The sequence below is a fragment of the Limanda limanda genome, chromosome 17, assembly GCF_963576545.1.
Source record: "Limanda limanda chromosome 17, fLimLim1.1, whole genome shotgun sequence".
In the NCBI taxonomy this organism is placed as follows: Eukaryota; Metazoa; Chordata; class Actinopteri; order Pleuronectiformes; family Pleuronectidae; genus Limanda; species Limanda limanda.
The window spans coordinates 3,737,718-3,809,806 of NC_083652.1; the positions used below are offsets into that span (position 1 = coordinate 3,737,718).

General features: G+C 44.1%; 3 protein-coding genes across 3 annotated transcripts; all 3 read right to left on the reverse strand.

Annotated features, from left to right (window-relative positions):
- Window positions 1-12,086: 12,086 nt before the first annotated feature.
- hoxb5a (homeobox B5a) lies at window positions 12,087-15,484 on the reverse strand. The gene is made up of 2 exons (XM_061090887.1): window positions 14,648-15,484; window positions 12,087-13,375 (listed from the first exon to the last, which is right to left on the reverse strand). Exons 1-2 carry the CDS (start codon window positions 15,360-15,362, stop codon window positions 13,128-13,130), a joined length of 963 nt encoding a protein of 320 aa, XP_060946870.1. The 5' UTR covers window positions 15,363-15,484; the 3' UTR covers window positions 12,087-13,127.
- A 3,692-nt stretch (window positions 15,485-19,176) lies between these two features.
- On the reverse strand, window positions 19,177-22,861 carry hoxb6a (homeobox B6a). The gene is made up of 2 exons (XM_061089990.1): window positions 22,117-22,861; window positions 19,177-20,293 (listed from the first exon to the last, which is right to left on the reverse strand). Exons 1-2 carry the CDS (start codon window positions 22,661-22,663, stop codon window positions 20,010-20,012), a joined length of 831 nt encoding a protein of 276 aa, XP_060945973.1. The 5' UTR covers window positions 22,664-22,861; the 3' UTR covers window positions 19,177-20,009.
- A 30,772-nt stretch (window positions 22,862-53,633) lies between these two features.
- hoxb8a (homeobox B8a) lies at window positions 53,634-61,842 on the reverse strand. The gene is made up of 2 exons (XM_061090148.1): window positions 61,410-61,842; window positions 53,634-54,055 (listed from the first exon to the last, which is right to left on the reverse strand). The coding sequence occupies exons 1-2, from the start codon at window positions 61,840-61,842 to the stop codon at window positions 53,634-53,636; spliced, it is 855 nt and encodes a 284-aa protein (XP_060946131.1).
- Between the last annotated feature and the right edge of the window lie 10,247 nt (window positions 61,843-72,089).

The following is a 72,089-nucleotide window of genomic DNA, read 5'->3' on the forward strand; positions in this document are numbered from 1 at the left end:
ATTCTTCGGGGTATCTTAGAAAGGAAAGAAAGAAAAACGCTTTTTGTCATTTCCGCGGACACTCCCGCTCGCTCGCTCACACACACACACACACACACACACACACACACACACACACACACACACACACACACATGCACGGCGCACGCACATTGAACCGCACTCTCCAGTCTCCGGTGAAGGGCGTGAGGACGACTGCATCCATCCGATCACTGTCACTTACACTCCGCGTTTAAAAAAAACGGAGACACGGAAGGAGGCTGCGGAGGTAGAAGCAACTTTTACGGCGATAATCCAGAGGAAAATGGAGGCAAACATGTCACCGCTCCCCCGCGAGAACCCCCCCCCCCGGAGCCGTCGGTAACGGACAGGTTAACGGACCCGCTCCCCCGGTGGTCGGTCCATGTGTTATCCCGGTGTTGGGCTACACCGAGCGGTTTGGGGCTGAGGGGAGACCGAGCAGGACTGCTGTGGAGACTGTGGGCTCTTTAAGGCATTAAGTGTTGAGGTTGTGTGTGTGTGTGTGTGTGTGTGTGTGTGTGTGTGTGTGTGTGTGTGTGTGTGTGTGTGTGTGTGTGTGTGTGTGTGTGTGTGTGTGTGTGTTTGTGTGTGTGTGTGTGTGTGTGTGTGTGTGTGTGTGTGTGTGTGTGTGGACTGAAGTTTTCAAATTAATCTGCCAGTTTGGCACACTCTTTGTTGAACGGGCGAGGCGTGTCACCCCGCGTCCCCGGTACACATTTAAATATCGGAGCGACGCGCTGACCTCCCGTTCACCCCGAGCTCAGCCAAGCCCTCTCCCTCACCCCCTCCCTCCCTTTTCCACACCCTTTCTTTATGCCATTTCCACCCCTCTCCCCCTCTCTCTCCCTCTTTCTGTCATTTTGTTCTTCACTCCCCCTCCCTCTCTCTCGCTCCCGTCATACTAAATTGAGTTGGAGTCATTACTTTGAAGAAAAATGGTCGGCAGATATGGAGGAAGAGAGAGAGGGGGGTCTCTCTCTCTCTCTCTCATACAGATTCTTCTTCTTCTCTACTAGGATCATTTCTCCTTTTCCTATTGTCGAAATATAAATGACACCGCCGCGCGCACTGATACGCGTGCACGGCGCAGGCGCAGACTCACCTCAGAGGAAGTGTCTGAAATGATATTCACTCCTCTACTAACTGTGTATGGAGTTTACAGAGAGAGAGAGAGAGCTCATTGGCAAAACTGAAAATTAGCTCGGTTTACATTTTATACTAAGTGTGTTCTCCCACATAAATATATATAACATTTGTTGTATAACTTTTCTTTCTGTTTGTTGCTACCTTTTATTAAGTCACATCTGAGGCTATTCAATTATTTCTGTCTTCTTTTATTCTCACATTCCTATTGTTCTTTACTCTCTGAACCATAATATGGAAGTTTATATTGTTTCCTTCACACTTTGTCCTTTTAAGAACTTTTATACTCCACACATAATTAGACAATTCATAGTAGTCTCAATTCGATATTATAGTCTATCTACTCTGATCATGACACATCTCACACCTGACATTCATCATAATGGATATCTGTCACATTACCAATTCTATTACAAAACGTTAGCTACATTCTGTTAATGAGCAGTGAAAAGTAAGTTCTTATGCAGGTACCGATAAAATAAAGACAAACTTGTATAAATATGATTGAACAGAATCAGAAAAGGAGCTGGGAGCTGGACTCTGACTAATATTCTACATAATAAAGTAATTTTTACTCTGTCTCTCCACCCCCCAATCTTATGTTGGGGGTAACCATTGATATATTTAAATTTGCTATGGTCAGATCAGAATTTTCAGTAGCCAAGTAACTCAGATCTCTGTGAATCTGCTCCTCATGTGTGCAAAGCTTTCGATCCAATTACACTTTGTCTGACTGCTTTTTTTCATTTTGCTAAGAAACTGTTGAATCGCCTATTTTAAACGTGCAGTACAAATAAACTTGCTTGCTAAAACTAGGCTGCTACTATGTTGTGACCATATGAGGCCGAAAATAACAGCTTGCAATGCAATTGGCAAGAACTGCATTTCTAAACCACCATTCAGAGCCGGTCATGGCTAGTGCATAAAAACTACAGCCTGATTTATATAATAACTGTTGCTGCTGGTTAGTGTCATGTTAATGCATCTGCAAAGTTGTTGAGAATGTCACTATGGTTACTTGTGTCCACACTCCAGCCTCCTGCTAATTACTGCAGCATTACTTCCCTGATAATTCCACATTATATCAACAGCATCCTCACTATCTCAGATAACTGATTCAAGTTATTGTATTTTCTGTTCACTTCCATTTATTTTTATAATTTCTAAATAATTCTGTATTTTTTCTTTGTATTAATACACCTTGTGAGTATATGTCACATTTTAAAAGGGTTGTGCAAGTGGACGTCATAATTTAAACGTATGCATGGCCAACTGCCTGCTGTGAGAGGAGCGAGCATGCTACCAGCTCAAGTGAATTAACTCTGTGAACTTGGAATGAACCTGGATAAAGAGGGGACCTGTAACCTGGTTATTCACTCATTACCTTCATGGATGTGAAGTGGGGCCAACTGGGCCAGGCTGAGCCGTGCCTGCAGGCCAGTGTGTTTACGTCAATAAACAGATTATTCATTTACTGGGATCAACATCCAGTAGTAACTCAGTTCCTGCAGCTACGTATAGTTTATCACAGGGTTTGATGTCAAAGTGGCCGATCCACAGATTCCACGAGTTTACCTTCATTACCTTACATTTTACTTAATCTATCTCATAATCAACTATCAAATGCTTCAGATGTATCTATAGTTTGTTTGCCAAATCTGTGTCACTGTGTGTGAATACGATGCACAGGCGTGTTGCCAAGTCCTTTTTAAGACGAGAGAAAGAGAGAGAAAAAGAGAAGGAAAATGGTTGTAGGCTCATTCCTCTCAGCTCAGCGGAGTGAACTTGGCCTCCCATTAATCTCACAGTGGAAATCAGATAAGCAGAGTAATCATTTTGGGGATGGTGGAGGATATTGACAGGCCTTTGCTGATAAGGCTGAGCAGAGGAAGTGCGCTGCTCTGCTGAAATTATTTGAGAAGCATTTGTACTGACCTCTGGTTATTTACACAGACCCCGGTGTTTTTGTTTTTTTCATTTAAGATATATTAACAAGACGATTTTTAACATGGAAGGGAAACTACTTGCTTTTATACATGGGAACTAGACCAGGCTACTGTGACATTAATGTCAGGAGCTGCCAAAATGGATTGGATTATAGAGTGAAGGTACAGTGAGCAATGGGTTTATCTTGTTTTATTCATGGTGGTTTATAGAGTCTAGAGTGTCTACAGTCATAACTTAAATTTAATAGAAATAATGATACTTGTTTATTTTTCTTTAGGCCTTTGGTTTGCTACTCTTTTCCTTCACCTCTTTAATGCCACAGGCCAAATATCAAAGCGGAAAAGTAGTAACCTTATATGAGACAAATGTCAGCTGGTGTGAGGGAAATGTGCAGCAAAACACCTGCACCCCACCCTCCCACACACCCACCTCCATGTCACCGAATACCTCCTCTCCCACCACAACCAGCACCACCTTCAACCCCCCTCCCTTTTTTCCTGCCTTTCTTTCCCCTTCATCTCTCTCTCTCTCTCTCTCTCTCCCTCTGTACGCCAGGAGGAGCTTTGCTTTTGTTACCAGGGGACAGGAAGGGAAGGTCAGGCCTTCACCTCTCCTTTGCCTCCTGCTATCATTTCTCTCATCTGTACACCCCCCTCTCCTCTCCCTCCCTCTGCCTTTGACATACAGCAATTGGCGCAGATTGGAGTGAGTGAGGGGAGGAGAGGCGAGGCGAGGCGAGGGCGGAACTCACGCACGACGAGGAACTTTTGACCCTTCAACTCGGTGAACCCGGAGCTGCCGAGGCCGGGACGTGCAGCCCGGCTGCTGTGCTGATAACAGCCAGGGCCTCCTCCTGCTCCTCCTGCTCCTCCTCGTCCACAGACAGGGGAACAGGGAAGATATGGGCCACTTTATACACGCTGCTCCTTACTACTTCCTCCGCTTGTAGCCGTGAGGAGGAAATAAATAGTAACGTAAAGAGAGCGGACATTAATCAGCGGCGCCTCATTAAAACGACACTTTTATCTGTGCGCAGACATATTTGTGTTTCTCACTCACCATCACTCAGCCGCAGCAGACGGCGACACTTCTGACTCTTGTGTGTTTGAGGAGACGGGGGGGGGGGGGGGGGGGGTGCAGGAGGCAGAGACACGGGGGGCTGGGGCGCGTGCAGGGAGGAGAGGGGGCATCGCCTCGCGCCGACCTCCTGGTCTGAAGCGGGCTCTGGTGGCGGCGCGAGGGAACTGCAGCAGGCTCCGGGAATAATACAGTGCAAAGCCTGTGTGTTTTTTTTATGTGCCTGCGTGGTGGCATATTCTTTCAAAAGAGCTCCGGTTATTGTTTCAGGGGGAAAAGACTCAAAGCATATTTAAGATAAAAGAAAAGTCTGGACAAGCTTTAACTGCAGGTCATACTTCAACAGTTCCTCAATAGGCCGACTATAACAGCAGCTTATAATGTAATAATCTAATGTACAATGTGCAGCAGTTTCATGTGTGACTGTGGGTGCTGTTGCATTGTGCCGTCTCATGGCTGATGGAATACATGTTGTACATGTACAGTAGTCCCACATAGCAAAGCAGTTTTGGCCCACACCAAACACTGTCATCCAGCCCACACTGCGTGGAATGGTGGCACTTGGTCGGTCTGCTCCTGTTTGCCAGATCTGGACCACAAGTAAGCCATAGCAATACCGCCTGTCAACCAAATGTGCCAAAGGTGGCCCAAGTTAGTTTTGTGCTATTTGGGCCATATTCACATTTACCACATGGGCCACTCTTCACATCCAGATTACACCTTGCCTAGAGGACTCCATGTTTCTCAAAATCATTACCCACATTTGTTTTGGGATGTTTGGGCCACATTTGCTCTTTTACAAGTGGGCTACTTTGGGCTCACATCCATTTAGTCTGGACCACAAGTGGGCCAGAAGTGCCGCTTCAAGGCCTGAAGTGCCTCACATTCGTGTGCTATCTGGGGTTTAGTGGTAGAATAATAAGTCTAAGAAGAGCGTATGTTTTCTGTCCACGAAAAAAAGTAGGTTGATTTGCATAAAAATAAATATGTACATCGATTGCACATATTAAAATGATAATCTATTTATGTAAATGAAACAAAATTATTTGTTAAATGAACTCTATAGAGTGTTTACCACGCATCTGCTGAACTCTCTATATCCTGAAAGAACAAACATAATACTCAGCCATCCCCTAAGTAGAATTAAATAGTTTCAACGTAATCAACTTCTCCTATCTCAACGTCAAGGCAAACAAATCATATCTCACCAGCCTTTCTCCACAGTGTCAGAATAAAGTGCCGCTGATAAAACAAAGCAAACACATAATGCCCAGTGTGTTTGTGTGCTGATGTAGTAACAAGAGGACTATTACTACAGGTGTCACATTGAAGGCATGGGACTGAAATCACTTGATGGGGGGGGGGTGATGTCACAGAGAGCAGCGGAGCGCGTGTCAGTCAGGAAGCATCCTGGGTATTAAATGACAGACTGTGACAAGATAAATAATGTGGAGTTTATTTATCTGTCATGCTGTTCCTACTCATTATCAGGCTAGGTTAGTGGTCTGTCCATGCAACTTAATACGAATTTAAGTGTTGGAAATGCGTTTTACTATTTTTAACAATAATTTTTGTAGTTCTCGTATTTTCTAGATAGATTGCGTAAATAAAAAATACTGTTCGTTTAACTTCAACACAATCAAATCCAATAACAGACATTGAAGTAACACGTAGAATTGAAGATCCTTTATACACATAAACTATTTTTCAATTTATAATTTAAAATGTCTCTTCATTAAAATAAATATTATGACTATTAACATTGCTATATACATTTTTACGTAGATTAATAATATTTCAGTTTAGAGTATGGTGCATTTTCTTATGTAACTGTTTGTCGTTGTCCTTCTATCGAAATTCTTTATAAAATAAAAAACAGGTGATGCAGCGTTTGGATTACATTAAAAGAGATTACAAAGTAAACATATATAACCTCTATATTATTTGTTCTGGTGTTAGAAAAACACATAATCTGCTGGTCAGATATGAAATTAAATTAAGCGTGTATTAAAATTTTAACTACATCACGGTTATGACATGACTATAAAGTTACATATTTATATTTATATTTATATTTATATTTATATTTATATTTATATTTATATTTATATTTATATTTATATTTATATTTATATTTATATTTATATTTATATTTATATTTATATTTATATTTATATTTATATTTATATTTATATTTATATTTATATTTATATTTACTTAGGTTCTGTTACACGCAGCCAATTTGATTAGAATAATAACGGTTTGTGTTTGTCTGGGTGAAACGTGCCTCCTCACTGAGCCGGAAACGTGACGCAACGACATGTAAACAATTAAATAAATAAAGCAGACGGTCTTCCTTTCCTTTCCCCATTGTTGTTTGTGGAGTAAGCACACGCACACAATGGAACGGTGGCTGCGCTCTCTCTCCCCTCTCTCCCCTCTCTCCCCTCTCTCCCGCGCCTGCGTGGCTCGAGCCCGTCTGCTGACCTCGCGGTGACTTCTCCTCGTGCATTATTCATGACGCGTGGCCGCGCGGTTCACCCCGATCAGTATGCACGAGACACCGTCCCTCCGCAAAGGCCGACTTTAGCGCAGAGAGATGCTGTGTGTGTGTGTGTGTGTGTGTGTGTGTGTGTGTGTGTGTGTGTGTGTGTGTGTGTGTGTGTGTGTGTGTGTGTGTGTGTGTGTGTGTGTGTGTGTGTGTGTGGATCGGGTACAGGTTTTCCTGTGTTATTGCTTCACAGTGTCCACTCCTCTGACTTTACGCAGTCATTAAGCCCAAACTCACAGAAACCACCTGATCAAACTGTTGCTCCCTCTCTCCTTCACTTTCCTCCCTCTCTCTTTCTGTGTCTGTCGGTGTCAGCTGTCTCGTGCCCTGCCAACAAACCCACTAAACACACCGACACACACCCCACTCACTCCCACACAAAGCCAGCGTGTCCCTCACACACTCGCACAGGCGCACACCTTTGCAATGGAAAGAACAGGGCCCGTCGCGTTAGTTACTCACCCCACTCATCATCACCAGCACAGAGACTGTGAAGCCACACTCAGCGCCTCCTGACAGCCCGGGCAGGTTCAAAGCAGCAGCAAGCCACCACACATAATACACATTATACACATAATGCCGAGGAGAGGCGGCCCTGCAGGCTGGAGCTGCCCTGTGTACATAAACGGGAAACACATGACAATGACACACACACACACACTCTCTCACACACACACACACACACACACACACACACACACACACACACACACACACACACACACACACACACAAAGAGCAAACACAAAAGAAGCCATACAGAGCTCTGCTCCAGCGCCTTCCCATGTCACAGCCTCTCACTTTACTGTATCCTCACAAGGAGAGGAACACTGTGTGTGTGTGTGTGTGTGTGTGTGTGTGTGTGTGTGTGTGTGTGTGTGTTTGTGTGTGTGAGAGAGAGAGGGGGGGTGTCATCATTAAAAGGAGGAAGTAGATGAAAAATGAAATGGGGAGTTTTCTAGCCTTCCTGTTTACTGAACTGAAACTTCCTCAAGGACCCTGACACACACACATAACCAGAAAAACACACACACATACACACACACACACACACACACACACACACACTTGTCTATATGGTTGGATATGAAGCGGAAATACACATTTTTGTCACGCTGGAAAAGATATTAACCCGTATCCATCACACAAAAAAATATAACTGATCCTGTATCCAAAATAAAAGATGAAATATTATTACTGATAGTATTATCAATAGTAGTAGTAGTAGTAGTATTAGTAGTATTAGTAGTAGTGGTAGTATGGTAGTCGTGGTCGTCGTAGAAGCAGCAGTAGTCGTAGTTCCATTTATATCGACAATCACGGCAACTGCACTGTATATTTATCACAATTATAAATCATTTAATTTATATTTAGCCATTGTTGTATGCTAAAGTAAATAATGTAATCTTACTCATTTTAATTGATTAGTTTTTTTAATTTGTATTTTAATAAACCTCTGACTGATACCACGGACAAGTTATTTAATTATGACACATTATAATAATAGGTTACTGATCTTTAATGTATAGAACAGGTTTTAATCGTCATTATACATTTTATATTTAAATTGGAAAAAGTTGAACGCATATGTTGGAGTGAACCAGTTTCCCATGATTGAACAAACTTTACAGAAAAAGAAGAGGGGTTTCCCTTGTGTTTTTCCTTCTCCTCCGGTGTCTGAATAATTTATGGCATCCCGAACATGGCTCCGAGTTCACATTCTTGTGAACTTTGTGAAAAATCATTGCGATGGCGGAGGGCAGCGCCTGGAATCCCCAGGCTGAAAACGCATCGGAGCGGGCGGCGCGGTTTCACATGTAACGTGAACATAACAAATGAGAGTTTGAGAGCAGAGAGGGAACTTCCGAAAGCAAGATCCTCTCTTATTAGCAGGGAACAGAGGATTAAGTGTGCGCTCGTCACTCGCCATACTTACATATACGCCGTGTGTATACATGTGCTACTACACGGAGAGTTTAGCTTAGGGCAGATACTGTGACAAATACTGAAAATAACACGAAAAAAAAAACGACTAGAAAAAGAAAGAAAAGTAGGAGAGGCACGGATCTGGTAAATACCAATAAGATAAACAATTTAGCTTAGGCTTTAGACGAGAAAAAGGTATCATATATCTTCATCAGTAGCTTTATGTACATTTTTTTTAAAGAAATACAAAACTCACTGCTGCTCTCTAACGCGGAGTATTGATCCCAGACTTGTTTCTTGGATGTTCCTCATCTTAGTGTCTGGAATGTTCGTTCAGACAGGGATCCCAAACGGATACGTGTTTTATTATGGATGTTATCATGTGTAATGTGTGGCAGCGTTTTATTAGTGCTATATGTTTCACTGCTGTTTTTGGAGTAACTGGTTTAAATGTTGCCTCGGGTTGTTTGAGGGAGATTTTTGTTGTCATCTGGCCTCATTATTAGTGCTATTACTTTAGAAACCCCCGTTAATATTTGATACTGTTCAGCCCGGTGTGCTGGAACTGGTTTCTCTCATTATTATTTTTTTTAATGTGTATTTGTGTGTTGAGTGTGAGCCTCAGGCTGTTGGACCGAGGGACCGCAGCACCGCGCAGTGAGAGGGAGTCTCTGGTGTCTTCTGCTACACAGAGGATGTCACACCGGATGTTTCTGTGCCATATGATTTCATTCCTGATACATATAACGTGTGACCGACGTTGGTGACAATATTGCATTTGTGTGCCAATCGGTGGATGTTACGTATAGTGGGTAATTTTGTAACACTTACTGTGTAAATGTTGGTTGACACTGGGAGTTCAGAGGCGCTGGAGCTGAGCAGATATACAGTGCGCACGCGTGTCTGTTGAACAGGTCAAAGCTCTGACATTAAAAAAAACACGCAAGGACTCTGGTGCTGGGCCTTGGGAATGTTTGCGTGCGCGACGCTTTTTCACTCACACCCATCCTGCCTGGAAAATACAAGGGCGAGGGACGGACAAAGATTTTCTTGTACCCAAGGACGAACATCAGGCCCTCTCCCTCTCTCTCTCTCTCTCTCTCCCCATGTGTGTGTGTGTCCTTGTCCATTTTCTTGCTGGTTAATGTTATCATTGTTCACTGACGCCATCTTTACGCACAGCTGTCTCGTGCGTAAAAAGGAAAAAAAATCCTAAAGGATATGAAACGTTTCCTTTCCAAAAAATACAGATGCAAAAAAAAGCCATTAGGGAGGAATATGCTTTCACTTCACAACTAGATTACTATGTGTTTTCCCTCTGATCCAGAAGGGAGCGCACATAATAGTTGGATCAGTTTCAAGCCTTCATAAAATCACTTGAAGAACAACCAATCAATTCATCAGCCGTTCAGTGGATGAAATATCCTAGCAATCCAAAACACCCACATTAAAAGTTTACAAAGAAGAACCTCATGGTAGAGACATGTACTATTCCTTAATCTTTGTTTGACCTTTTCCTCCACCGTTTTCTTACGCCACACGCACAAAAGCTGGAGCTCACACAGAGCGATACATTGGTACAAAATCGCTGTACGAATGTTAAGCTCCAAGTGTGTACTGCGAGCCAGCTCTTCACGAAGAAACCCACCTACAACAGGCCCCCTATGTGCCTGCGCGCCATTACGCACAGCCATCATTACGCACACAGTAAAACGCACACAAACGTGTGTGAGTGTGAGTGTGAGGAGGGGGTGGGGGTTAGGGGGGGGGGGGGTGCACAGATGTAAAACATCTTCCTCCATCTTAGTCGCCAACACCGTCTCGCACGGCCCGGACCGGTCACAACAGCGACTCTCAAATATCATAAACACACCGGAGCTTTGCGGCATTCCGCCAGCGGGTTCATACAGCAGCACTACACAGTGAGTGAGTGACGTGGTAATTGCACAGCTCTCTCTCGCCCCCTCCCCCTTTCATTCTCTACTTATCCCCCACTTACAGGCAGCCTTCAAACAGTACTTACTGTGCGTCCTGGCTCTTTCCATGTACAGGCTTCCGTAGCGTCCACAGCGGCAGAGAGCACAGCTCGCCGGGCTCCGCGTGTGAACCGGAGCCGGACCCGCGGCCGGTGCTAGTGGCCTGTTCCCTCTCTCAAACACACACTCCCTCCCTCTCCCGCTCTGTCTCTACTTCACTGACCCCTTTAGGATCCCCGCGAAGCCGTTAAACCGTCACTTGCTTTCTAGAATGTGAAATATATAGTACATTGTCAACTCCCCAAAACCATAAAACTAACTTTATGGACCCCACGTGACCAGGGGAGAGCCAGTGAGAGGTATCAGTCTGAGGCCAGGCCCGAGCTTTACGGTCCAACTTGGAGATAAAAAGCCTCATCCGTTTGACATGTAAATGTCAAAGCTGCCTTCTTTTTTTATAGTTTGGCCCAAAGCAGAAGGGATAGCTTTAAAAATATACCCGGGCACACATACACACACAGAGGAGGCAGGAGACAGAGGCTGCGTCCAGATGAGACTCGGAGCAGGGACCTTGCCCCCCTCACCCCCAGCAGACTCTCAGAAACAGAGCCGTATGATCAGGGAATCCGCAGCAGCATCAGTCGGTGAGTTTAAAAGTTCACTTGGTTGTTTACAGTGGGAACCCGGGAGACGGTAACCGGATTACACCGAGTGTCGCCGCTGGTTCGGGCGGAAAGGAAAGGCCGTTTAGAGGAAAGTGACCTATCTGTCCAGGGCGGGCAGTTTGTTGTCTTGTCAGGCTTGGTCAGCAGAGATGAAAATTGGCATGTGTGTGCGCGTCTGCTCTCCACTCCGTGTGTGTGTGTGTGTGTTGGTGTGTGTGTGTGTTGGTGTGTGAGCATATTTCGTAATTAGTTAGCTCTGCGCTGTGATGCTGCCGTCCCCTTGTTGCGTTCAGGGTTCAAGTGAGGGCTGGACGGTTTTGAGCACAGGCCTCCAGTGCGTTTATGTGATTTTTTTCCTTCATGAATTACTTTTGTAGAACTAGAAAATTAAAATTGGTAAATAAAATTACATTTGCATTAGACTTAGTTAATATTGCGCACAGATAAAACGTGCGTATAGTGGATATTCTGCAGGAATTAGTCTCAGGCCCACTTATGGCGCAGACCCACTATTGCACTTGCACCTATTTTCAGACGGATACACTTAGGGAGACACTGAGTTCAGAGTGCCCTCACACACAGAAAGATGATTCACAGTTAATTCATAACGGTTACTGGCGGAGGACACTTGTTTCACCCGGTTTTCGAACAAAGCCGCAGCTCCAGCACAATCTGAAGGTTCCTGAAACTTTTAGCTGTCATGTTTTCCATCCCCAGTCCTTCGTGAGACAGTAAGACTCATAAGCAACTGTCTACTTTTCATGACGAGTATGAGGAACTTTATTTTTTTTCTTTCTTTATTTTTCTCTTAGTTATTGTCTGTTTTACTCCAAGTTACAAACAAATACAAAAAGCTTATTGGCAGAAAGCTTACAGGCCTTACAGGACGGTAGCCATTTCCCTTACATGCGCACACACACTCTCACACAGTCTCTCTCTCACTCACACACACACAAACACACAGCGAGTACAAATAGTGAACTGCATGGGTACATTTAAAAATGTCAATATCTATATACATCCTTTCTGGAACATGAATCCAATAATTACAATAGTAATAATATACAGTTACTTTTTTTTTTTGAGTAATACACAACATTATGTGTGGAGACGGAGCTGCAGACCGCGCTGACCCTCACACCTTCCTGTCCCCTGCTCAGTGACAACTGGATCAGATCTGGATGAAAAGTCTCCGACAGGGTGGGAGGAAGGGAGCGGCCGATACATTTACTGTTGCTGGGCAGTGAATAACTTACGAATAAGAGCTCACATGCTGGATTTCTAGAAAGCACTTTGTCAATTACAAAACACCGCACTCGACACACACAACGACATTTAGACCTTAACCAACAGGTAGGTAGTAAGGTTGTAAGGTAGGACGTATGTTAGGTAGCATATTCATCCTCGACTCCTCTCCACTGGACAACTAATTTTAAAACGACAAGGACATACAGGAACACTACGTTTGTTTTTGTTTTTCTTCTTCTTCTTCTTTTTTTTTTTACAAGAGCAAGTACCACAGTTTTTTTTTTACGTTGCCCTAAAACACCAAAGACCAACATGCCGAACAAATAAAAAGTGCTGCGCTGTGTTGTACAGTACTCAGTTGATAGTAGGAAGTGTTTTTGAAATCTCGATGTGGAATCTGTTTGTGATACATTTCTTCATCACGTCTTCTCCTCCACCTCCCCTCTCCACTGGCTTATCTTCTTTTATCCATTGCCTTGCTACAGTTTGTTGTGAAGCCTGTGCGTCATGGCTGTAACATTTCCAAAGGGATGGACGGATGGATTCTTTTTTTTTAATGGGTTAATTATTTCTTTATGGTTGGAAGGCGCTGCCGACGGTGGCGAGGTTCATGCTTTTCAGTTTGTTGTCCTTCTTCCACTTCATCCTGCGGTTCTGGAACCAGATCTTGATCTGCCGCTCCGTCAGGCAGAGCGTGTGCGCGATCTCGATGCGCCGCCGCCGCGTCAGGTACCGGTTGAAGTGGAACTCCTTCTCCAGCTCCAGGGTCTGGTAGCGGGTGTACGCCGTCCGCGCCCGCTTGCCGTCGGGCCCCGTCATATCTGCGGGTTTCAAGTGAACAAGAAAATGGGGCAAACGTAACATGAACGGGGTTATATTTTTAAAAGAAAAGTGCACACAGAGAGTGGACGCACACAAGACAATGGAGGTGCCACAGCGCACTAAAATGCACCAACACGACCACAAATCACCCTCCTATACACGAGTGCAACAACTCATCTCTGGCGGAGCATTCTACTGCACAAAAGACGCGTCACACCTCACGACACACACGACAGATTCCGTCCAGTTTGATCGGAATCAACAGAAGCCTTTCTTCCCATTTTATTCCTTCCATTCTCACTCCACAGCCCGTGTTATAAAAATGCTTTTATTGGTCACATTCTTGTTTTCTTTTTTAACCGGCCCTCACCAACACTAGCCTCTCTATACCCTCACTTTTCACCCTGTCTCGCTTCCCTTCAGGGTTTTATGGCCCCGTCCTCTGCCTCACCTCCCTAATAAAGTTCCCACACGTAAAAACGCTTCACTTGTCAAAGGAGCAACAGCTTCCAAAGCCTTCCTGGCCTCTCTTTCTTCTTTTCTCCCCCCTCACCACCACTTCCACCGCCCGGCTCTGTCTGCGCTGCTCAGCCTGTTGGGCTCTGCTGCCCGGCTCGCCTCTCCCCTGACAGATTTATGACGCTTTTGTGGAATTTTCTAAAATAAAAAAAAAGAGGGCGCTGAGGCAGAGGGGGGGCAGCCATGCAGCGTCTGTTGCTTCTACAGCAGCGAATAGAACGAATTACACACGGATGCACCGAGAAAAACATGCATATAATCGACCTAAATTCAGATGGTGAATCAGAACCTGCATCTCTTTGCATGCTGTCAGGATTCCACGTATTTTTCAAATAAAATACCATAAATTATTTATCTGCATAGACGTAATAACCGTGTCTGATATTTTCGGGCCTTTCCAAACGCCTTGCTGACTAATTTTTAACAGTCATGTGAAAATATTAAATTGACTCAGTGAAAAAAGGCTTGGCGGGGTGCACACAGAAACCAAGCACCGTGGCTAATTGCGTGACTTTCAGCCATTCTTTACTCAAATCATATCAAAGCAGCGATAGCTCTACTGGATCTTCAGAGGGAAGCTGATACAAAGAGCTCCATGACTCCCCGTGTAGCTTCCTCGAGAACTCAGCTGTCACCAACCCCATGTGTCCAAACATTCAGGCTACACTACCATCTATTAACCCAGCTTTGTTAATATCATCGCCCTGGAACAGTCTATGACACGGAGCTGTAAACACGAGAGCAACATGTACCATGGTTTATGTGCAGCTTTCTCATCCAGGGGAATATCTGTGGCGTCTGCGCCTCGCTCCCCGTCGTGCTGCCGCAGGCTGCTCCCGCCGCGCCGCCCTCCTGCTTCTGCACGGTGTGCGGGTGTCCGGTCCTCGAGGACGGGTTCCGGCCGTGGCCAGGGTCCCCCCGGCTGTGGTGCATCTCGTCCATCTCTGGCGACGCGTCGTCCAGCTCCGTGAAGCGCTGCGCCGTGCCGCCGCCGCCGCCGCCGCCGCCACCGGAGGAGTTGGAGGGCAGGTTGGGGGAGCTGAGGTTACCGCTTCCTGGTTGCTCCGAGCGCGGAGACGAGCTCTGGGCGCACAGCTTGCTGTCTCCACCGGCGGGTGACAGGAGCGAGTCGGCCACGGAGGCAAGGGAGCAGCTGGAGGGCTGCTGGAAACTCCTCTCCGGGGTCGGGGAGCCGTAGCCCCGGGAGTCCCCGACCACAGAGCCTCCCCCGAAGTGTCCTCCGGTGCTGGCGGCGTTGCTGCTCCCCCCTCCCCGGCTGGTGACGGTCAGGTCCATGCCATTGTAGCTGTAGCCATACGAGCCCGTCGCATGGTGCATGGTGGCGGAGGAAGAGTCCCTGTACGTCCCGCCGTTCATTGCGCCGCTGCTGGCTCCATAATTTAGCAGTTGATAGTCGGGGCCATTTGGGTAGCGCCCCGAGAACGAGTTTACAAAGTAAGAGCTCATTTAGGTTGTTTTAGAGAGTTGCAGTCTTACTGTTAAGTACCACGGGGCGCTTGATTTGTTAGATTTCTCTTGGTCGTTATAACGCGGGTACTTTCAACGATTTATGATGTATTAGTGAATTATGGCGTTGCACTGTACTTCGTTTTTAGCTTTGTATGCGCCGTCCAAATATGGGGGTGGGGTGGTGTGTGTGTGTGTGTGTGTGAGTTCGATGGAGGGGTGTGTGTGTGTGCGATGGGGGAGGTGAGGGGTGAGGTGAGGGAGGAGAGAGAAGGAGGAGGTGCGGTCACGTGCTTTTGTTGACCAGTCGTAAATTCTCGCCGTTGACTTCGGAGAGGTAATTCATGCTCTGAGGTTTCTAATGATGGAGGGGAGGGCGGGGGGAGCTCTCTCTCCCTCACCCTGCCTCTCTCTCCCTCTCTCTCTCTCGCTGCTGGAGGTGCCGGGGGTGAGCTCAGAGCGCCACCTACTGCAGTCATAATTTATTGCAGCGATTAAAGAGACAGAAATGGAGAAACTAGAGCGAGTCTGAACTCTCCCGAGTGTCCTGTCAAATGGCAGCATGCGTCGTTTCTTTGGATTCTGTTCAAAGACGTTTGCTCAGGCTGGAGAAGAAGAGCAATGATGTCATCCATAAAATAATCAGTTCAAATAAAGGAAGATTTTACACCACAATAATAAAAGAGGGAAATGCCACCTTCTAAAACATCATCAACAAAAAGCTAAACAAAAAAAAACATCATAAAGTTACAGAGATTCAGCCGGGGCCGTGTGATGCCCCCCCCCCCCCCCTCAAATCTTTTCAGAGCAAAGCGACCCACATTTAATGTTTCCACCGCATCAACAAAATCAACGATGTGACTTTATTTAGTCAGTTAGTGTTTTACAGTGTAACAGTCTTATAACCATGGCTCCTCCACAGTCAGAGTCTATTAGAATATTTTAATTAACTTTTAATCACCAGTGTCTTCACAACAAACTTTTACAATGACCGAAACCTAATCTTCAATGTGACCAAACTCAAAACTCATTAGGCCTTCGACTGTGCATCTTTCTTTTTTCTTTCTTTCTTTCTTTCTTCCTTTCTATCTCATCCACTTTGTCTCTCTCAGCCTCCCTCCCTTCCAGCTGCAGAGGAATGGTACACCCGATCTGCGATGTCCAAAGTGGATGGAAATCTACTGATTTATGATTTGTTGATTCCCAGGCAGGGATGCATTTCAGCCAGGGTGCCTCTGTGTGTCTGAGTGTGCGTGTGTTATTGTAGTAGGCCTCAGCGTGCACTCTGGTGCGCATACTTCATTGTAACGCTGACACACACAACACAGTACACCGGCGAGAGCATGGGACAGATGAGGAATTCCAGATTTTCAGTGTGTGAAATGATACAAATGAACGCACTCAGCAGGGATGCATATGTGTGTGTGTGTGTGTGTGTGTGTGTGTGTGTGTGTGTGTGTGTGTGTGTGTGTGTGTGTGTGTGTGTGTGTGTGTGTGTGTGTGTGTGTGTGTGTGTTTGTCCGTGTATTGCAGGCCACATTTCAGGTTACTGAGGTTCTGGCACATGTAGCATCACCAAGAGGAACCAGCAGTTGGAATGGAAATCATCTTGAATACTCAAAATGACCTGGCAGAGAAAAAAAATGAAACTGCTGCAAGAGGCAGAAACACAGGCCCTAAGATCCACAAGCCAGATTTTTTAAGCCAGGAGAGTTTCGATATCAGCACTAAATCAGCTGGCAGTTGGCCTGAGAGCAGGCTGCAGAGGCCTTCAAAAGTACAGAACCCAAAGTGTGCCAGGAATGCAGGGACAGGCCGGAGGAGGCACTGACCCAGTTGGCGCACACTTCTGAACCCACTCCCCTCATTATATATAGATTTCAATCATCCTTCCAAATATTTGTGTCGTGAAACAACTCGACTGACCATTGTGATCCAAACAACTTCTACAGTGCGAGATCAGGGGCTCGGCTTTATTTAGATTTGTAAGTTGGAAAACATTTTTTTATTTTATATCATAGGCATTACATCCTTTTTGTATACAATTTTTTGTTCCAGTGATATTATGTTGTGTCGGCTCCACGGTTTGCTCGATGGCACGGAGGAAAGTCAGGCCTCAGGGTTTGAATCCCTCTGCATACTGCTTATGGATTGGATCATACACTTCATGGCAGATTTTGTTATTACACTAAGCGCACAAATGTGATCATGATTCATTATAATCTGTATCCTAATGTCCAGCTGTGCACAGATGTTAAGATGCTTCAAATTTGCTGCAGTTAAATTGTTTTCAGATTTTCCTTTTTTTTCAACCTTATGGTCATGGGAAACGTTTTGAAGTCAACCCAAAGAAAGTCGTAGTGTAAAACAAAGCAGCTTTTCAAAACCCTCAAACCTGTTTCAAACAAAATTGACGTCTGAGACAAAATTTAAAAAAAACCTAACACGCTTCATCCAAAGTACGAAAAGCCTTTTTTGTGTGTCGGCCGGTAAAGTGAGCCCTCTGAGTCTCAGTTAAACCCTCGTGTTTAACAGAGAACATCTGCCAGTATATTCACCTTACAGCGGACATTCTCACTGTGGGAGACAAATCAGAAACCCTGGCGTGGTCAGAGCCTCTGAAGAGGGACGCCTGTGCAATGAATACACAAACCCATCCAAATCCTCTGCTTGTCACAGTTTTCACACTCTACCGTATAATATTTCAATATTATATTAATTTGGTGGTGACTCTATAGGTCGCTTTCCGTTATTGAACCTAGTCTCACTGCTAAAACACAGTGATTATCACGGCTAACAGCAGTGAAACATACCACGCTAAATCTGAACTTACTGCCTCTCACACACAAAATGTTTTATTTTCTCATTACTTGGGCTATTTACTGACAATCTGTGCTGTATATTACATTGGCACCATGTTCTACATCGGAACAGGCTTTTATTGGCAAACTTAATATGTCCAGCTCAATATAGTGAGCACACTGAGTGGAGTGAAGCTGAATTTCTCCACATGCTATTATGAAAAACACCAATTAAACATGCACGGTCTCTTTACCAGAATATATATATATATACAAGCTCAATAATGTTAAAGTGGCACTTTTATGTAATTGTGTCTCCTTTGGTCAGAGCGGTTAGGAAACACGCAGGGGTCACGTGGAGTGGCAGCTCAAGAGTCACTCAGAGGACAAGCCGAGGTCAAAGGGTCACGAGGACATTGTCCACTTTGTCTGGGTGAAGTGTGTGCGTGTGTGTGTGTGTGTGTGTGTGTGTGTGTGTGTGTGTGTGTGTGTGTGTGTGTGTGTGTGTGTGTGTGTCTGGCCGGCTCGAGGACAGATCAACTTTCTCTCTCTCTCTCTCTCTCTGGTCATCAATTAGTTGAGTCCAGCGGCGGCGGCGGCTCGCGCGCCCTGTCACTTCCGACCGGACCGCTCGCTCGCTCCCGCGCTTCACGTGCCCCCCCCTCGGCCTCGACCGTAAATATGTGCGCGACCGTTTTACGCGCACGAGCAAATAATCTGAAAGGTTTACGAGCCGTTAAATCATCAAACAGCTCTCAGCGCTTGAGTCAAATCTCAAATTATTTACCAGCAAGAAAGAAAATCACAAAAAGATACTTTCTTTACATTTTATTGAGCATTTCTCATAGGTAGTATATACGCAATTACTTGACAAGGACACTAACATAAACCAACAATGTAAAAATCCATAAAATATACACTTTCCTGAACGTTTTAGGTAGTTTGGCGAATAACATCAGTAGGTTAACCCCCCCCCCCCCGCCCCCCCCACACACCCTTCCCCACCAACCCATTATAGCGCAAATACTGGAAAAAGTCAAACAGCTGGAAAGGTTAAATTACCCCCACCCAAAAAATTACATCATTTTCAACGTATACAGGGTGGGTTCTCCGTTGCTTATTTCTATACAGTTTAAATATGAACACCGTATGACAAACACACACTCCTCAGGTGACCCGCGCTGTGTGTATGGGCTTGTTCGAAGGTATATTACACACACGACACGTTTACAAAATAAGATCGTTTGGTTTCCGGGGGGAGGGGGGGTGTCCTAAAGCTTCACAGCAAGTGCCTGACAGATAAGAAGTACATTTGACATCAAATAAAATAAAGTAAAAACTAAGTTAGGTGGTTTTCTTGGAATGCAACAAGGAATTTTTGTGTCTCCGAGCAGCTCGTCCCCGTTAGGTTGCGGGGTACATTGTTGTATTTTTTAAATACACAATGCCACACTTCACCCTCTTTCTCCCTTTTCACATCGCTATTTCTCTTTTTTCTTGCTTTCCTTTCTTTCCACAGTCTGGCGGTTCCTTCTCCCTCCAAATTATTTCCCAGTTTGAGACAGAGAGGCGGACACAGTCCAAAGAAGCAGTTGGATGAAATTGTTAAGTGACCGGCGACATTAGAGGGACTTCTATTTCTCCCCCGTTCTCCCCTCATCCCTCCTCAGGTAAAAAAAAGAAAATGTTATATATACTTTTTTAGCCCCAAAGTTTTCACACCAGTCACCTCTGGACGCAGTTTGAGATGGGGAGGACTGAACAGGCATGTCTTCGCATCCATTCTCCTCTTCCTCTTCTTTTATGTTTCTCACATCAGTTTATTTCTTTTTAATTTTCCCTTCTTTCATTCCGTCCGTTTCTCCTCTTCCTCGGCACCGTTCACCGTGGAGGAAGAGGACGAGGAGGAGGAAGACGAGGAGTTGATCAGCTTGTTCTCCTTCTTCCACTTCATCCTCCGGTTCTGGAACCAGATCTTGATCTGCCGCTCCGTCAGGCAGAGCGCGTGCGCGATCTCAATGCGCCGCCGCCGCGTCAGGTACCGGTTGTAGTGGAACTCCTTCTCCAGCTCCAGGGTCTGGTAGCGGGTGTAGGTCTGCCGGCCGCGCCTGCCCGGGCTGCCGAAGGTCCCTGGGAGAGAGGGAGGGAAGAGAGGGTTACACTTTAACTGGGACCAGACTAACACAGGGTTGTACCTGGTGACACACCGCGGAGCACTGCGTCACCTTCAGAGCGGCCTATTCTATTATATGCAATTCTATTGTATTCATTTTGTTTATTATAATTTATTCTGCCAAGTTGAGGGTAAGAAAAAGTTACAATTCAACCCTAAATCAAATACATTCAGTACAGTGTATGATTCAGATCGTCCACATTGTGTGTCTGCGTTTTTATTGCGTTGAACTGCTTCAGAAATATAACAAAAAATATTAACACAAATAAATAAATATGTTTTTAACATTACATGTCAGCATGCTTTATTTTTAAACAGTATGTATAGGCCTATCGTATAAAATATACTTTTTTAAATATCAGCGAAGACAGAAGCACCGTGTTTCTAATACACTGACACTAATAACAATGGAAATAATAAACAGATTAGTTAGCACAATGACGGACGGTAACATTTCAGCGGGTATTCCCCCGGTGAGGATCAGTTTCCAGGGCTTCAGTCCCTCTCTCTCCTCCTCACCCACACCGGCCTCTCTCAGCTCCCGGTGGGACACAAATCGGCGTGTTGTCATTTTAGCAGCTTCGGTTTCTGTATCGATCTAAGAGCAGCTCCACGTGTATGGACGTGCCCGGCGCTCTGGGGCTCGCATCCATATCTAAATACCCATAAATAAAAAAAGTGAGGCAAAGCGGATTATGGCGGGGCACTCAGGGTTTCCGCTGCCACTCTGGGCTCTCTCCAGCTGCCATTTACGTCCTCGACTGTCATTTATAGTCCCGCTCTGCGTTTGATTCCGCGTGTCTCTCTCTCTGCCTGTTTTCACCTCATCCGTCATAACTCGCAGTGTCCTGCAGGGATTCGTGCAACAGCAGACCCTCTATTATCCAACATTAGGCTGCGACATCTCAACAGGCCGTTTTCTCCCTTTAAACAAAGACAATCAGCTCCTCAGTGCAGCAGCTCGCAACCGTCGCTGTCTGCTTCTTTTTTTGCTCACAGCAGAATAAAAACAGGACTTGTGCTTCTTTTCTGGAGACGGATAAATCAAATCACCCCCCTCCTCCTCCTCCTCCACTCCCTGCTTCTCATAAACTGTCCCTACGCGTCTCACTTTCACTCGGAACTTAGCAAGTCTGATTGTAATAATATCTAATCTGCTGGGTGATGAATAAACAGTGGTTAACATGTGAGATAAGAGAAGGAGGAAGGAGCTGTCATAGCTTTCTACACGTTTCAACAGTTTGGAGAAGCAAAGGAAGATGTTCTCTCCTTAAATGGCAGGTGCTCAGGGATTCTTTTATTTTTCTAATCTGGACTGGGAACCTGGAGGAATATTAATATTGTATTTACAAAAAACAAAGAGGTACTTAAAGTGAAATGTGAGTAGAGACGTCATGCTTGAAGTTCCTTCTATCTGTCCTCTTTATCTGCTCCTTGTTTTCACCCACAACACTGTCTCTCTTTCCCTCTCTCTCTCTGACAGGCTTCCTCTTCTCTTGACTCTCTCAGCCCCGCGTCGGTCAGCAGGTCACATACAGTAACAGGAGCTACAACCCAAACAAACCCGCTTTTATGACGGATAATAAAATAGCGAGCACATGACTGACTGACAGGCCAACAAACGGGGATCATAAAGCAGCTCCTGGGAGAGGAGGAGGAGGAGGAGGAAGCAGGGAGCAGAGGGGCTGACAGCGGAAACAAACGTCAGTTTTATGACGGGGATCATAAAATATGCACGAAAGAGCAGAAGAGGAGGAAAGAGGAAGAAGCAGACACTCACCGTTGCACGCGTTCATCCGCTGCATCCACGGGTAAATCGGGGTTGACGCCGCGTGCTTGTCGTCCATCGTGTCCCCGAACAGCCCCTTCCCCCCCAGACCGTGGCACTCCGCCTTCCGGTGCATGCCCTCCTGGCTGAGGGCGAGCTGGTGCTCCTCCAGGCTGCACTGGTGCTCCTTGTCCCGGTAGAAGCTGGTGGCCGCCGCCGCAGCCGCCGCAGCCGCCGTGGCGTAGTCGCAGCCACCGGCTCCGGTCGCACCCCCCACCGCCGCCGCCCGGTGCCCGCCATACACTCCGCCGGCCGCCTGCTGGTAGTAGCTGGACGCCGGGTAGGCTTTCTCCTGGTGCACGCCGCCGCTGGCGCCGTAAGCCACCGCCGCGGCTGCGGTGACGGCCGCGGCGCCCGGGTAGTGTCGCAGCGGGTGGTCCGCGGCGTAGCCCGACGAGTAGAGCGGGATCTGACCGAGGAACGACTCCGCCGACTGGGCGCCTCCACCCGTCCCCGGGAGCGTCACCGGGAAAGAGGAGTTGACAAAATAGGAGCTCATCGGGAGAAAAGTGCAGGAGAGACGAGAGAAAGGAGGAGAAAAAGAGGAGAAGAGGAGAAGAAGAGGAGACGAAGAGGAGAGGGGAGGACGGGAGGCGACGAAACAAACACAACAACAAGGTTGACGCGCTGAAGGAGCAGAAGAAGGAGGAGTAGGCTAACTGCTAAAGGCTAACGGTTCTCCCTCCCTTCCTCCGGCTTCTCCTTCCCCTGCCTGCACTTTATGATTTGTTGTGTTTTATAGCCGACAGTCCGACGGGCTGCTGCTATCACTTAGTTTATCACAGATCGGGAGGAGGGGGTGAGGAGGCTGAGGGTGAGACGACAGGGGGCGGGTGGGGTGGGGGTGTATCTGGGTGGCTGAGTGCCAGTGTGGGACAGAGCGAGAGAGAGACAGAGAGAGAGAGAGAGAGAGAGAGAGAGAGAGAGAGAGAGAGAGAGAGAGAGAGAGAGAGAGAGAGAGAGAGAGAGAGAGAGAGCGTGTTTGTGTGTGTATATGTGTGTGTGTGTGTGTGTGTGTGTGTGTGCGTGCAGGGGACGGGATGGGGTGACGAAGGATGTTACGGGGGGAGGTAGAGAACAGCTGACCTCACACTGACCAATAGGGAGCTTCTGTGTCTGGCATTCGTTCGCCCCTTTTCCTTTCGCTGGCGAGAGGAAGTGTGTGTGTGTGCGTGTGTGTGTGTGTGTGTGTGCGTGTGTGTGTGGTTCTACTGCGACCCCCCCCCCCCCCCTCCACCATCACTTTCCTATTTCCCTCCTTCAGTCTCCTGCTCCCTTTCTCTCTTTCCAAATCTCATTCAGTCTCTTTATAATCTTCCTCCGGTTCCCGGTGAGATTGCGCAATCACGTCGGAATCCTCGGCGCGTAAAATTGATTCTTTCTCTCCCCGCGTGTCTTCTTGCGTCTGTTGTTGGACCCATAAAAAAAAAAACTCACACAAGCACACGCACACGCGCCCTCCCTGAGAGAGAGTAGTGTGTGTGTGTGTGTGCATGTGTCTGTGTGTGTGTGTGTAAGAGAGCGAGGGGGGTGGGGGGTGTTTGCTTCTGCACCACCAGAGGCAACCGAATAATAAAACATATTCCCGGTGCTTTGCAGATAATACCGACCTCGTTAAAATGAATTTGGCGAGCGTAAATCACAGCCGGGAGCGCGCACTGGTCATGTGTGGTCCCCTGTGTGCGTGTGTGTGTGTGTGCGTGTGTGTGTTTGTGTGTGTGTGTGTGTGTGTGTGTGTGTGTGTGTGTGTGTGTGTGTTTGTGTGAGTGAGTGAGTGAGCCTACATTATAATGTGAGCTCTGCATGTCTATAATTGAGGTGTTTGTACATGTGTAATTGGTAGAATTTGGGTTGGTGGGCAGATTTATGCCCCCCCCCTCCCTCCCGGGGCCTGGACAGTGCGGGGAGGTGTGTGTGTGTGTGTGTGTGTGTGTGTGTGTGTGTGTGTGTCCTTCCCCATCAGATGGGTAACTGGTTAATCTGGGAGTTTTTTTTCTCTTCTGATCATAAACTGATACATATTGATATGTTATTGACTCGAGATTACCCGGGTCGACCTGGTGCTGTGCTGGTGTGTGGACGCCCCCCCCCCCTGCACTGGACCCTGGATCCAGGGGCTGTGGAGCCTGTGGAAAATTGAAGTGTTCCAGGAGCAGGTCTGATCAACGTGTGCAGTGAGTTATTATTTTCTCTCCGTGTGACACTGATTAGACCGACATGTTTAACGAGAGGAAGAAAAGAAACAGAAAGAAGAAAAAGTGGAAGAAAAGAAACAGTTTTTTTTGCCATTTCCGAAACGCTGATTATAACCTTGCGGACGAAATCCGTCAGTTGACGTGAAATAAATAGACATTTAGTCTCAACTCTTCATACTACAGCCTTAAGGAATATATATATATATATTTCAACCTATCACTAACGCAATAAGAAAAGGATTAACATATATAATTAATGAAAGAAGTTATATAAAAAGGGCTAATAATAATACAAAATTACAGAGCACAGGCCCAATTCCCCCATCTTTATTAAACTAAATTAATTAGGATTACATATTAACCATATATATATATGATATAATTGAATGAGAATTATTACTAAAAACTTAACAGGAAACAGTAAGGAAAAACAACTTAAGCCGTTATGTTTTCGTCTTTATGTATTCATCGGCAAATTTGCCATAGCCATGCTCATTATGTATAATTCATCAATAATTACAAAGGTTTTTCTTACACAACACCAGTACACGAAGACTCTAATGAAAATAACAGCCCTCATTACAGTTATATTGTTGTGACGCACTTCGGGCTAATTGTAATGGTTTTCTCAATAAATTCATGAATTCATGAATTCATGAATTCATGAATTCATGAATTTAAAAGTCAAAAATAAAAACAAAACATGAAGTAATATTCTTGCTTCTAGTCAGTAAAACTAATACTTTATTCCAAGTTGTACAGTAAGATTCCATAGCTCTCCTTTTTCCTACCATGTCTTGTTCTCAGGAGAGAAAGAAAGTAACGCGGGATAGAGGAGAAAGAGGAGCTCGGCCTTCTTTTCATTCGCACTTACAAGCGGAGTTTGTGTCGCCGGGTCGTAAAATAATCGCGGTCATAAATAAGTCTCCCCTCTTTGTGTCTTTTTCTGCCAGTTTGGCCCCACAGGCTCTGACTTGTCTGCACGGCCGCACTGCAGACTGTCCGACTGACACTCACACACAAAGGCTCTATTTTTACATTTCACTTCACTCCGCATTCCTCCGCGTCTTCTCCCGCGTATTAAAAAGTATCACTCGCTCAGAGAGGGGAGCCACATAATAAGTTTAAACCTCTGTCTGTGCAGGATCACACGGACAGATGGGGAATCTCTCCCTCTCTTCCTTTCTTTCTAACTTTCATTTTGGACACCCCCTCCTCACCTCCTCCCCTCCTCCCCTCCTCTCCTCCTCGTCCCCTCCTCTCCTCCTCTCCTCCTCTCTCTCAGGCAGGACGCTCCGTTTCCTCTCCGCTTTGTGGGAACGGGAAGCAGCAGCATTGTGTTGGAGCTGCCTGTGGTTTAATCATTAATGAGCGCTAACATTTGGGGCAGGACAGGCAGGGCCTACAGCCTGGGACGCGCGCACACACACATACGCAGGACGGTAAATACCATTATTATTATATATATATACATATATATATATATATATATATATATATATGCAGCCCATATGCATTAGCACGGTCTTAACGTGATTGTGGCTTTGGCATAATACCAGTGGTGCCCGCTCCCTGCAGCCCGGAGCGAGAGGGTGGCTCTCTGACAGAACACTGCCGTATTCTGATTTATCCAGTGCACGGAGCAGTGTGTGTGTGTGTGTGTGTGTGTGTGTGTGTGTGTGTGTGTGTGTGTGTGTGTGTGTGTGTGTGTGTGTGTGCCTATGTGTGCCTATGTGTGTGTCTGTGTGGACGCATTCATAACTGAGCAGAGGCTGTGTAACACTACACGGGATTGATATGCTGTGGAGGACGTGTTTAACATGTGCTGAATTGAATGTCAGGCCTGGCAAGTGAGATCTGAGTGTTTATAACAAATGTTGCATTTTTAGGGGTTTATAAGACTGTAAAAGTAAGTTAACTATATGTAAGCTGCAGCTATTATGTATAATAATATTCCAATCTGCTCCAGTCAAATGCAACATAAATAACACAATGCATTTAAAGACATGACAGGTAAATTATTATTGTTCGAATGACAGGTGCAAATAAAAACATGGCGTTATTCATTAGATTATTTTCTAACTAAATCTTTAGGTTGCATTCAGATAAAAATACAGCACAGAATTATGGCAACTTGATCACAGTTCAGTAATAATACGTTTATAAGGGAGGTAAGATATACGCGGGTAGCTTAACTACAACAGATTTAAAGCTGCATGCCATCCTATTAGCTTAAATGTGCTATTAGCTGTAGAATAATAAAACTGAGAAATTAGGCAAATGTGAGAGCAACAGCATCATGGGACCACCTTGAAATATTCATATGTAATATTAGTACACCATGCATGCTAGCTGTGGTGTAGCCTATAGCTGTAGTCTAATGAGAGTCCCGGTGTTTGTCATTGCAGGTGTGCTGCATTCGGGGCAGAAGTCACCAAGCAGCGGAAACGGTCGGTGGGAGCAGCCGAAGAAGAAGCGGGGAGTGTGTCCGGTTGGAAGCAGAAGTTTATATGAGAGAGACACACAGAAATAGATATAGGCTAATAGAGGGACAGAGGTTATCTTAAAGGGAAACGGTCACTTCTTCTGTCACCATGTGGTGTTTCCACTGTATTCACCGTCATCTCCTCTACAGGCACAGTCACCACAATTGAACCTCAACGCTTGCCGTAGGTAAGTAAACACAAATCAAACTTTAATTTAACATTAGGTTATAATTTGAGTGACTGATGGGGCCAACATGTTGCCTTGTATAGGCTTTTTGCTTACATTATTTGAATTTACATGTATACATGATCATTTAAAACATTAAAATTGCACAACCAATTTTACTACAATAAATTAAAGCTTCTTTCTCAATAGCCTATGGGGAAAAAGGTAATAGCAACAGAGGATGATGTTTTTAAATGTGTCTTCCATTATGAGAGACCACCAGTTATATTACTACTTCTTCTTCTACTACTACTACTACTACTACTACTACTACTACTACTACTACTACTACTACTACTACTACTACCTCTAATAATAATAATAAAAATAATAAAAATAAAAATAAAAAATAATGATAGTAATAACAAGAGGATGTATTAGACTAATGATAATTGCATATGGTATAGGTGTTTGCTTGAAAATGCTGCTTTATATTCGTGCGCGCGATATTTCTGGGACTGAGCTGCAGAGTGAACAGCACCGAGCTGCTGAAGGAACTCCAGGAATCTGAACAACTTCAGAGATGCTCGACAATTAAAGCTGAAGGAGTGACACTGCTGCTTTATAGCTTTATGGCTCTGTTTCACCTCGTAGGTGCGTGCGTGTGTGTGTGTGAGAGAGAGGGGGGGGGGGCACTTTTATGGCTTTATGACCGTTTATGACTCCTTGTAAAGTCCGAGGAATGATGGTGAAGTGAAAAACAGGCCCGCAGCAAACAGCAGATAAACAAATAAGCTGTGCTGCACACACACACGGGGAACACACACACACACACACACACACACACACACACACACACACACACACACTGTACAGTTCATCTGCGGTTCACAAAAAGGCGAAAAGCTCCTATTACCTAACTCAGTATAACGAACTGTTTACAAAATAATCTCTTCACTACTCATTTGTATTAATTCACACCTTTGTTTCTTTGTCCATTTTAGCCACAATTTGATTTTGAACCAGAAATGTTAGCCTGTCAGCCATTAATGTATTTTTTAAATACATTTGTACTTGTTAAAATCATTTAGACTCATTTAAAAACCTCCAGCGGGCTACAGCTAAAAGAACATGAATTCAGAAACACTCTGAAGGAATTTATCACTGTGTGATGGAACATGTATTCTTGTTATTTTAAAAGTGATTTCCTTAATTTTACGTATTTCTAAATAGGCTATAATCTCTGTAAATCTTGGATCGCCCAGTTGTTATGTGGAGTAAAAACCAAAGATAAGAAAGAGAGACAGTCCGACTTTATACCGAACATCCAGTTTGACTACAGCCGAGCGGAGGTGACACTCAATCGGTGTATGACAGGGAAACGTGTTTATGTGTGTGTGTGTGTGTGTGTATGTGTATGTGTGTGTGTGTGTGTGTGTGTGTGTGTGTGTGTGTGTGTGTGTGTGTGTGTGTGTGTGTGTGTGTGTGTGTGTGTGTGTGTGTGTGTGTGTGTGTGTGTGCTGACCGACCTCTCCTGCACGAGTTAATAGCAAACTGTAAGGAACTCCCTGACCGGTGCTTTTTGTTGTCGTCGCCTTTTCGCTTTAATGTCTTAGTGGTTTCCATGGCAGCCCGGAGCCGGCGGCCCTGTGTCCTTCACGGCAACGTGAGCTCGTGCTCCAGGTCACTTCACCGGACTGTTCCCGGTGGGCACGAGCGCTCGGCCGCATGCAGCAGCGCCGCGGGACCGGTTAAAGATTAACGCGCGGACGAATGCAGCCTCACGGGGAGGGCCGCGTGGTTCTCTCCGAGTTCCTGGGAAAATAACACGAAGCGAAAACGCGCACATGAAGGTGCACGTCACCATATTATGTAAGTTATTAAGTTCAGGGAAGCATTTCGTCGGAATCATTAAGGTAGCCTGATAAAAACACTAATCGCAATCATAATATAATTAAAGAAAAATAAATGTGATGTGAAAATAGTCGATTTATATAATTATAATTTTTACAATTATTATTATTGTTATTGTATTTATGGACGCTAATGGATATGCATTTTAGGTTTATTTTTTATTTTTTTATTTGTTTTATTTCAATAAGACCGTTTTACGTTGTTGATATCAAAAATACTTAAATAAGTTTCACTCCGCTTAAATAAACGGAATAAAGGGAAGTTCCCTTCTGATACCAAAATAATGAAAATCCGACCACACAGGAAATCTAATCGAGGTGCTTGGATGTCAAGAAGAAAATGAATAGATGATAGAGAAAGAGAGAGGGGGTGAGGGGGGGGGGGGGCATTGATTTTCCATCTGATCTTAATGCACTGGAGTTGATTTTGAACGCCGGATTAAAGTCAGATGATGCCGGGCTCATAAATTAAACACAACACCGTGGATAACTGCCCCCCCCCCCCCCCCCCCCACCACACACCGCCTCTCCCCCAGGCATTTCCTCAGCAAGGGCCGTTCAAATGATCACACGCACAAATGAACACACCCACACCTGAGTGCATATATTTGAGGGGCTGCGCGGCAGATCTGCAGATGAGCGCCAGTAAAGATGATGAAGTCACCGAGCAAGGACGAGTTATTAGTTACACACACACACACAAAACCACACACACACACACAAGCACACACAGACGCACACACACGCATGCAAGCATACAATAGAGCCGCTAGTTGCTTCTGTTGATCGAAACAACGACCCTGGCCAAATTTGTACCTCCTAAGCCTCTGTTTCCTTGGGCACAACACGCGCGCGGACACACAAACACACACACACACACACACACACTATCTAACACACGTGCACCCATGCCTACATACCATTTAGGTTTGTGTGTTCTTGTGCGCGCATGGCTCTGTCCATGCATCATTTCCCTCAGTGTAACAGCAGCCAGGCCTAACCTTGGAGAGAGAGAGGGGGGGGGGGGGGCGGGGGACGAGAGAGAGCAGCGTCTCCCTACCTCCCTCTCCCTCTCCCTCCATGCCACAAATCTGTCTCTCTCTCTCTCCGTTTACACCAGAGGAGGACAGAGGGAAGCCGACAGCCCGCGAGACAAAAGGCTCAAATGTGCGCGCGACACTAATAAAAACACGCTCCCGTGCGCGTACACGCACACCCGCGCCTCTCGTCACGAGCGCTCTGGTTTCATTCCCCGGGAGGAGAAGACAACACAAAGTCACAGAGCAGGCACATCATCGGTTTGTCAACAGCCGGTACAATACAGGCCATACACTACACTGCACCCACTCACTCACACACACACACGCACACACAGACACACACACACACTCTCACACACACACACACACACACACACACGCACACACAGACACACACACACACGTTGCCAACAGCTCATCACACCTTGGAACCACGACTGGGACACTGTTGCATTAGTGCCTGTGTATTGACATGCCACTATAGAGCATTGCCTTGGGAGAGATATGGATGTGTTTGCATTTGCAAGTGTGGAAGCGTTTGCTACTGTTGTCGACACGACGCTAGATGGCACCAGAGCGTTTTGAAGCAGTGCACCGGGGCTGCTGGAAGTCTCACCGCCGAGCTGCGCCGGGGACCTGCAGCTCTGCGCCGGGCAGAGAGTCAGTGAGAGCACCGCTGGTGGAGCCAGGCGGAGCGGAGAGGGAGAGCAGCGGCCCTCCCGTGCTCCTCACAGTTTGTGTCATTCACTAACACTTCTCTTTGTGCAGCCTGCATCTGATAACATTTCATTTTGGGATGTTAAATTCACATTTCAAATGTAAATATGTGCCTCAGGTTCGTGGACAACGTGATTTATAGTTCGCCTGCGTGCGATGGACTGCTATTGATCTGTGCTCATGGTATAACTGCAAATGTGTGATATATGACTAATATTTATATAAATAAAGGTTTGAACTTGACTTGAGCTCCGTCATTGTTTCACCAACACACACACACACACGCACGCACACACACACACACACACACACACACACACACACACACACACACACACACACACTGCTCACACTACCTCAGATAAAAGAGTCACTGCATCTGGCAGATATATGACAATAATAATCATAATAGTCAATATATTTTTTATTATTTTAATATATGAGCTTTTATGACTGTTTATTCAACAGCAATAATTATCACTTCAGTAGTATGGTTAAGTTTATGTTTCCTATCTCTTAAGACTAAATGTATCATTTAAACCAGCATTCATTCTTATTAACTCATATTTATAAATTATTATTTTTTCGTAATTTATTACGTCCCATATTAAATGCGTAAATCTGAGCCGTTACGTTCGAATTGTTCTTATTGGCGCTTCTCTTTTACGCTTTAATTAAACATGAGCCAGTGCAGCTGAGGCATGGTTGTACCGTGTTAATGACGGAATGAGCTGCTACACACACATTGACTCCAGCTCTCAGGAACACAGACATTTAGCCTCACAGCTACATACAGGAGCCTATAGAGCTTTTTAATACGAGCGCACACCCATGTGTATTATCGGTGCCGTGGCGCACAGATTAAAAAAAACACCGGTCACAGACGCAAAGTTCCAAAGTGTTCATCAGATCTGAGCAGGTAGAGGCAACGGATTCACACACACTTAGCCCATAACATGTTTATTACTGTTAATGTTCGCACGGCAGCTTTATTTAGTGACTGTGAGCATAGGCCTATAGCTGAAGCTAAAACTCTGCTATAGGCTAAGACTGCATCCAGAATCACAGATGATCACGGATTGTAGCCATATTGTGTATTTATTGGCTCGGAAAAGAAGAGATGTGATTAGATATTTTTTTCAATTCCATCCAGTAAAGGGATGTGACCATGGGTTTGCTTTAGGTGGGGAATATTTGGAGGGGACATAAATAACATCCCACCATCGTGTGATCTATTGGAACAGAACTATCATTAATGTAATGTTTTTTTTTTAAACATTTTTAACAAATAGGACTTACAAGGCATAAGTCCCAGGACTGATCTGTGGACCAACTCTTTACTGTGAGATGCCACAACGCCCACGTAGAAATGGATTCTTTAAATGGAAACGTAGTCCAGCAGCCAGTTGAGGAATCAGGATGAAATAGAGTATTGACTTCATTTCCCAAAACCCACACATATAATGTATTCAACGGTTCAGACCACTGAGCATGATGAATAGGGGGACAAACAAAACCTGTAAAAAAAAGTATTGTTTTTATGTGTGAATTCATTCAAACGTGGAGCCAGATTCTATTAAAATGTAATAATAGAATATATTTAGAAGACAAAAAACTGAAGTATGCACGTTCCTTTTAGCCTTATTATCTATGTATTTATTGGCTCGGAAAGGACTCTATCTGACTTGATGGATTTTCAAGTTCCCATACAGTAAGGGATGTGGTCTAGTCAGTCATGTGCAGTATATAGACCCCGCTTCAAATTCCAGCAGAGAGAGAAAGAGAGGAAGCCTGTGTCTGCAGTGGGAGGTGTGGGTGATATTCAGTGGAATGTGTCAACGCTTGTCCGGAGTCACCTTTACGCACGGAGCGAGGGTGGAGGGGTTGTTCAAAGAAACTCAAAACAGTTTGGATTTCAGTCTGCTTCTGTACGACTGTCTGTGAGGGAGCTTTATTTTGAAACAAACAAACAAAAAGAATACACTCATCCAAAGATATAGATATTATCTTATATATATTTACACCGCACTCATGCGTCTAAGGGCAGCCGACTCGAGGTTCTCTACCGGTTATGACAAAGAATCGGTCTAAATATTGTGAGGAGCCTGAGGAGGTTCTAGATCTTTAACAAGGACACCGATACATTATTTATAAGTGCAGTCACAGCAAACAACACAGAAGAAGATGAGAAGAAGAGAAGAAAACGCTTTCAACACTGTGAAAGCCACAAACATGAGCACCATTGACAACAACAACACTGCTAATAATAATAATAATAACAACAATAATAATATTAATAATTCTAAAAATGATAATAATAATAATAATATGTCTGCTGAATAATTCTGAGGCCAGGGAAATTGTGTATGTGTGCGTTTCTGTTTTCGTAACCTTTTAGAGGCAGTGCTGTGGTGTGTTCATTCACTTTTAAACTTCCTTTAAGAATAAGAATAAGAATAATCGGTAGAATATAATAATAATATTTTTTTTACTATAAGAACATTTGTCCAATAAAAATCAAAAATCAAATCTTATAAGGTCTTTGTTCTACACATTCATTGAGATTTAGTGGGTTTTTAGGTTATGTTTACAATTCGGTTTAGCTGAAGGGTTGGGTTAGATTAAGCTGACCTGGTTGAGGTTGCAGTAAGGGATCGTGCATCATGGGGAATGTATATAAAGACAATGAGAGTCCTCACAACTACAGTAAGACCAACATGTGCATGCGTGTTTAGGATAAAGGGATCCTCTCCCGTAGATGTGTTTGATATTTGAGACAGCGACAAATTGGAGACCATAGCAGACAGACAGACCTGTAATGTGTGTGTGTGTGTGTGTGTGTGTGTGTGTGTGTGTGTGTGTGTGTGTGTGTGTGTGTGTGTGTGTGTGTGTGTGTGTGTGTGTGTGTGTGTGTGTGCGTGGGTGGGGGGATTCTTACTATATTAGCTGTAGGGAAAGAGAGAAAAAACAGACTGTGCGCCGCAGGGAGGAAATGAGAAGGGAAACAAAGTCATAAAAGTGGGCTGGACGAACCAAGACAGAAAACATTCTTGTGTCTGAATACACAGACACAGACACACACACACACACACAAACACACACACACACACACACACACACACACACACACAGACACACACACACACACACACACAAACACACAGGCCTGTCAATCAGCTGAAATAACCTGGAAGCTCCTCCACTGAGATCTGGAAGTGGAGCAATTAAAATAACACACCGAACGGACAAAAGGAGACACACAAGCCCAAGTAAGAGACAACTTCCATGCTACTCCACCTGACGCCTGCTGAACACATCAGATAAGGAGCAACCGGTGACATGCATGAACCCAAGTCTCCAAGTCTCCATTCTTTCCAAAATAAATCAAAACAAGCTATTTAAAGACAGTAGTCAGAGAACGCAGCACACCTGCACTCATATCAAAGCCAGCCTCGCTCTCACGACCGTCACATCCAATCCCTCCCTTCCTACACAACCTGCACGGCTCCGGGAACAAAACATGAAGACTTGAGCTAATCTCCCGGATCTCCAGGAGACGAGTTCCAAGCACTGGACGTCTCTCTCGCAGCTAATCCCACCAGTCAGAGAGAGAGAGAGAGAGAGAGAGAGGGAGAGAGAGAGAGAGACCGTTCATGCAGACGGGCTAATTCATCATGCAGCCCGATCCAGCGGAGGAAGAGTCCCAGCTCATCTGTAGCGTCCGTGCACCGCACCGAGGAGACGCAGCACAATCACGCACAGACCCACAATTTCAAATGTGTTGTTTTGTTGCTCCTGTGTGCACTGCGTGGTGCGGGCAGCAGGAAGGTGCAAGAGCGGCTCTTACCGTGTGTTGTTAATCCGTCACGAGCCCCGCGCGCACCTGCAGGTCACCTCGGCGTCCCGCGTGCAAGCAGCCCGGGCACCCCCGGAATGGCACGAGACAGCCCTGCCGTGTGCACACCGGATGGATGGATGGTAATTAGATGGAAGGGGTGGCGGCGCGACGAGGTGAGGACGAGGGGTGGGGGGGTGGGCTGTGTGTCTGTGTGTGTGTGTGTGTGTGTGTGTGTATGCATTCCCCCGTTGTGTCACTCAGTCGTCAAAACACCGTCGTCATCTTCATCACCGCGTCACCACCACCGTCCTCCTCGCGGTGACAAGTGACACATTCAACAAAATGCCAATTTAAAAAAAAAAAGAGTTTCATCCGGGGGATGGTGTTCCCGGGTTCGACCTCGCGGCTCACCCCCTCTTCGTTTCATCGCAGCCGGAGCCGTCCCCCATCTTGTGTCACCCCTCCCCCCCCCCCCCCCCCCGGTACAGCGTAAAACGGCAACACGAGACCAGATGGAGCGCGGAGCCATAGCGAGGAGGAAGAGCAAGAAGAGGAGGAGGAGGAGGGCGGGTGGAGGAGGGAGGTAGGGACGTGAGGCTGACAGGGAGGGGGGGGGGGGGGGGGGCTGCGGCTGGACGGGTTGTTGTCAGCGTCTCCCCGTGCCGGTTTCCAGAGTCACATGTAGACTTCTCATTAACCGGTCCGTGTGATTATCGCCGGGTTGTCGTTTCCTCCGGTTGCGCGCCGCGCCTCCAGAGCCCCGGGCGGAGTGTTCGGAGCCGAGCAGCAGCAGCGGCGGCTGCTCGGGCCGGAGCGGAGTGCAGCAGCAATATAGCCGCTTGGGAAATCATAAAAAGTTCATGTTCACGTTAAGCGAGTCCACATGACCAGCCCGTCGGCCAATCCCCGCGCGCGGCCACTCATAAACTTGTATCACAAAGTTGTAAATTTTCATAAAAACACAAGGAATTTATGGCGTTTCTTCCTGGTGCGCTGCAAGAAAGACCAGCCGCTCCTTCTCTCTCTTTTTCTCTCATTCTCCCCGCCGCCATTTTCTCCCTCATCCGCCCCTCTGAAAACCAACAAGCGGGCAGGCAGCTCCCAAAGAATCAAACGCACCAGGGCAACGGAGATTTACATTCCTATTTTCTTAATGTCCGTGCCTTTGTTAAGATCCCTCTGCGTGCTGTTAAAAGGCAACAGTGTGTTGGAAACAGATTGCTTTATTTATGTGCTTATGACGGAGTCTTGTGGGAATGAGCCACGTCACAGATGAGTCTGTTTCAAAAAGCATTTCATTCATTTTTAGAGAAAACCCCCCAATGAAAACCAGATACAATTTAACAAAATAAGGTGGCAGAGTTTGGCAAGATGAGCAAAATAGGCTGTTTATTCCACTGTGACGTATTTAAAGTTCTGGTATGCATGAGATTTTATTTTCTAAATGTCTCCATACCAGATTTACAAGATAACCTCCTTTCTGTTGTGAAGCGGTGCTGGTCAGTTGTACGAGGACAGCGTCTGGTTTGACTGAGCCGCAGCAATGACTCGGCAAAGATCCTGAGTGAAGATGCGGTAAAAAGTTTTTGGTAGTATAGCAGCTCCGGAATGAATTCTGCACCAATATATATTGTTTTAAGTAAACGTAAAACAACAAGGAATATTGTGTTGGTCGCTTTGTACACGCTGAAGGGGAGAATGAAGGATTTCAGGGATGGAAACAGGAAAAGATCCCTTTTTACCATTCGCCTATCATATGAGGTTCAGCCATGTTCCATGGTAAAGTATCAAGGCATCTCTAATGCTCTGTTTGTGGTGAACAGGTTTAATTCACACCAGATCATGCTCTGCAGACACAACAGCATCAACTGCACTGTCGGGCCTCAGACCTTCCGCTGCTGCGGGCCTCGAAACGCCGTGCGTAAAAGCGAATTCGCAATGCGGCAACGCGTCACCGTTTTTAGTGCCTGCGGGCCGGAGCCGCAGGAGAAGATTTTTTTTCTTTCTTTAAAACCTTTTTTAAACTTCCCCTCTCAATGCGACAGAAACAGAGTTCGTGCTTCATATGCGAGATGTGAGAAGACACCTGAGGCACAGGAGGGGAAGCTGTTTTCTCCTCTTGTCCTCGAATTATTCATTTGAAAAATGAATGTAATTTTCCACATATGATCGTTCGAACCAATTTTACGCATACGATCCAAATAATTAAATTCTACACATATCATTGTAAATATCACATTTTAAGCGTAATATCCTTAATATCTAATCTTACACATATGGTCAAATATCCAATTTCTCACATCCAAAAGATCTAGTTTTACACATATGCAGCAGATCCAATTGTAGACATATGACCGACTGTAGAAACATAGCTGATCTGTTTCCCATGTTGTCTTCTGTCTGTATTAGAAATCCTCCATTTTACATTCACAATTTAGGCGAGAAATAAGAAGTATCTATACAAACTGACATCAACAGGACAAAAAACAGTGACGTCTTGACGGAAGCACGCAGATCTCGTACGTATGTTATTTTCATCCAGAAAACTTGATTTTAAACCTCCAGTAACCCAGATGTGACCTTCCCAGATCTCACAGTGTCTGGGGAGCAGGAGACGCGGATCCAACGCTTCCTCTACGCTGATGTTCCGAGTTAAAGATTAACAGAAAATAAAGCAGCAGCACAGGAGGAACAAACACGCTCGCTTGACCCTCTGAACACTCGGTTTCTTTGTGTGTCTGCTACTTCTATTCTGTTTTTATTGGGGTTTCCGGCCTTTTCATGTGCGCCATAAAGACATCAGGACCTGTTACAACAGCCACCACTTCGAGCAAGGTCCACTTTAGGTTTCCTGACTGTCGAGGACTCCAACAAGCAACTATGGATGTTATTACATACATGTTTGTGTATAAACATAATTAATTATATATGTATTTTCTTGATAGTGAGCAAAATGTCCAGCAGCTTTTTGGTGTCATACTCATACTATTTTGTTTTGGTGTGAGGAGATGGAGATGTCTGAGTGTGTAAACGGCTCTTGTCTCATTTTGTGCAACACATCCAGGTAATGACGCACCATTTCCTATGTGTTTTTTAGATTGAGTAGAACTGTGCTAACCGTTGCACATTTTTATCCCATTAAAACATGAAAATAAAATACCTGAAAAAAACCGTAATTAATGTTATTCTACTCAGTAATTTGCAGCACTACATTTCATGCATGACTTTCATCAGCGGATTGAGATGGTTGCATTTTATCTGAAATTATTATATTTTTAGTCCTAAATATTTAAACATATAGAAACCCCCGTAGACCCGGAAGACACTTAAATGCAAGACCAGATCTTGTTTGTAATTACTTTGCTTTGTGCTCATATAAAGATGAGTTGGATGCTATTAGCTGTAACAGCAGGAGGGAGGAGCCCGTTAATACATTTAAACCTGTAAACAACGCGAGGATCTTCCTGAGCGCAGTGGAGCTGGGGTTTATAATGTGTGACAGTGATGATTCAAGTCAAAGCGATCAGAACAACGTGGTCGCAGCGCAACGGGCTTTGTTACGCGTGTGGCTTGAGAATCAGACTAATACCTGGCACAGTGAGGGTTTAAACGTGTCTTTAAATTGCACTGAACCTCTACAAACTCTGTGGGATGAAAAGCAACAGATCAAGACAGACATGCTCACACGTCTTGACTCAAACGTGGATCCCAACAACAAACCACCATTCAGATATTATTGGATGCTCCTAGAGAACACTTCCAGAGCAACGGATCGGGACAAATGAGGGTAATCGACACGAGCTCTTGACTCAGACCAGTGGATGTAGTAAAGGAAGTGCTCACCTGATAGACAATACTCAGGAGAGTCGGAGAGCCACGGTGTTCTCGGCCTCGTGGCCCAGTTAATCCCACAGCTCCGTGGGCAGGAAAGCTTCTCCACTGGGGTTGTGGAGCAAGCTCGGCGGACCCCCTCTCCTTCGTGGTGGCAGATCTGGTCCAAGGCCTGTAAACTCCTCAGCTTTCTGGGTTAGGTGAACATCCTCTTTATAGCCCGAGAGGAAGCAGAGACTCAGAGAACGCAATGAAAGAACCTCTCTCTGGATGGAGACCCAACCTGTCCACCTGTCACACAGCCGCTGAAGTGTCCTCATACTCGGCTTGGACGTTAGGAGGCGGCGGGACATTATGGTGCCTCCAGCTTTTCGGTTGGTCACTTGTCCTCAAAGTCAAGCCGCATATAATCAGATGAGCGTTTGCTGAAATGTTATTGACACAGCTTGATAAATGCCTAATGTTTTCATTTTATTTCTCTCTACAGAAGCCAATGTCTTTACTGTATGAGCGACTATCTCACTGTAGTGTCTAAATGATCTGCCATAAAATGATTTGTGTATTTGTATCCAGATGTCGTAAAGCCTGCTCTGTTTCCTGCTTTATTTCCAGCTGTTATCAGTTTTAGTTGTCGTTTGTTTTCTTGCTGTGAAATGGATATGAATGCCTAAATTCTTTGAATACATTTTTCTTTACTCTATGTGTGACTGCTTCATCTCGTTGCAGGGGAGTTTCAAGAGACTTTGGGGGCCAGGGCGAGAGGGACCAGTGGGACCCTTCAACAGCCCCCCAAAAGGGGAAAACAAATAAATAAAATACCAAACCACATTTTTGCAATTCTAAAACAACTCTTTTATTTTTTTAATTATTTAAATAGTACATCAAGTGCATACAAGTATATAATAATAACCCCCACCACCACACCATGCATATCACACACTTGCATTTAGATGTTCTTGTCATCAACTAAGAATAACAAATTACAGACCCTTTGTTAGAATGTTGGTTATACAGGGTCTTGTAGTAGAGTTTCTGACCATGGCGTTGTTGCAGTCTCCTGTAGACCAACATAAAAAAGTCCTAAAATTTAGGGAGGCTCTCACAAAACTGTCGACTTACATAATAAGCCTGTTCCTGGGGGCCTTTCACTGGCCCCAGACGAGCGCCTGCTCTGCTTTTCCTGCTGTGCCTCCCCTGTTTGGCTGGAAAGTCCTGGAAATTTGATTAATGATAATTATCGTTGATTTAAAAATATATATATTTTAAAACTCACCTCACATGTGTGTGTATATTTTAGCTATTTCTTATATATGGAAGATTAAAATACCCAAAATACTTTGAACATAGATTCGATTAATAATTAACAAATAATTGGGATAGGTAGCAATTATAACCGATGTTTAGAAGGTCTCAATTTTCTTACATTGTTGATTCATTCAAGTATTGAGAGACATGCTCAATGAAAAATCTCAAAGGTCTAAGGAAGGAAAATACCCTGATTAAGTGCAGAACTTATAAGTGTCTCTAGACAGACCAATAAGACTTGGGCTACATGTCTACACGAAAAAGTTGACTAGTATTAAAGTATTAAAAATCTATTGAAAAATGTCATATAAATCCAATAAGAAATGTCATTACAATAGTTCATGATACTCTCTTCCAGGTGATTCCTGGGCATTTTTTTGTTCGCTGCTCTGATTTAATTCCAGTTTATTTCCCCCAGACTGGCAGCTTCAATAATATTCCATCTCGTCACAATACCTTCTCCTTTACAAAAATATTTCATATTGAAGGTAGGTTTAACCTGCAAGTTATCACGTATCTAGAAACACTCATGTACTCTACGTTAGAAAGGCAGTAAACAAATTTTGACAATTCATTTTATTTCTAAAATATTAATAAATAATCAATTTCATGTAGCTATCACAGTATCACATGACAAATAACATCCTTTCACATTTTTAGTCTGGATTAACATCTCGTCGTTTAATACACTGCTCTTGTAAAACATGCTTTCAGCATCTGATTCAGGTAATCCTACGTGGGCTATTTTTTAAAGATATCAAGCAGGCTTTTGCTTTGGTACTTACTCCTTGATAAGCTTTGTGCTTATTAAGTTGGACAATCTAAAATTGCAACACTGTTTTTTTCTGAAATTATTATTCTTATCTATGTGATAGAAAACAGTGTGTTGTTCTTAAAGGGAGTTGATCTGATTTATTTGTTTTACAAAAAGGTGTACCCCAGGGTTCATTGCTTGATCCAATCCTTTTCTCTATTTGTATTGATGATTGACCCCCTTAATTTAATACTTCTATCTAACTTCATACAGATGACACTATCATTTTTACTTGTATTTCTTGTTTATTGCAAATCTAAACTTCTTATCTTTGGTCAAATACTTCAATTCCTCACAAAACTGGAACTTATGTAATAAACTGGCTTGATGAAACAAAATCTTACATTTTGGTCTTTGCCTACAGTGCCTTAAAACAACATCCATTCCCTTAAAAATAGAAAGGTAGGTCGATCTAATTGAACACTCAGGTTTATGGCTTGATTCAGTACTCATAACTGAACCTCATATAGTTCACATTCATCACAAACTTTGTTTGGAACCAGTGCACTATACAGCATTCAATAATAAGTATACATTTGTTCTTGGATGTCCCGACACACGTCACTGTTCAATATATAACTGATTTAATTACCCTCCACTCAACGTAAAACAGACGTGTAGATTTGAACTATCCTCATCATCTAAACAAGTTTGAGTACCGTATTCCTCAATATATCAATTTAGGCATTCTACACAACACGTATTTCCTATCTTTACAGTCAGAACAAAAAAAAATTGTATAAACTGCATTTATTTGAAAAGTTCCTGCATTCAAAAAGAAATACCTTGACATCATTTGCCAAATATATTTATTTGTATTTCTTCTTATTTTGAGATAGAGTGCACGTGTTTCAGATGATGCTGGGCCTCCTCACAATATATCGAACCCTGTATATTTATGTATGTGTTTACATACATGTATGCAAACATATATATATATATATATATATATATGAATATTTCTATTCTATATTATATTTTGTAGTGGGCAAGCATTTGTTCTTGGCCTCTCTGTGGCCATCAAGTGGTTGTGTTTGCCACTGCATTCATCACTATAATGTTTGGTGAAGTTGGAATTGTTGAAATGACAATAGTTTTCTTGTTTTTGTCTTTTGTTCGTTTGTTTTGATGTCAGGAACATGAAAATGACTAAATCTTAAGGGTTGAATCTTCTTTGAAGGGGAAACTTTATTTTTTCCAGAACACAGTAACTTTAAGAAACAGATATAGAATATTAAAGTTTATTTTTATTTTTATGAAGTGCAATGTTGGAAGTAAAGGTTTTGAGGATATAGGTAAACATTTTTGGAAAGCTCCACATTCACGACCCATTCAGTCAGATTTCAGTGCAGCAGATATCCTCATTTCATCTTAAACAGAAATGCTGTCTTTAAACACCATTCAATTAGAAATTCCGATCATGATGCTAAGTTTAATTCACATGTAGCATTTTATAATCTATTTATTCATTTGTGTGTCTTTAGTGTAAGAAGCGGTTTCACTGACAGTTTGAAGTGTAAATGCATGTTAAGTAAAGTAATCCCAACACATGAATATTTGATTCAAATGTCAAATATTAAGGTTGACAGACACTTTTTATTTAGCATCTAGTGCTAGGGACAATATGGTAAAGAGAAATATGGATGCTATGAGTGAAAATAAAAACACAAAAAATCAAAATAGAATTAATTTAAATTAATTAAATATTTTTGTGCAAAGTATGGGGTTTGGGGTTATATTATTTTAGAACCCAACAGATACACTCTTATCAATTAAAACTACTTTTAGTTCTGTAACCTATTTAAATATCAAAATCCTGCTGTGTTGGAATTATATTTTTTACATTGAAGATTTAAGACTTTGTTTTTAAACTAACTGCCATAAAGTACTTTGCTATGAGAATCTTACAAACGATCTGCAGAGTTAATGATTTGCTTTGGCTACTTTGTTAATGACAAAACTCTCCAGCTGCTATGTAGGCAGTAGTAGAGTAGAAACAGTGCTTTCTACTTTCTCAATCAGTGGTCTACTTGTAGTTTTTGAAATTAAACTAATTTCCGAGGTAAATCAGTGAAATCATACTTAAATGTTTTAATCACTTTTCTGTATCGTTGCTTTGTTGACTGGTCTAAACCTGGAAGCCACTTGTTGGCACCTTCACTTCCTGGCAAACCCATGTGACCTTTGCCTGCGTAAACACTAGAAAGTAGTTACTAACTGATGTGGTTCAGCTACTGTCTGAGCCACTGTTCAATATGTACTCCACACACTGTGTTACCCTTAAGAGACACACATGCATGTATAAGGTAGCTACACAATTTAAATGAAGACGTTTCCATTTTGTACAAAACCTCTGCTGTGTTGTGCGGCAGAGTACAACTTTTCATTGCATCAATAAAGTTAGCAGACACATACACCATTGGAGCGAGAGTCAGGCGGCTGGTGAGCAACAAACATGTTAAAGCATCACTAATTTGATTCAAGGAGAGAGAAAAAAATCAATTGTCCCTCTTGTCACATATACACTGGTCAGTGCTGAGTAAGACACTGAAACCATGCTGACCTCCCTCCTTTACGAGGTCACACAGCGCCTCAAGGTTGAAGAGAAACTGGGTCACATTTTCTCCTCTCAGAGGTCGTCTGTGGGCCACAGAAACATCTAAACCCATTTCCTCTGCAGATTCCTGTGAAGAGAAACCTCCTTGTCTGTGGGAGGTCAAATTGAGGATTTAAGGAGAAAGTTGTTGAACTATGTCACTTGGAAATTTCTAGCGGCTATTTCTTTTAATTTATGAGTTGTGTTTTTTAAATGTTGAATCCATACAGTTTTCCTTCATGCAACATTTCTGCTCTCCGGCTACACGAGTCTTTCTTAACTCACACTGCAGGCAATCTGAGTAACAACATAAACTAGTGACCTGCCTGTACAAAGAAACAGCCTGATCTTTGTGACTGTTGTGTGGAGTTAAGCAGCATTAGCATGTGTTTAATGTAGGCTAATAAAAGTGTGATGGAAGATTTTCTGCTGCTGTCGTCACAGGGCTGAACAGCGAGCAGAGGAGGACGACGGCAGGGCAATCTATGTGTTTTCATCAGCTGCCATCAGAGATACCTTTCCCCATGTCTGACAGAAATCTCCTGACCCACAGTAAATCCACAGCCGCCAACTGTCTTCTTTTTTTGGTGTAAATGGGCAGAAATCAATGGAATTACATTGATTTGATATTGATTTTTCGAGCCTTTTCTGGCCAAGACTAGAGGCTTCCCATGCCGCTACTGTCCCACTTGTAATTTGACACTGCAGATAAGAGCTTTATTACCCTCACTGCTGCAGGACTGCTGCACATAAATGACCAGGCCAGAGGACACTGGGGTCATGTCCTCTGTAGAATTTGGACTTTGAGCAACCTGAGGGTAATTCAGACAAAAAAGGATCGTCCTGTGAGTTGTGTACGGGCGGAATCCAATGATTTGAATTCGGCATTATTGCTGACGTTTTTTTTTTAACCGCTAAGAAAACCAATTTATTTGTTATGATTAGCACTACACACTTCCAATCTCAACTGTGGAGGCATTGATACAGCTGTCTCTATGTAAGGTGTGAGTATTTATATAGATATATCTATTTTAAAAAGTAATATTATATTTTATTTATATATTTCTCTCTCTTTTGGGCATTTGTATGTATTTTAATCCATGTTGTGTTTTATCTGGACCCTGAGTCTGTATAATCAAATGTCAATCATCCAAAGGATTTAGGCAGGGTATTTTAAGTTTTGCATATACTATATCTTACTGTTGTTTTTTTTTTTTTTTACGATGCATCAATGTTAAATTTAATGCTGCTTTATATCAGAAAATATCTGATCAGAAAATAAGGGAAACCAGACAAGATATCTCACCGTGGAGGCATGTTAGTGGTTTCTGATTGGTTACTTGGTTATATGGAATGACATATTCCAGGCTGAGGTCTGATACCCAGTCTTACCAATTCAAATAAAAGGTTAAAATATACAGAGAATAAAAATTAAAAAAAAATAACAACATAAGTTAATAAGTAAAAATTGTGTGTACGTGCTTGGGGAGACATGATGTCAGTTTTTCTAAAATCCTGACTGAAGCCCTGAGTTCTGTTAGCTCCACTCACAGGCTCACAGTGGTTCGTGCGTGTGTGTGTGTGTGTGTGTGTGTGTGCGTGTGTGTGTATATGTGTGCGCCCTCTGGATCGATTTAATACCAAACTTCATACGAAAAAAATCCAATCTCATCCACCATGAAGGGACATAACACAGCGTTGGTAAGCGTGGCACACATCTGCGCGCGTCCACGTGAGAGCTGGTGTGAACGTGAACATCCGGGTCTTGACTTTTCCTTCCCAATCATCGTCCGACTGCAATTGGATCTAAATTAAAATCTATAAATTCGTTATACATGCCGGCTGCTTCGACTGTCCACACACACGCACACGCACACACACGCACGCACGCACACACGCACACAAATACACACACAGAGATAGAGAGAGAGAGAGAGAGAGAGAGAGGCGAGAGAGAAAAGATTAGAAGTGCCAAGAGAAAGATATACGTTTTGTTCTCCCTTCACTATGCGCGTGTGTGTTTGTGTGTGTGTGTGTTATTTTTCTATTTTCTTTCCTCTCTTTTTTCCCCTTCATTGTATCATAGGAATTATTAGGCCAAAAACTATTGGTTTAATTTCCTGTAAGATCTTTAAACCCCATTTGCGGAGTAGTATTCCTCATACCATGGCCATGACAGAGTAGAGTTCTGTTGGATTGTTTTAGACTTTAATTGTTTACGCATGTATAATATTTTATAACCCTTGTTGTCTTCTCCGCTCTTGTTTCCTAAACTAAAGCCCCAAACAATTTTCACTTTATGACCTTAAACCGCAAGGAAATAAAATACTTTTCGTTTCATGATTTAGTTTTCTTCATTTCGCTCTCTTCATTACAACTCCACAGTTGAAAAGCATGCATAAGCATTGCTATACGCACACACACATGCGCACTCACACGCCTACACACTCAAACACACACACACACATACACACAAACACTGCAGCCCAGAGGCTCCTGCTAATGAGGGAGGGACCTGATTTCTCCAAAAACAATTTGGACAACTCACTTTGTGTTTTCGTGCATGTGTGTGTTTGTGTGTTGACAGCTCTTCTGTGAGGACGGAAAGAAACCCCCTTTAATTAAAACGTTACCTGATTGTCTTTAAACACATCGGGTTTCCAACTTTACGCACACACATCTGGGTAGAAGAGAAAATGTAACAAACGGTGATAACAATAAAAACAGAGCTTTAAGACGCTTGTATGTCTCCTTAGAGATTTCACCTCGCTGTTTTTGAGTGCGACCACAAACACTCTCACCATATTTCGCAGTTTTGACGCGCCACCATTCACTGTCCTAAAACTGCTCTTTGTGCCGTGTGTGTGTGTGCGTGCGCGTTGTGGTTCGAGGCTCCGAGGCCCCGCATCCATTCAGCGTCCGTCCCGCTGCTGTGGCACAAAAGATGCTTTTACAATCTGTAGAAAGGCTGGGCATTCAGAGATCAAACCCATCTGCTAATTTATAGTGTTTATAGTATTAGCGGATTGTGGTGACGGTACAATGGCACAATGGGCTTTCAGTGGGCCCGTTAGTAGGCCACGCTGACAGACACACACACAAGACTATCAGGAGGGAGAAGACGAGTTCAGTCCTGAATATGAGTGATAACAGTGGACACTTGGAGAGGGGGGGCAGACTTTGTCCCAAGATTTTCTCCGGTGTGGTAAACTGACACTCCAGCCACCCCTGCGCTCCCCCTGTCCAATTCCTAAAACAATACCTTCTAATGAATATTCATCAAGTCTTAAATTATGGTTTTATGGAGGTCGCCGCGCCATAAAAGATCTGCAAAGAGAGGGAGAGGGAGAGAGAGAGAGGAGGGGGGGGGGATTGTAAAAACAGTGACAGAGAATGGGACTGACAGACATAGTTCGGCTACCACCAGTGGCCGCTGCGCAACCGGGCCAACAGTTTAAGGAGCACTTAAAGTAATTATTGGGTCGAAACAGCAACCCCCCCACACCCACCCGCCCCCCTATCCTCACCCCACCCTGTCACACACACACACACATACACACTCACACACTTTTTTGGGAAAACACTATCCAGTTCCACCTCTCTTAACTCACCTGTGTGGTCTCACAAATGATCTTTCATAACTGTTCTAACCCTTCAACGCCACCCATCACCTCAGCTTCCCATCCAGTGGTGGACGTGGAGCCTCGCTTGGTGCATCTGGTGTTTCTGTCTCCTACAGGCGGGCTGGGGTAACATGGCGCCGGACAAGCAGAGCTGGGGCAGATCGATGAGGATTGGAGGATGCGCGCCGGGCTGGGTACCCACCACTGCTCCCGTTTGGACCAGAAACCGACAAACACACCCACGGGGCAGTTGAGGAGGAAGAGGGAGGGAGGAGGAGAAGAGGAGGGGAGTCTTCCGCGCTCTCTCACATCGGTGACATGATGGTGGTGCTATCCGCACCGCAGGACGAGCAGAGGAGGACGAGGAGGGAGAAGTTGAGGAGTCTGTGAGGAGCAGAGCCCGCGGCGGGTTGTTGGTGTTTGGAAAACAGCGCGTCGGTGAAGCGGAGCGAACTCATTATTTGGCGCTGTTGATTTGTGGGGCAGTTTGATGTCGACAGTGAATTATTGGCGGAGTATTACTGTCTAGATTTACACTGAATAAAAAAGAAAAACATCATCCGACCCCGATCTTTGCCTCCCCTCCCTCACGTTACCTCGCAGACCACGTGACCGCGGCTTCACATAATATCTCGATTTTCCTCCGGTTGCAGAAATTGTGATAAAAGAAAATTAGCTGTTAAATACAGGGAATGACCGCTGCAGCACACAGCATACAATACAATACAATCTGGATTATACAACCAATGGGCAGCGGTTTAGGAACGTGTCCACTAATCACTGAGCGCATGTACCTTGAAAACAATATCCAGCTCAAACTCCAGCCAAAGGGGTGAAGTTATCTCAGTAAACCGGAAAACACCATCAGCTGTGGTATTGATTGGACTTGGAGCAGATGGCGCAATGGCACATGCGTAAAGTTGCCGATAAGAATGAGAGAGGAGATGGATTTCCTCTGTTATCTACGTTTTATTCAGACTCATACTATGATCAGAGCAGGGCATAACATGCTGCTTTTTGCTCGCAGTATGTGTGTGTGTGTGTGTGTGTGTGTGTGTGTGTGTGTGTGTGTGTGTATATGTGTGTGTGTGTGCGTGTGTGTGTGTGCCGCTGCTGCTCCCTCGCTGCAAGCAGAGTGATCGACGCACACTGTGTAAACAGTAATACAGAAAGCGAGGGGTGCGCATATGAAAGCAGTCATTTTGAAAGTCGTTCCACAATAAAGCTTTCAGCAGCCGTGGCTACAGGAGGCCGCAACAATCAAAGGACGAAGAATTACAGGTTAATTCCTTTCTCCACTGTGTCCTGAGCCTTGAAATATTAGAGAGATATTGCTGCTGAAGCAAACTGGGGGATTGATGCTCCACAAGAAGAAACACAGCACCGATTCCATTACAAAGTCTTACAAGACAAAAAAAGAAAGAAGAATCGACACATTTAATGTAACTGATGGAGTAAGTGCCCGCGTGTCTCGGTCCAGGCCCCTCAAGACGAACCACCTCAGCCTAATGGTACTGCTCCCCGGCTCCTGGTCCTGCCCAGGCAGCAGAGGACTCTCACCTGGCCTGCAGGTGCTGGGCTCCGGGCAGAGATGTGACCTTTCCCCGCAGCACTGACTCCAGCAGGATACAATCTGATGAATGTAATGTTTAACAGACCAAAGAGAAGCTATGCGTGCGTAATAATACACTGATGTCTTTTTCTTCTGACTGGAAGGAAGCAGGGCAGTTATAGCATTAAAAAGAGAAGGTTTGTCTGTTTAATAAACAAACTGAAAACACTGTGTGGTCCTTTCTCATCAACCTCAATTTGGCACTTTGCTTATGGGGTGCCTTTAAACTCTGTTGGTTTTTCTGCACACTGGAAAGGTCTGTGAGTGTGTGCTGGGCGTTAGACCTCTCCTCCTGATGGTGCCATAAAAAAATATTTACCTTTTCCAAAGGGCAAGTGTCACATCGCTGCTCATGAAGCTGGATTTGTGGATTTGATTGGGCGACTTGTCCAATTAGTCCACATCCCCATGGGCTGATTGTCTCTGTCTCCACCTTCACATGCATCATTAATAAATTATTAAATATTTGACACATACACTGGTTTATATGTCATAGACATGTCTGAAATAACTGCAGCCATGTGGTGAACTTAAAGTATGTTTATAATGTAATTTTGTTCCACTCAGGTTTATCAGGCATTCCCCTCAGTGGTTGAAATATAAGTACAATTGTTCTGTTTTGGTTTCATTCAAAAGTAGCTGTAACATTTCTTTCGTTATTCACTGATAATGTGTTGTGCATTTCTGTCCACATTCAAAGTCTCTTGTTGTATTGTTAGCATATTTTACGGCCATTTTTCTCTCTGGCATTTTGCTGCAATATTCTTCTATAAGCTTATTAAAATCTCCTTGTTGCCAAATGTTGATATTTTGTCAAGACAAGTGGATGAAGAAGGAATCTGAGCAGCAGAGAGCTTTCAGCAGCATTGGAGAGGTGTGAGACTGTAAAGAGTGCAAGGTTGTAGGGACAGATCTGTCCAAGGTCTCAGCTTATTAGGATTGGATGGTCCTAAACACTCTGTTAAGGAGCTCTGGGGATTTTTGGGTGGTTCTATGTGGAATTCTGTACCATTTGGGGTTTTAATGACTTCCTGCAAAGGTGTAGAGTAGAGAGAGATGCAAGTCAAGATAGCTGCTTTGGTAGTGCCAGGGTGACGCCAAGCAGGCATTAGCTTATGCTAGCCATAGGATATACCAGAGAAATGATGTGCATTTGAGAGGTATATTTTGAACAAGTCGTCACATCCTAAGGTCCATGCTCCAGTTCAAGGCCTCCTGGCCAATACAGGTGGCAGAACTGAACAAGCTGTATGGCATTCAGTGTATGGCACTCAGAAAACAAGAACCTTACAGACCACAAGGAAAGGCAAAGTGTGAGAGATACTGTGTATCTTAATGTTCCAACCAGAGACAAATGTAGTTGGCTAGAGCAAATGTGCTGTCCTCCTGTAAACATCGGTCAGCTGATATTTCAATGTCACAGTCCTTTAGGGAGACATAAGATCAAAGATGCCTGGGGTCCAACTGTTGTAAAATGGTGGACATGCAGGAGACAACATAACACTGTGGATCCTTTTATGGGAGGCCCCATTATGAGAGTTCACAGGAAAGAATTGAGCCATTGTGCATCTCCAGTCCCCAAACTGGGAACTAAAACTAGGTCTCAGACCAGCACTCCGCCTGAAGCTGAAGAGGGTCCCGAGTCATCCAAACCTAAGCGTGAGGTTGTTGAGGAAGTCCATCCTCCTTCTAAATGTGTCAATCTACCTAAGAAACCTGTAGCATCAGAAAGGATTGATTACCTAGTGGCTATATTCAAAGACATCATTGACACTGACAGAAGAATCAAGTTTCACAGGTAGGAGCAGGTGTTAGGGGAACACAGGCTGTGTAAAATGATCTCCATTTTAAGTTAATGACAGCGACTTGCCTCACGCAGAAGACAGGGGCAGACCTAAATGCCTTAGATGGAGATAATGGTTGAGGGTGGAGAAAGGGCGTATCCACCCATTCCTGATGTTAGAAAGAGCAGAAATGGGTGCTTTAGTTTTTCAAGCATTCCTCATAGAGGTTGAAATGGAAGTACATGTGCATGTGTGTACATGTCCAACAACCGCAGTTATTGTACCTAAATGTATCTCCTCTGACCCACAGGAGAGTTTTTCCCAGTTTGGGCCCCTATTCTTCGGCAGTAATACGGTCGCTGTCGAAAATATATTTAACTAACCCTTTTTGTAATGCGCTGGTGCTGTTACAAGGCTTTGGCACGGTGACAACCTGTCTAGGATTCAGGGAAAATTATGGTTCTGCTTAAAATAGGCCATAATGGCGGCCCCCTAAGGTTACTGACCATCGTCATGCCTACAACAACACGTGGTTGAGGTTATAGAACATGTTGTCATGGAGAAAATAAACAACATTGGGAAAGGAAAACAAACAGTAGTGTCCCTGTTAAAGTACAAAATATTGTCATGCAGTCCATCCGCCTTGACCTTCTCCCAACTTCAATCAAAACCTGTGGTTTGGGGGGATCTGTTTAGAGTAATAGGAAGAGTAATGAAGTCTCACATGACACTACTTTTCACTGAACAATAAAACTGTGGCTCGTGAGTAAACAATTCATATGGTTCTGTTTTTTACACGTGCACAGTCTTCATTTAGAGGGGCCCTTTGTCCAAATGTATTTTAACTGCTGTGTTATCATTCTGTGTTCACATGATCAGGTCTCTAACGTGTCGTGCTCTGCGTGAGAGGGTCAATTGGGGCCCAACATCAAGCTATTGCCCAAGGGCCCCTGAGGAGTTGAATCCAGCCATGCACCGACTCATCATTGGAATCTCATTCTAGCATAATCTGTTATTTCATACTGATGCAATTTGATGCCTGAGCCCAGACAAAACCTGGTATTCTGTGTTTCATGGATGGATTTGCAGACCAACAGTGTCATAAGAGTGAGGTTTTCAATATGTGTAAATATCAGGTTTAGTCTGGCTGAGATTTGCATGGTTGATGGATTCCATCAATTGGAAACATCATACAATTGTTGCATTATATTACATAATTTGACATGTTCCTCCCACATGCAAACAACTACTATAGTTTATTTGTTAGCTTGAGGCTACATCCAGTTTTAGTTTAAAAACTAAAAATCACTTTTCTTACTTTTTTATTTTGCGTTCCCAATCCAGCAGTATTTTCAATGACTTTGGTTCAAGGGTTGTATTTCAGTCTGAACGGACAAAAATGGAGATGTCTGGAAAAAAGGATGCAGACACCTGCCACCCACAAATACATAGACCAAACAGATTTTGAAACATTGATTGGATCTGTCCACATGTATGTGTTAGTTAAAACTGTTTCAAAACAAAAACCATCTCCATCCATCCCAAAGTCTCATTATACTTATGTTTTATCCTATATTATCTTATCTTTAGTCGAGGCCGATGCTGTTTGTTTTCGGCTGGATAAGGGTAATGTAATCCGACCTTGAGTCCCCTCAATTAATTTAATATATTTTGGTTAAAAAATGAATAAAATGATATTAAGGCAAAACAAGCTGCAGCAACATTGTGCCAAAAGTGCTGAATTGCACCTTTTTAGACTTTTCATTTGGAAACTGCATTGACAAACCAGTGCAGTGCCTCTGTGGCTCGTTTCTCAGTGGATGAACGCGCATGTCCATGTGTCTCTGCCTGTCGGATTTTTGTCATCTGATTGAGAAAAACACTGGATGTGTGTGTGAAGTCTGCAGCATATCTGTCAAACCCACGCTCCCACAGAGGAGCTGGACTTCCTATCACAACTTTTCCTGATCCTGTTCCAAAATGTAACGGCTGGAAACTCAATCAGAAGAATACTTGGCGGTGCTCTGACAACACTGTGGATTTCCCCTGAAGTCTGAGTAACGAGCACCAGGTCCAGCTCTGTATGGATGTGTAAATGTGCACGCTCAGTGTGTTTGATCTTCCCATATGGAAACGATCCGACCTCAAGTCGTCATCGTGATGATGATGGAAGGCAGTGTATACAGGCCTGTAATAATGTAAGTGGAGGTGGAGGACCAGGCCATAAATAAGGGCATGTTTGAATAGGATGTGGACTGTTTGTGTGTGTGTGTGTGTGTGTAGGCTATGTGTGTATTGGAGGAGTGGTGGGGGTGTGAGGATTGAGGAGGGTGTGTGGGGAGTGTGTGTGTGTGTGGGGGGGAGACTTCCGAGTCAAGGCTTAAATGTTTGGCCTCGCGAGCCGAGCGGTTTTATCAGTCTGGGTGCTGACAGAAGTTCACAGAAAGAAGAGAGTTGGTGAAGCAGGAGAAGACGTGAGAGGGGAGAGGAAATGGACGGAGAAAAGTGTGCATGAAATAAAAGCCAATGGAAGTTACTAGCTTGTCTTTCTTTTTATCCCAATTTCTGATCAGTTAAAAGTTAACTAACATTTCACACTTCTATTTTCTCCTGAACTGATCCCTGTAGAAATCTAGTTAGATCGACCCTATAACAACACCACGGACTCACAGCAGAACTCTTTCTTCACAGTAAATGCAGGAAGCAACATTTTTATTACATTTTTTTCTCATTTTTTATTTTTATGAATGTTCTTTTTTTTATAATCTGCACTGTGCACATGCTTTTTACCCAAAAAGAGAAAAAGGATGACAACATAAAACAAACACCATCAATCAAATAACGAACTAAAACAACAATTAGAGTGTGTAAAAAAGAGACCCGACCCACTAAAATGGCATAAATAGGCAGTTTCATGTTGTTGGAAATTTCATTAATTGCTACGTCATCATCGTCATCAATCATCAATCATTACCATAACAACAACAACAACAACATATAAGTGAGAAGTACAGTAAAAAGTGCACCATCATCATTTTTAACTTAAAAACTATACAGCTGCCAAAGATAAAATTGTTAATGATAAACTTCTAACAATATAGAAATGTTTCCACGATAATTGTTCCACGAAGAAATGAAGCTATAATTTTTATTTCTTTTTTGTTTGTTTTAAACACTAGAGTAGGCTCTGCTTGCTCGACTTGGATGGACCCCTCCCCTCTCGCCAATCAATTTTTTCTTTTTTTTCTTTTCAAGTTCGTGTTCTTGCTTCATTGCATCATTTTTTTCATCATCTACAGTCAGCAGCCAGCGGCGTGAGGCCCCTGCAGTCCGTCCAGTTCACCAGCCGCCATTTTGGAAACCCACGTTTCCTCACGTGGAGAGGATCCTGGAGACGGCTGGGCAGTCCAGTGGCCTCAAGTAAGAATAAAACAACGACCCCAACCCACCCACCCTCACCCCTTCTTGTCCAACATTTACAACCTCATTGTCCCCCGTCTCTCTCCCCTTTTCACCCCATTCCCCTGAAATCCACTATTTCTTTCCCCCCTACATTTGCTTGTGGGTTTTCTCGCAGCAATCCTCATTCACAGGGACCTGTGGTCCCGCTGTGCCCGCCACCGCCACTGCCACTGCCACAGGGACCCCTCCTCCTCCTCCTCCACCTCCGCCTTCTCCACTTCCGCTTCCTCCACTTCCATCCCCATCGTGCAGTTCCTTCTCCCTCCTTTCCCGCTCCACGGCCTCCTGCTCACTCTTGCTGCTGGGGAACTTGTCCTTGTTGTTCTCTTTCTTCCACTTCATCCTCCTGTTCTGAAACCAGATCTTTACCTGCCTCTCTGTCAGGGCCAGTGCGTGTGACACCTCAATGCGGCGTTTCCGGGTCAGGTAGGGGTTGAACAGGAACTCCTTTTCCAGCTCCAAGGTCTGGTAGCGGCTGTAGGTCTGGCGGCCACGCCTCCGGCCCGCAGCTAAAAGTAGAAATTGGTGGGGAGAGGGGAGAAAGTAATTGATTGAGTTATTGAAGAAAAATCTGCATTCTTATATCTCACATCTTCACATGGTCATACTGGCTTTAACAAATATATCCCACAGGGACAAATATCAAATATAGACAACCCAATGGATTCTTTACGACAAAGCTTGTTATTTTCGGGGTTTATATCTAAATTGCTGCAATATCTAATCAATACTTCCCACGATCAATACTTCTAATCAATAAGACCCACACCAACGTCTTCATGCATTTTTTTTTCTAACCAGGAGTGTGAAGGACTTAAAATTTCCAGTTAAAATCACATTAAAGTACCAAATCCTCACATTTACGAGTCTCAAACAAAAGAGGGTTTAGTTTATTACTTAGGAAACTGTGCAAATTAATAGTCAAATTTATTTCAATTGATGACTACCAACATAATCATTAAACACCGCAGATTTAGTTTTTATTTGATGAAACAATTGTCAGAGCGTCACAATTACAAAACTGGAAACTTGTTGATTTGGTTTGGGGTTAATTTGAATTTGAATGGTGGATGAGCCTCCGCCATTTATTTTAGTTGACACGGAATGTGAATTAATTCCTTGGTCCATTGGATGAGCTCAATGAGAAACACATGAGCAATATATATCTCTGTATATAGAGTTATATATTATTCATGTGTGTGTGTGCACATGAACTTCATGATAATGTTTAAATTAAGTTAAAATTCAGTAAATGTGATGAAAAAACTCAATTGGATCCTCATGTGAGTTTGATGTGCAGGAGTCCCTTATATATATACACAAAAAACACACACACACACACACGCACACACACACACACACACACACACACACACACACACACACACACACACACACACACACACACACACACACACACACACACAATGCTATAAATACATTGTAAACATGTGTCCATGATTTTGACTCAAAAAGAAAAAAAGGATGACATCGTAAATGTAACACCATCGATCAAAGAACAAACCAATGACATCAATTAGAGTGTGCAGAAAGGGACCCGACCCACCTAAATGGCAGAAATAGGCAGTTGCATGTTGTTCCAAACCTAATCAACTCCTAACAATATATAAATGTTTCCACGATAATTGTGCCACAAAGAAATTAGGCTATAATCTGTCTCTCTTTTTTGGTTTGTTTTAAACACTAGAGTAGGCTTTGTTTGTTTGACTTAGATCGACCCCTCCCCTCCTGCCAATCAATTCAATCTTTTTAAAAAAAAATTCAAATTCTTGTTCTTGTTTCATTGCAAAATTGTTTTTTTTCCACAGTCAGCAGACAGCGGCGTGAGGCCCCTGCAGTCCGTTCATCTCACCAGCCGCCATTTTGGAGACTCGCGCTTTATACACGGATTGGATCCTGGAGACCGAGGGGCACTCCAGTGGCCTCAAGTAAGAATAAAACAACGATCCCACCCTCACCCCTTCCTGGCCAACATTTACAACCTCATTGTCCCCCATCTCTCTCCCCTTTTCACCCCCCTCGCCTGGAATCCTCTATTCTTTTTCCGCCCTGCACTTGCTTGTGGGTTTTCGACGCAAACTTGATGGTTCGGTTTGGGGTTAATCGAGTTGAATGGTGGCAAAGGATGAGCCTCAAACATTTGTCACTGAATGACCATTCAATCATTCTTATAACTCTCAGCAACAAAGAGAAATCCACCGAGCACTCACAGAAGTGCACATAAATATTTGATGCTATAAATACATCGTAAACACTTTTAAGGGGGAGAACCGATCCTAAGCGGTCTGCGATGAAGAACAAAGACTTCTCTTCAGAAATAGCGCAGCGCAAACAATGAGGAGTGAATATGAAGACAATTGATGTCTGAAAACCAAACAGCTCATTTACTCTGCTCGCTCTTTGTTTTATGTTGCAGCTTTGAAAAGAACACGGGCGCAGAGCTGCTACACAGAGACAATAATAATACCCAATACTTAATAAACACACGTGAGACCGGATATGACACACACAGGACAGGCATGGAAGAATATGAGTTATGACTGTTAAAGCTGTGAAACAGTATCGTTCAGCTGTATCCCGTGAACACATAGTTGATCCTTTTAAGTGGGCGACACTAGAATTAGGTGCTTAAAATATCCTAAATTGTCAGACCTGTAGATAATAAGGAAAAAATTAACAAATCTTTAGTAAAAATAAATTACACAAAAGTATTTACGCATAAACAGGGAGCATAAAGGTGCATAACTGCCGACACGTTCAGGATAATCGTGTAATTAATATTTATTTGGTGTTAGCGTAACCATTAAATAAAACCAGTGATGACAAGGCATTGATATAAATAGGTGCGGTTAGTGCACGTGTGTTAAATGTATAATATATAACGCTAGGGCCAACACTGCAAAGGTAACACACTACAATCCATTAAAAATGGTAGAATTAAAATATTTCCTGTAAATTAAAGAAAACACTGTTTCTGGACCAGAGGGGAATTCTCTGCTGCTGTTTATTGCCTCGTGTAGTGATTTGCTGTTTGAAACAGACCTACACAAAGTATCTCTCTCTCTCTCTCTCTCTCTCTCTCTCTCTCTCTCTCTCTCTCTCTCTCTCTCTCTCTCTCTCTCTCTCTCCAGGACAGGAAAGTTTCTGGATTAAATTAAGGGCAGTGACTTTGATGGACACACATTTTTGTCTATAATTATATAGAAGTCCTGTATTTGATCGCATCATCTCATGTCACAAAGCCGGAGGCTAAACGGTGAAGCTCTCGTCAATCTCTGTTATATATAAGCTGCCACGGACTCCTGCCCTGCAGGATGGTCTCTACCTTTGAAAGAAAGTGTCTTGGTCTCATTAGATTTCCACATAGTTTCCATCTATGGGCACAGAGCTGCTATTTATATAGAAGCAGGCAGAAGAAGGAGAAGACAAGGGAGTCTTTATGGAAATGCATAAACTTGTAAGTGATGTAAATGTCTTGTATGTGTTATCTGTCTCGGGACTGGCGCCGTGATTTCGTGCTAGAGAGACTAGAGGGAAGTCGACGCCACATTCACTGCTGTCACCAGCCATGAATTAAGGGAAATGGGAAACACTTTCCTGGATAAAATAACAGCACGGACGTTTGATCCAAAGGGTTTTTGACGGACTAACACACACAGAGAATTTCACCCCCAACCCTGGCTGCGTCACACTATCACACCTTGCCATAATATATCTTTGCTTATATGGATCAAACAGCTATTGGAGAAATAAATCCCTTTTTAATTCTTTATTATTTGACATTTTCCTGTGAAAACAGGAGCTAAATTACTACACGTCGTTTTATTGTTTGAGAAAACGACACAGGCCTTTGGGATTATGAGACTTTTTAATATGAAACCTTTACAAAGCCAATTAAATAAGCCCTAAACAAATGCATGGCAGTTGGCAGTTGACATTTTGGAGGGAGGAGAGACGAGGTTTCCAGTGGACAACAGAAGCCAGTGAGAGCCATGGCAAAAGACACTAATACTATTACTGACATGCATTAATTCTTTGGCCTAATCAGATTTTCATTCTCTTCTCTTTTCATGTTTAAGGTCGTACAGAGAAAAGGATCCATCAATATTTCCAACCACAGCGGTAAAAGTCGTAAAACGGGCTCATATTCAGTCTAAGTCGGATATTAAACCTCCAGCTCGGGGGCTCGGGAGTATTTCAAACCATATTCAGCGAGCAGGAGCCTCCTTCAGTGCTCGGGTTATAGCATAGGAGGTGTGGAGGTGTGGAGCCGGAGATATTCCTCCTTATAATACAAATTATGAAATGTGCCCCCTCATTAAAGGGAAATTTCCGAGGTAAACGTGATAACCCACCTCTGCCGCGGTGCTCCATCCTCCCGCTCCACTCATAAAAGCCTGCCCGCCTTTTTCTGCTATTATAACTAATAAATCCTTACACTGAGAAAGGACAATATCCCATTGAACCGAGCCCGGGCTGTAACCCCTGTGTGCACCAAGCTTCCTCGGACCGTATAGCTGTGCAGGTTTGCACGGCTTGACTCGCCTGCCTCCCTGTTTAGGCTGGACTTTTTGGCCCCTGGATGAGCAGAGCTGCCTGCAGCCGGGGTTGGGACGCCGTTAACTTAACCGCCTGAAAACCGTGAGCCTGATCAATGGGGTAATCACTAAAGAAGTGTGGCCCGTCGAATAGCTTGGAATGATTTGAAAAGCGGACACAGAGGAGCGCGGGGAGTCAAGTGCCAGGGAAATATAACAGAGGCTTTAAAGATGTAAATGATGACAATTTACAGGCGGCACGAGCAGGAAAGTGTCAGTGCAGACACACAAGTACCAATACACTGCTGGGAGCCGCTGAGCAGGAAACACTGCAGGAAAAAAGTGCTTATATCTAAGAACAGCAGCGCCTATTAAGTAAACTATATCTGTTCCCACTGTTAGCTGAGCAGCTGTGTAAATGGAAAGCAGGTGAACACAGACCTGCTTTTTAGTCTAATATATTACATTTTTGTTCTAATTTATGATGGTAACCATGAAGCCCCAAAAGTACAAAAGTCTTGTATAGATCATAAGATTTCTGCAGTACACTTCAAAATAAAATAAACACACACACGCACGCACACGCACACACACACACACACACACACACACACACACACACACACACACACACAAGCACAACACAAGAGTTATGGGCTCAAACAAAATAGGCTACTATACATGTCAATCCATTCCCTCTCTCTCTCTCTCTCTCTCTCTCTCTCTCTCTCTCTCTCTCTCTCTCTCTCTCTCTCTCTCTCTCTCTCTCTCTCTCACTATAGCTCCCATAATCCGTTTTATTGTAGTATTGCTTAAAGCCATCAACTATAAACCCTTCTTCCTTTTAATGCAAATCATTTCTAAAACCAACATTTTTTTAATCGTCCTGTGTGATTTATAGTCCAAACGACTCGAACCAATCGGGCCTGATCCACATTCCCAGGCTTCAGTGTGTGTGTACATACATGTGAGTATGTACACAAAGAGAACCGCTAACTGCTCACATGTAACACCCAGACACAAGTCACAGAGGCAAAGCAGAACCACGCGCACACGGCTCTGGGGATAATCTTGATATGTGAGTTCAGGGATCAGACCTGAGAGTTCACACCAGGCCTGTAGCCAGCTATGAGGTCACCGAGGGCCAGACCTCTGTCAATTTTTAGAGCTAAAAATAAAATTTGACGTTAAATGTGCATGCTGAATCACATGCTTAATTCAAATTTGCTTTTTAGTGCCTGCTATGTGTGTGTGAGTCTGTGTGTGTGCATGGGAGTGTGAGAGAGCATTGTGAGGCAGGGTGCGAGCCAAGCATCTTGAATAAGCACTTCCCCTGAAAGCAGTTTGAATTACGCACTTTGGACAACAGCACTGAGGTGTCTTGTGTGTGAACTCCCAGGCAGCGTAGCAGTCAGTTAGACAAAGCAATTATCGTCATGCCATCCTCTGAAGGAAACTCTCAATAAGGTGGCCTGGTCTAATGTCTGGAGGAAAGGCTATTGTATGAAACGTGAAAATGTGTAGGCTACTCTGGCTATGTACTATGTACTGTGTGTGTGTGTGTCAGACAAACAGCCCCACTAAACTCTATACCTTCTCCCTCTCTCACTCACATTTGTTTTTCATGTCCTCACAGCTGAATGTTAAAACCTCACTTTACTAGTTACTACTTAGTAGCAGTTTTACTTCGAAATTAAATATTTAAAAATTTTTGAATTCCAAAATTTTTAATTAAAGAGAAGTAGATGTAATTTCAAAGATTTAAACACTATTAAACTTTTTGATGTGAAATATCAATATTGCATACAACCTTTTAAAAGTGTTTTCACATTAAAAATACATTTTACGAATTTTCACATTAATTTGTAAGCTAAAATTATTTTATTTCCCTCATGGCCTTTAACCATAAAAATAAAGGACAAATGCCTATGAGCAGGTTTGGGATTTTGTCTTCTTAGGGGCAAGATACTGTTTCAAATAACTTTATCTTAATAATCATGCTTAAAACTGCATTAAGTATTGTACTGCTCTCCATTATGTTCTTTTGATTTATAATTCACAGCAAAGCGCTCTCATAAAATAGCTCCATAGCAGCTTTAACTATTTACACATTGATATGAAGTCTAATTTAACAATGTCTCATCCCCACATCAGGGCAGAGATGACTAAAAGGTGTAAACCAAATTAAATTAGATGCGTTTCTGACAAAGACGCAAATTGGACAACAGCGTCATGAAGAAGAGATGAGGAAGACTGCGGCTGCATAAAAAAAAGACTGGAGGAGGACGGAGAGGTGGAATAGACAGACGGCTAAATTTACGCACATGTGGGTGAGTGCGTTTCCTTAAGATGATTGTGGTTTTTTTTTTACATTTTCACATTTACAGCTCAAACTCTAATAAATTGTGTGTCCTCAAATAGAACTGAGGCTCCTGTGTGTAAATCTTACGGCCCCGGTGCACACATCACACACGAAGCTGCTAAATCTGACTGAAATGACCTGCTTTTCGTTTTATTATCCACACACACACACACACACACACACACACACACACACACACACACACACACACACACACACACACACGCACACACACGCACACACACATGCTCTCTGTACACGCACGCACTCAAACACACGCACTGCTTGCTTCTTTAACCCTGTGGGGAACTGACCACCGTGTAGCCAAATAGTCCCGGAGACCACAGGCAAGTCGTAAAAGCAAAAAAAAAAAGGGCGAAAGAAAACAGTAAAAGTTTAACCCGAGTCAGAGAAAGAGAAAGAGAAAGAGAGGGAGAGAGAGAGGGAGAGACAGAGAGAGAGAGCACTGTTTCTAAGTGAGTCTCCACCAAACTGCTCGTCCACATCTGCTCTGAGCTGCATATTCTCAAGGTTTTTTTCATGAAGTTCTCTCTCTTCTTTTCCCATCTACCGTCTATTCTCTCCCTCTCTGTCTCTCTCGCTCTCTCTCTGAGCTATCCCTCCGTCGATTCTCTCAGTGCTATATGGCCGGGGCAGTTAAACCTTAAAGTCATTCACAAGTTTTGCTGCTGCCAATAAAACCATAAACCCGCTTTTGTCTCCCGCTTTGAACGCAGGAAGCGCTAAATGCCCTCCTTAAATTGCACGCTTTTAAAAGCAGGTTTTCAACTTTATATGCCCCCCCTCCTCCCTCTACATGTTCTATCTGCCCTGAGTGGAGGAACCCGGCGTGGACACGGATCATTCTGCTCGCTGAGCCTAGAACAAGGCACAGGAGCAGAGGAAAACCAGCCCCTGGAGTCGGTCACTCCGCTTCCTCACCTTGCGGCCTCATCCAGGGGAACAGCTGAGTGGGCGACGGGCTCTGTTCGGTGCCCTCCGCGTCCTCGCCGCCGAGCCCCGGCGCGCCGCCCAGCTTGCAGTCGCTGTACTGGACCAGGTCCGCGTCCTGGGCTCCGAAAAGCGTCTGTCGCTGCAGGGCGTCGTATCCGTAGAAGTTGCCCGGCTCGCCGTGGCATGTGACCGCGCACGGGCTCTGCTGGTACGGGTTGCTGGGCAGCGTGGAGGCGCTGTGGTGGTAGAAGTCCTGGATCTGCGGGGCATGCTGGAAGCTGGCGCCGGAGCCCGGGCCGTACACCACGGTGGGCCGGCTGCCCGCCAGGTCCTGCGCGAAGCCGCACTCGTAGTAGTTCGGACGTAACGAGTCCCCGCTTTTATATTTAGAGAAGAGCGAGTTGACGAAATAGGAACTCATCTTAGTTGGTGTTGTTTCAGTTTGTGTTGGGCTCGGTGGAGTCACGGTGGGGCTGGAGCAGGCGACCGGCCGCTTTCACTTATGTTTTCTTTTTGTTTGGGTCGTGCGCTTCGAGGCGAAGGGACACCGACACACAGAGAGGGAGACTGGGAGAAAGTGAGGCAGGTCTGCCGGTCACCGCCGCTGTGGTGATCCCCCCCCCTCCTCACGGCCACAACAGACGCGCCGGTCGCGATGTGAGTAACGGTAACGGCAGGCGGCCAGCGCAGCCACAGCCACCACCAGCACCACAACAACAATAACAACAATCACACCGTTTCCATAAAATCTCCAGCGAGGAAACGGAAAAACAGGAGGAAGGAGGAGGAGGAGAAGAAGAAGAAGAAGAAGGAGTAGAGGAGGAAAAGCTCGTGCGCATCACAATTCCGGTGTTCGCGCTGGAAGCGGGAGTCCTGTCGCGCTCTCAAACGGCTTTTCCGTGATTTACTCCTCCGCAAATGAGTTGTTTCATATTTTTTCTCCCTCTCCCTACTCTCTCTCTCTCTCTCTCTCTCTCTCTCTCTCTCTCTCTCTCTCTCTCTCTCGCTCTCTCTCTCTGGCTCTCTCTGGCGCGCGCTCTCCCCCTCTCTTTCTCTATCTCTCTCTCCTCCTGGCCCCGGTGTGTGTGTGTGTGTGTGTGGGTTTCAGGGATAATTTGCATCTATTATCAGCTCTTCATCCCATTGGCTTTTCCACGCACATAGACAAACGTGCACGAGCGCACACACGCACGCACACACACACAAACAGAGTCGATTACATTCCCTTCCTCTTCTTTTTCTATTTTTTTATGCCTGTATACCCACACGCGCCTGTACAACCTTAGATGATATTCTCCAGGAGCTCCGTGCGCCTGTGATGAAGCGATGTGAGTGAAGAATGCAGAGGAAGAGAAGAATAAGAAAAAGAGAAAAGGATAGAGGCAACATCGAACGAGAAAGGAGGAGGAATTGGAGGCTTAATGAGAGTTCTGCGACTTTGCGTCTGATCAAAATGTACACAAGCACACACACACACCATCTCCCTCCCGCTCTCATTAATTGCTCTTTCTCAATTTCTCTCCGCATCCTTGGAGGAGGGAGCGAGGCTGCGTGGGAATGAGGCCCCGAAAATGTCAGGGAACATGGTGTATAAAGGGGGAGTTGATGGGTGGAGGGGAGCGCGCTTCGTATTATAATTGGTATCGGCTCTAACAAGCACTGGCCTATAAACGTAATTGAGGTTTGGAAAAAAAAAATCAGAAATCAGTTGTGGGAGCATTTCCCACCTTCCACCCCACCCTGCCTGCTGCATGCTGCTGGTCAGCTGTTGGCCCCTGCGCGCACGCTCTCCGATCATGGTAAACTTTTATAAATATGATGCCCATAAACACGTAAGGAGGACGTGGGAGGGTAATATCCCAGGACAAAGTGGCTGTAAACGCTTTAACAAACTATGAGGCTCCATAAAGCCGAGGGGCCGTGTTTGCTTGTTTACGTCCCCGCAGCAGAGAAACAAAAAGGGGGTTCTTTTACGATGCGCCCTTTGCGCGACCGGAGGCCGTAAACGCCTCATCCTTGGCCGATATTTAATTGTCATTTTCGCCCTGCTTTCCATACGGCAGCGATCCTCCCTGTTGCAGCGGAGGTAGAGGGAGGGTTTTTCTAACGAGGGATAAGTTGTGAGAAGGTTAAGCTCGGCCTTGTAGAACAGCCGGGGCTCGTAAAAAGCAAGATGGCCTGAAGTGCAGCGATTAGCCCAAAAAGACTCAACTGTGGGCTTGTTTCTTCCTTGAGAGAGACTCCATTGGCGTCCAGCACAGGCCCTGGAACCTTCCGAGCAGCCATACGCGAAGAAATGACGGCGTCGGCTCCTGTAGGTGCAGCAGCAGAATCAGGAGACTCATCTTTTCATTGTCGTAATATCATTTTCGGTTTTAGAGCTACTGCGCGCTCACATCCGCCAAATAAAAAGGTCATTACCGGAAATTAATTTATCAAATGATACAGCGCTGACACAAGAGGCACAAATGCTGCCAGCAATGCTTGAATTACGCACAGTAATTGCCGCAGTATTTCTCCAATTTATTACTTAGAATATGATCTTATTGAAACTTTCCTTGCGCCGTGTTTCACACTTCCATGGTGGAGTTGTCTCACTGTGAGATGTGACTCTGGTTCCATCAGACACTGGGTTTTCACCTCGCGCGCCTTCATGCGTCATGTCCTGTGCGTAAAATCTAAACATTCTCGTACGGAGCTGATTTGAAGCAATGTACATAAAGGCCTCTGTGTATATTAAATGCATTTTTCATGCTTTGCCTGAGGGAGAAAAATGATCTCGCCCCAGAGCAGGAACACAACCCTCACACATTCTTATAGTCTGCTAAGTATAGCGCCACAAAACGCTAAGGGTGCGTGCGTCCTCGGTGTGATTCCTGGACCAGAAAAAATAAACATTTCCTGGCAATCTATACATTTCCTGCACGCCTGCAGGTTCTTATTTTCCAAGGCCTCAACCCTTCCTCTTCATCCCCTGCGTGTACGCGGTGGAAACGACCTCAGACCGCCTCGAGTGTCAGGATGTTCTGTAGCAAAGTCAAAAAGTGGCCCCATCGCCTCGGTTCTCCTTAAAAAGCACCACCTCTTAAAACACATTAAGAAGAGGAATAGGGCGAGTTTGACCCCCTTAGATAAGACCCCCTGCCGTGCGCGTCCTCCGTGAGAGCAGATGAAACCTCGGGCGAGCCCTGCTTCAGCGGTGGAGCAAGGGCGCCATCAAGCGGTGACGCCCAGTAAGGCCACTGGCTGAGGAAGTGTGGGGTGGTGTATGTTCGGACTTGACGACCCTGTGGTTATTTAAGTCCGCACATAAAGCTAAATAAGCTGTTTTAAAATGAAACGACGTGTTGTAATTGGAGGCTGGGTGTGAGTGTTGGTTTGGGATCGGTGGGAGTGAGTGGAAGCTACAGGTCTGTTACAGCGAAGTGTCTGACTGGAAATGGGATGTGACAATAATCCAAACTCTTCTCATGCTGATGCCTTTAATGAGCTTTAAACTGTATGTGTTGTTTTCCTGAGCTGTGGGTTACACTCCGAGCAAACCTGCGGACAAAGAACGGAACCTCCTCGTATATATCTACCTCGCACGGTGGTAAAATAAACTAACAGCATTAATACAATAAACATCTACGTTTATAATAGTTAATAGCTCAGTCTGCGCTTTTGTGTGTAACTTGTAAATACACAGTGCTAACAATGCTATTACTTTAATGCGTTTATAGCCTATTACACTGTGTCAATATGACTATTCAGTGGGCTATAAACATTATAGTGAGAAATGTTCATTTACTTATGGCTTGTTTTTCTTTTGTTTTTAAATCATTTTAAAGCCATAGTCTATTAGTTAAATAGTCAACGAACTGTCAGTGTGAATAACAAATATTTACAACAACAAACTAGACAATTTTCTTTAGCATTTCGTACCATTTCCTTTATTTGTCTTAATATTTAAGTATTGTTTTGGATGGAATAAAATAGAATCGAAGAGAACTTTTGTTTTGTATATTAGTCTTAATAAAGAAAGTAGCCTAACAAAATAATCACATTTTGATTAGAAAATCAAATTATTTCCCTAATAAAAAGAAAATTATTCCCAAAATAAAATCCAATTAATCATATATTATGAGTACAATATAATACAAATATAAATCAATAAGAATTATTTTTGTCAGCAGCGTCATTGCGTATGTGTAAATACGAGTTGCTTATATTTACGTTTGTAGGGAAAAATTAAAAATAATAAATATACTAGGCCTATTATTACAAATGCAAAACTACTGGGCTACAAAATATTTTGAACAAAATAATTACTTTGGAGTATTTTGGTATAAAAATAAAGTCGCTTTTTTTTACTGACTCAATAGCTTAGGGCTGCTTAAGGAATGTTTCTGAAAATTTGCCACATTCAACAAACAAAAACAAAGAGCACGTGAATTAAGTGTGTCAATGAATGTGAAAGTGCACTTCAACCCACACGGATCCGTTTTGTTACCACTTGATCGTTACTTGTGTGTGTGTGTGTGTGTGTGTGTGTGTGTGTGTGTGTGTGTGTGTGTGTGTGTGTGTGTGTGTGTGTGTGTGTGTGTGTGTGTGTGTGTGTGCGTGTGCGTGTGTGAGTGAGTGTGTGTGTGTGAGTGAGTGTGTGTGGGGCTATAAACCGTCTGTAAAAAGCTCAATTTCACCTCGTGCTGATCTATGAGCCTCTGTCTACCGTAACGTTAAAAACGCAGAAAGAAAATAGCGGGAGATTGAACTTTGTGTAAACTGCAGACAAGAATCCTGCAGGAGGATAAAGACAGTTTCGAGGTTCCTCCGTGTGTCAGCAGAGGGTTCGACCTCATCTGGAGACGTTGAGCAGCACCAGCAGGCCCTCTGTGCCCTCCAGGCCGGAGAAGACGCCCGGGCTGCTGTCTTGGTGTTTTTTGAAGGAGGAGGATTTTAGGGACCCGCCTGTGAGGATGCATCCGAGCGGGACAAAGAGGGGTCCGACTGGAAACAACACACAACAACAGCTCTGCAAAACGGCCCCTATAGAGCCAAACGGCTGGGAAACCATAAAACTCCCAAAGCTGAAAAGAAGAGGAGGAGGACGAGGAAAGAGGAAGGAAGCAGACGTGTCATGTGTCTCACACAAAATAAAATGTCACAACCCTCCCTCAAAATGTCTCTCATATTTCCTGCACTTTAATTTTCTCCGGTGAGCCTGATTCCGGCTCGTCCCGTGGCCCCTCCATCACTCCTCCATCTGAAGCCCTGCACTAATATTTGCGCTCTGCCTGCGTGTCCAGCTCCATCACTCCCATTAAATCCTCCAAATAAATTAGAGCAGGGGATCCTGAAACTTTACCTCCAATATTTCCTCTCTGTGTATCTTTCCTCGACCCCCCTCCCCTCTCCCCCCGTTCTCTCGACGTGTTTGCTTTACAGCCGTTTAGTTCTTAACCTTCAGAAATTTATACGCTATAAACTTTTATTGCCGTCATATTCTTTTATTGCGCCGCAACGCACTGAATCCTCTTCCTCTCTGCTCTCCTCTCCTTTTCCCTCTTCCTCTTCGTTGTTTTTACAACAGTCGGCGGCGGCTTCTTTCAACCCCGCACGCATCCGCTCCCGCATCCCTCATCGCTCCCCCCACACCCACCATCCCCCACCTCCACTCCTCTTCTCTTCTTTTTTTTTGCAGCCGTGAGCTCAGACACCCGGTGCGTGCGGCACATCCTGCTCCTCTCTGCTGTTTGTTTCCTTGAAAAACACCAAGTGTTGCAAAACAACTGACGTGAGAAAGACGAAGAAGAGGAGGAGGAGGAGGAGGAGGAGGGGGGAAAGCTGCTGGTGCTTTATTCGCCCGAAGGGAGAAATGCTATCACGTTTTTTTTTCTCTCTTTTTCTTTTTCAAATAAAACAAACTAACGCAACAAACCCCGGCGGCCTGTCTGCTCAAGTCCACTTGCGGTTTCACAATTGCAGGAGAAATAAATACGGGGAGCCTCATATCTCCTGCGAAGCTCCGCCGGGCGAGCCGCTGCGAGAAATCAAGCGCCTGTGAGATTTGTGGCTGCAGCAGCGCAGCCACTGTGAATGCAGATGGATGTGAATCATTTGGAAGAAACGGAGCGATCGGTTGTGCAGCTACGCGCCGCCGCCTTAACCGTTTTCAAAGTAATGGGCCAAGAGGGGCGAAGCTCAGCCCAAACAAATAACACGACGCTGTCTGTCCGCGACAAGTGCAAATATATCCTCTGCAAATTATTATTTTTATCACACACAAAACAAATGCATTATTATTTGGTATTTTTTCATTAAATATTTCAAAATAACATCCCATTTTTTATTCCGTCTCTCATACAGCGTAAAACTGAAATTAATTTATTATGAAATATGATCGATATTATAGATAACAAACTTGTGCAATATTATCGGAACAAATATTGACATGCATGTTTATATAATTATCTTGACAAAATGAGTTCGACAATAAAAGATCCAGTTGCTAGCTTCTCCCTCATTGCAATTTAATAGCTCTGCTGGAAAAAAGTTATTAGAGAATTTACAGTTGTGTCTAAAAACATTTCTTGCGACTTTTACAATCTTTTGAACTGCTAAACTCAATTTGTAACATATGTGCAATTATTATTAATAGCCTTTGAACTTTATTTATGTACATATATTTTATAATAATAATAATAATAATAACCATTATTATTTTATTACTATAATAATAATAATATTATAATGATCACTGCACAGTCAGAATAAGGCTATAACAGGTACAAACAGTTATTTTGTCTGTATTTCATGTTATTATTTTATTATAGTTATAATAGTTGTTATTATTCTCAGTCCAAGGCAGCTGTTACAGTTACAAACTATGACATATTTTTGTATTTGATATTATTATTATTTTTTTGTGGTTGTTGTTGTTGTTGTTACTAGCCAGTCCAAGAGAGGAACAGGTACAAGCTGTTTTATTTTATTTTTTTCATATTATTACTATTATTGTTATGATTATTATTCCTGCCCTGTCAAAGGCAGCTGTAACATGTGCAGAGCTGCCAGCAGCATTTGGCTTCCTGTCCAACTGTTAATGAGTCCAGAATGGCTGATGTGATCTGATCCATACAGCCGTTAGTATCAGCGGGACCATAACTCTCTTTGAGAAAATTTATGAATATGAATGATATTCTCTGCCGCTTGATGAATTATAGAAGTGGTGCTGTGTAAAACAGCTCATTCAGTGCAGCGGACAGGGGAGAGCCCGCTGCACTCTCACATCAACCCCAGAGTGTGTCAGCCCAGCCAGTTATTATCTGTGGACTCAGTTTTAATATGAGAGGATAAACTGAAGACATATTGGATTGGCCACATTTGCCTGGGTTGAAATATGAATTTGGCCAGCGGCGGCACGTGGTTGGTCTTGTGCAGCCCATTTAATTTTTGAAAATATCACTGAAAGGATGAAACCTTCTTCGGCTTCACAACTATATCACTGTGCAATGAGACAATCTGGGTTTTTCCATTGCCTCACAGCCGGGATATCCTTACAGAGAAAAGGGTGATGGGAGTTGGGGGAGAAAAGGGGGGGGGGGCGGGGGGGGTTGTCTTTTCAGCAACACAACCACCTACAACAACTGACTCCAGAACAGCGACTTGCAATTTCCAGGAATGTTATTGGAAACAGGTTGATCCGGACTACTGTTAGTCCAAGCTGCAGATCATATTACAGCCAGATGATGACTTTTGATTTCTCATGTGTGGTGTCCTTAAAGAGAGCAACTGGAACCTGAAGAAGGGCTCTTGTTAAACTACTTATTCTCATTTGTATGCACAGAACGTGTGTGGCAGATGATTTGTTTGCGACCACGGTTGCGTAGTTACCAATCTAACTCATCTTCCTGTGCAGAGAAAATGTTTGTGTGGGTATAAAACATTCTCCAGCTGTTTCTTGGACTTGCCCACTCTTGCAACATGTAGAAATACAACCTCCTCTCACTTTGCCCATAATAACACTACTGCTGCTCCTGTTTCCCCCTGCTCCCTCAGATGTGACCATACCGTCCCCCATGGTGTTTCTCTGCTTCCATAAGTGCACATATATAACCTGACGTCGGTGTATGCTGCTGTGTGAGGCTCCAGCTTGCAGCCCTCTCTTGCCTCCTGCCCTGGGACGGCGGGTGGAGGCTGTGGGCAGGCCTTTGCCTTAGAGAGCGTCGCAGGGCTTCTGGATTTAATGAAGCTCCAGCCCTGCTAGACCTTAGAGAAGTATCACAATCATCTGCCGCAATTCCACAGATGGTTTATGGGACGGCTTTGTTGGGGCCTGAGCCCAGATCTGCTTAAATCCTGAGGCCTCATTGGTTGAGGCCCGGCACAGCAGGGTGAGGGAGAGAGGCTGTGCAGAGACTTTGTTTGCTGTCAGGTTCCTACCTCTATGCACGAAGGCGGCTTTCTCTGTCTTTTATGACTCACGGTGCTGCGGCTTCACATACTGTTACTGAAATAATGATCTCACTTTATTTTAACCTCACCTGCCACATGAAGCATAAACTAATCAGTGGTTTCTAAAAAGCAGATAAAAAACACATTTTTTGTAGGTTTATCCGTCGTGACTCTGTATCTGCTGCAGGAACAGTTAGTATGGTTCACAAACACGTCACTGTCAACACCCTTAACCCCACATGTATCCATAACAACATAAATAGTTATATAATGATGGACCATATAACTTATTCATGTTATGATTTATTCAAAAATTTGCAGGTGGATGATTTGTACAGTTACAACACAACATGACGTTTTATTTATTGTGTGATCATACATTATATACACAGACTTATCATTAACTATTTATTAACTAATTACAGATGCTTGATAGTTGCTGTAATAATTGCTGATTATTCTCTACATTTGTTACTCCATAGTGTGTTCCAAGCTATTTGTGTGTGAACTGCTGATGAATTCTTAACTGGGATGTTAAAGTTAAGTGCTACACAGACAGATGCTCGTGCCACTGCTAAAGCACCTATTAATCCAGCTTGTACTGCTACTCCTGCTGCTGACAATGCTTGATTTTTAACAGGAGCTGGGCTGCGCTGATATCGCAAAATTAACCACAAGTCTTGCAACCTGGGCCCGGAGCTACACTATACCACTACAGACACTCTCTCTATATATAAACTCACACATCCTTACAGTTATGCATGGCCGGGCTTTAGGCTGTATTCACATCTTTGCAAACATATCATTCTCGGAGATGAAATAAATTCAAGATAGACACATAGATAATAATATAGTGGTAAACCATTTATTAAAAAATATAACACCAAATTGAATTGACCACAAATCACGTTTGTGTGTGTGTGTCAATGACGAATGATACTTATGTGTCTCCTATCTCCTGTTATGGTTGTATTCTTATTTGTGTTTAGTCTTTTCATCTGTTGTGTTAAAATGTTGTCCACCCTTGCACATCTTGTATGCCGTTGCACTGCTGTCCTGCACAGTTGAACTCTATTTGCACATGTTAGTTGTGTTGTTAATTGTATGTCTATCTGTGTTAGCACTCTGAGCACATCACATCAGAGTAAAAGTCCAAGTATGTGTACCCATGGCATATAAAACTGATTCTGATTTGGACATTATCCGGATGTTTTTACCAGGAGGCTGACAGAAGAGACTCTGGAGCATGTCGGACATTTGCTCTCACACCCAGCCCCTCCGGAGAATGTCATCCGGAGATCAGCGCATGTCTGAAAGCAGCTTTGTGTGCATACTCCACCATGTTAATCTGCAGTGTCGAGCAGTCACTAAAGCTTCTGCACCTCACAGCTCTGCAGTCTGGGGTTCATGCGTGGACAGTAGCGACGACATGAAGAGAAGGGAGGGAACTTGTTACTACTTGTGCTGCTCCAACTTTATTTATTAACTGCATTATCACAAATGGCTGCGCGTCATGTGAGAAGCCAGAGAGGAAATACAGACCGTCGCAGACTCTGTGTCTATCACAGTCATTTGGTGCAGAGACAAACACAGGAACCTCAGCGCCTTCACAAGCCCCTAATGGACGGATGACGACGCATCTAATGAATGCACTCATCATCTGTGTGTGTGTGTGTGTGTGTGTGTGTGTGTGTGTGTGTGTGTGTGTGTGTGTGTGTGTGTGTGTGTGTGTGTGTGTGTGTGTGTGTGTGTGTGCGTGCGTGCGGGAGAGGGGGGGTGATGTTTAGGGGTTTATGACAGTCTTTTGGTGTGGCAGCCAAACAGACGCCCCTCTCCTCTAAGCATCAGTGTGCAACTGGAATGAGACACATCTTTGAAACACATGCTGGCTCGTCCCGGTCTCCTCCTCGTCTCTTCCCAGAGACTAGCTTCAATTTGGAGAAGCTTGAAGAGAAGAAACCAGAAGGAAAGCCGAGCTGCTGTCTCTGCAACTTTCCCCCCCATGGCGACCACATTGACACCAGAGGTCCCTCCATACAGGAAATGGTCTAAATGTTCGATTTCGGTAATAAATCACAAATGGACCCCCTCACACCCACCCCTTCTTTAATTTGCCGTGAGAAGCAGCGACACATTGAAATGACGCACTGTGGTACTGTAAAGTCAGCTCTTTATTAGGAATCCAGCATCAGCAGTGCCATGGCACAAAGAAACGAGAGACAACAACACAGA

Coding starts and splice junctions, on each gene's coding strand:
- hoxb6a (XM_061089990.1), bottom strand. CDS start 22,663: ATGAGCTCCTATTTTGTCAACTCCTCTTTCCCGGTGACGCTCCCGGGG. Junction 20,294..22,116: donor GCGGATGAACGCGTGCAACG/GTGAGTGTCTGC, acceptor CCTCTCTCCCAG/GGACCTTCGGCAGCCCGGGC.
- hoxb5a (XM_061090887.1), bottom strand. CDS start 15,362: ATGAGCTCTTACTTTGTAAACTCGTTCTCGGGGCGCTACCCAAATGGC. Junction 13,376..14,647: donor AAAGCTGCACATAAACCATG/GTACATGTTGCT, acceptor TGAAACCCGCAG/ATATGACGGGGCCCGACGGC.
- hoxb8a (XM_061090148.1), bottom strand. CDS start 61,842: ATGAGTTCCTATTTCGTCAACTCGCTCTTCTCTAAATATAAAAGCGGG. Junction 54,056..61,409: donor CCCCTGGATGAGGCCGCAAG/GTGAGGAAGCGG, acceptor TTCTACTTTTAG/CTGCGGGCCGGAGGCGTGGC.